At 37.3% G+C, this 71,664-nt stretch overlaps 3 protein-coding genes across 3 annotated transcripts; 1 reads left to right on the top strand and 2 right to left on the bottom strand.

Annotated features, from left to right (window-relative positions):
- Nucleotides 1-11,704: 11,704 nt before the first annotated feature.
- On the bottom strand, nt 11,705-13,365 carry UTP3 (UTP3 small subunit processome component). The gene has a single exon (XM_007118663.3). It carries the CDS (start codon nt 13,186-13,188, stop codon nt 11,770-11,772), a length of 1,419 nt encoding a protein of 472 aa, XP_007118725.1. The 5' UTR covers nt 13,189-13,365; the 3' UTR covers nt 11,705-11,769.
- A 26,055-nt stretch (nt 13,366-39,420) lies between these two features.
- On the top strand, nt 39,421-49,050 carry JCHAIN (joining chain of multimeric IgA and IgM). The gene is made up of 4 exons (XM_007118664.2): nt 39,421-39,645; nt 43,685-43,811; nt 47,446-47,526; nt 48,118-49,050. Exons 1-4 carry the CDS (start codon nt 39,582-39,584, stop codon nt 48,320-48,322), a joined length of 477 nt encoding a protein of 158 aa, XP_007118726.1. The 5' UTR covers nt 39,421-39,581; the 3' UTR covers nt 48,323-49,050.
- Nucleotides 49,051-56,682: 7,632 nt separating this feature from the next.
- On the bottom strand, nt 56,683-71,044 carry ENAM (enamelin). Its single transcript, XM_007118665.2, has 9 exons — nt 70,827-71,044; nt 70,277-70,354; nt 68,162-68,230; nt 67,996-68,040; nt 67,504-67,545; nt 66,004-66,279; nt 64,928-64,990; nt 63,437-63,487; nt 56,683-59,729 (listed from the first exon to the last, which is right to left on the bottom strand). The coding sequence occupies exons 2-9, from the start codon at nt 70,328-70,330 to the stop codon at nt 56,886-56,888; spliced, it is 3,444 nt and encodes a 1,147-aa protein (XP_007118727.2). The 5' UTR covers nt 70,331-70,354; nt 70,827-71,044; the 3' UTR covers nt 56,683-56,885.
- Between the last annotated feature and the right edge of the window lie 620 nt (nt 71,045-71,664).

Genomic DNA, 71,664 nt, shown 5'->3' with positions numbered 1-71,664 from the left:
TGTAGTTTTCATTTCAGTTATTGTATTGTTCATCTCTGTTTGTTCTTTAATTCTTCTAGGTCTTTTTTTTTTTTTGGTACACAGGCCTCTCACTGTTGTGGCCTCTCCCGTTGTGGAGCACAGGCTCTGGACGCGCAGGCTCAGCGGCCATGGCTCACGGGCCCAGCCGCTCCGCGGCATGTGGGATCCTCCCGGACCGGGGCATGAACCCGTGTCCCCTGCATTGGCAGGCAGACTCTCAACCACTGCGCCACCAGGGAAGCCCTCTTCTAGGTCTTTGTTAAACATTTCTTGCATCTACTCAATCTTTGCCTCCATTCTTTTTCCGAGGTCCTGGATCATCTTCACTATCATTATTCTGAATTTTTTTTCTGGAAGGTTGCCTATCTCCACTTCATTTAGTTGTTTTTCTGGAGTTTTATCTTGTTCCTTCATCTGGTACATAGCCCTCTGAGTTTTTATCTTGTCTATCTTTCTGTGAATGTGGTTTTTGTTCCACAGGCTGCAGGATTGTGGTTCTTCTTGCTTCTGCTGTCTGCCACCTGGTGGATGAGGCTATCTAAGAGGCTTGTGTAAGTTTCCTGATGAGAGGGACTGGTGGTGGGTAGAGCTGACTGTTGCTCTGGTGGGCAGAGCTCAGTAAAACTTTAATCTGCTTGACTGCTGATAGGTGGGGCTGGGTTCCCTCCCTGTTTGTTGTTTGGCCTGAGGCGACCCAACACTGGAGCCTACCTGGGCTCTTTGGTGGGGCTAATGACAGACTCTGGAAGGGCTCACGCCAGGGAGTACTTCCTAGAACTTCTGCTGCCAGTGTCATTGTCCTCATGGTGAGACACAGCCACCCCCCGCCTCTGCAGGAGACCCTGCAACACTAGCAGGTAGGTCTGGTTCAGTCTCCCCTGGGGTCACTGCTCCTCCCACTGGGTCCCGATGCACACACCACTTTGTATGTGCCCTCCAAGAGTGGAGTCTCTGTTCCCCCAGTCCTGTTGAAGTCCTGTGATCAAATCCCACTAGCCTTCAAAGTCTGATTCTCTAGGAATTCTCCTCCCGTTGCTGGACCCCCAGGTTGGAAAGCCTGACGTGGTGCTCAGAACCTTCACTCCAGTGGGTGGACTTCTGTGGTGTAAGTGTTCTCTAGTTTGTGAGTCACCCACCCAGCAGTTATGGGATTTGATTTTACTGTGATTGTGCCCCTCCTACCATCTCATTATGGCTTCTCCTTTGTCTTTGGATGTGGGGTATCTTTTCTGGTGAGTTCCAATGTCTTCCTGTCGATGATTGTCCATCAGCTAGTTGTGATTCTGGTGTTCTCACAAGAGGGAGTGAGAATATGTCCTTCTACTCTGCCATCTTGCTTCCTCTCCCCATATTTTTTATATTTCTTGTAGGAGCCTTTTCTTTTTGGCTTAGAGAAGTCCCTTTAACATTTCTTTTAAAGCTAATTTAGTGGTGCTGAACTCTTTTAGCTATTCATTGTCTGTTAAATTGTGTCTCTCTTTCAAGTCTGAATGATAACTTTGCTGGGTAGAGTATTCTTGGTTGTATTTTTTTTTGATTTTTGTTTTTTCCTTCTGGCTTGCAAAGTTTTTGTTGAAAAGTCAGTTTATAGCTATAGCCTTATGGAAGTTCCCTTGTATGTAACTAGTTGCTTTTCTCTTGCTGCTTTTAAGATTCTCTCTTTATCTTTAATTTTTTGCATTTTAATTTTAATGTGCCTTTGTGTGGACCTCTTTGGGTTCATCTTGTTTGGGACTCTGTGCTTCCTGGACCTGAATATCTGTTTGCTTACCCAGGTTGGGGTAGTTTTCAGCTATTATTTCTTCAGATAAGTTCTCTGCCCCTTTCTCTTTCTCTTCTCCTTCTGGGATCCCTATAATGGAAATGTTAGTATGCTTGATGTTGTCCCAGAGGTCTCTTAAAATATCCTCATTTTTAAAAATTCTTTTTTCTGTTCAGCTTAGGCAGTTTCCACTACTCTGTCTTCCAGATTACTGATCCATTTCTCTGTATCATCTAATCTACTGTTGTTGATTCCTTCTAATGTATTTTTAAATTTCAGTTACTCTATTCTTCAGCTCTGTTTGGTTCCTCTTTATGTTTTCTAACTCTTTGTTGAAATTCTCACTGTGTTCATCCATTCTCCTCCCCAGTTCAGTGAGCATCTTTATGGTCTTACCTCGAACCCTTTATCAGCTTGATTGCTTATCTCTACTTCATTTAGTTCTTTTTCTGAGGTTATGCCTCTTTGTTCAGAACATATGCCTCTGTCTCCTCATTTTGCTCAATTCTCTATGTTTATTTCTATGTGTCAGGTAGGTCGGTTACACTTCCTAATCTTATTTTTATTTTATTTTTGGCCACACAGCGCAGCTTGTGGGATCTTAGTTGCCTGACCAGGGATTGAACCTGGGCCACAGCATTGAAAGTGGCAAATCCTAACCATTAGATCACCAAGGAACTCCCTACATTTCCTGATCTTAGAGAAGTAGCCTTGTGTAAAAGAAATCCTATGGGGCCCAGCAGCATGCTACCCTCTGTTCATGAGAGCTATATGCTCTATGGGTGCCCCCCATATGGGCTGTGTGTGCCCTTCTTTTGTGGTGGGGCTGACTACTGTGGGTGTGCTGGTTGGAGGAGCTGACCCCTGGCCCAGTTGGCTGCAAGGCTGTGCCTTGTGCTGTAGCTGCTGTGGCCTGCTGTGAGGCAGGACTGGGTCCCCGGTGCTAATAAAGTGGAGGGAGGATTCCAGAGTGGAACTTATCAGCAATGCTGTTATCACAGTAGAATGAGCTCACCCGAAATGGCTGCTGCCAACGTCTTCATCTCCAAGGGGAGTCCCAGTTGCCTCCTGCCTCACCAAGAGGCTCTCCAAGATCACCAGTTTGATCCAGGCTTATTTCAGAATACTGCCTCTCTGCTGGGACTTGGAACAAGTGAGATTTTGCAAGTGCCCTTTAAGAGTCAAGTCTGTTTCCTATAGCCCTCTGGCTCTCCTGAACATATGCCCTGCTGGTTTTCAAAGCCAGAAGTGCTGAGGGCTTGTCTTCCTGGTGCATGAAAACCAGGCTGGGGAGCTTGATGTGATGCTCAGACTCCCCTCCCTTTGGGGAAGGACCTCTATGATTAAAATATTCCTCTTGTTTGTGGGTCACCAGATTCGGTGGGTGTGGGTCCTGACTATACTGCATCTCCACCCTTCCTACCCATCTCGTGATTCCTTCTTTATGTATTTAGTTGTGGAAAATCTTTTCTGCTAGTCTTCAGGTTGTTCTCATAGGTTGCTGCTCTGTAATTAGTTGAAATTTTGGTATGTCTGTCAGAGAAGGTGAGTTCAGGGTCTTCCTACTTTTAACATCTGGCCACCTCTCTTATGAGCACTACTCTTAATGCAATACTCTTATTAAGAGTACAATGCACTCTAAAGAAATATATTTAGCTTAAGCTATATATATATATTTATTTAAATTTATTTATTTTATTTATTTATTTTTAGCTGTGTTGGGTCTTCATTGCTGCACGTGGGCTTTCTCTGGTTGCAACGAGTGGGGGCTACTCTTCGTTGCGGCGTGTAGGCTTCTCATTGCGGTGGCTTCTCTTGTTGCGGAGCACGAGCTCTAGGCGCGTGGGCTGCAGTGGTTGTGGCATGTGGGCTCAGTAGTTGTGGCTTGTGGCCTCTAGAGCACAGGCTCAGTAGTTGTGGCACCCAGGGTTAGTTGCTCTGTGGCATGTGGGATCTTCTGGACCAGGGATCGAACCTGTGTCCCCTGCACTGGCAGGCGGATTCTTAACCACTGCACCACCAGGGAAGTCCCCTTAAGCAATATATTTAATCAAGATCAAACAATGGCACTTTTCTTTCGGTGGTAGAAATATGGATGTATTTTTCCAACTTTCTATTTTTCTACATTTGCAAGTAGTCTGTAATGAATGTGTTACCTTTATAATAGAAAACAAAACATGTTGAAGGACTATTTTGATGAATAGTTTCATAATTATATCTTTTTTTAATTATATCTTTTTAATGAAGATCTACTAACAGCAAAGTTGTGTTCCTTGTGTATACTGTGGAATAGAACTCAAGAGGCCTACCCTAGAGGAGCTTATCATATTTTGTGTCTATTTAGAGTTCTAATATCTTAATAGAATTGCTGAAACTACTTCGTTGTTTGCTTTTGCTGACCATCTATGACTTTGTCCACACTTTATTCCAATTTTCATGCTTTTTTTCAGATTTTCTTCTAAATTTCTCTCAAATCTGTCCCTGAATTTGTCCTCTTTGCTTTAATTGAAATTTCCATCTTTTCTTGCCTGTGTTATTGCAAAGGACTCCTACCTGGTTTTCATGCCTCTATTTTTAATCTATTCTAACTCCATTGCTCTACAGAAGCTAGAATGAGTAATTTACTCTTCTGAAGGTTGATCTAATTATGTCACACTGATTCTTGAAAACCCTGGTTGCCTTCCCTATACCTGGCATACAATCTAAGCTCCTTAAGATCATTCCTGATCTAGCCCCTCCCCACTTTGCTGATATTATTTTCCTACGCTTGCTTCACCCTTGTTGGCTCTGGATAAACTTTAACATGTTTGACATTCCTTATATTGCCACACCCAGTCTCCCCTCAAGATTTCACTCAAACAGATCTTCTCTGGCCTCCTTAAGTAGAGAGGTACATGCCTCTTTGGAGGTCCCATAGCATGCTAACTAGGGCAGTTAATTGCTCCAGCTCTTCTTAATTGCTCTTCTTCCAGTGTCTACACCCAAAGTTGACATCTTTGAGTTTCTCCTTTTTCAATGCACAACACATTTACTCCTTTAATAGTTCTCATGCCCCTACCTCCTCCCCCCACCCGCATACTTTTTTATTAACAATTCCTTTCCTCTTCCTAAAATCTTATCAAAATTCTTTGATCCTGTGGCCATCAGAGACCTTGAATAGAAGTGATTCAGAAAATTTGGACTGAATATGAAGTTTAAAGAATAAACATTTATTTGGCCGCAGTCTCTCTTTTTATGTATGTTCAAGCATGATATGCTTAGAAACTTAAGTATGTTTAAAAGAGCTTGCTGAATAAATATAAAAAATTCTAGGTGCTAATAAAATTTTTTCAGTCTTCTACTTTGAATAATCCCCTTACCTACTAATGATTAAGATGATCTCCATATGTACACACATATATATATATATATGCCATATAAAGCAATGCTTAAGGGTAAAAGGAATAGTCCCCTAAAGTTTCCTATGAAGTCCAAGGATTCCTGCTTCAGAGAGTCCAGGAACCCAATGACATGGTATGTAAAATGTTGTGATTATGTCATAGGGAAGAACAAATCTGACTCCATATTGAGTCTGTTTCTTTTACTTTACCTTTGTATTCTATTACTTTTGCTATTAGAATGTTGCCTATAGCCTGAAATATACAGGATAGCTTATTCTCAAGTCTCCAACCTTTAAAGGTATAATACTTTTGGGACTTCCCTTGTGGTCCAGTGGTCTGCTTTCCAGTGCAGGGGGTGCGGGTTCAAACCCTGGTTGGGGAACTAAGATCCCGCATGCTGTGGGGTGCAGCCAAAAATTAAAAAAAAAAAAGGTATGACACTTTTCCATTCATATAGAGAAAAAAAGTTGCAGAATAGAGAATAACATTTGTCTTGTTGCAGGTTTACAGGAACTTAGTGACCTGATCTATGTGGATAGTTGCAAAACAAAGCAATCTGACACCAAGAAGTTTGTAACCACCAACTACACCCCCTCTGTTTTTAGTGTAAAAGCCTGAATTCTAACTTGGGTAAGATAGTTCTTTGGACACCCTTAGTCTGCTGGCTTTCCAAATAAAGTTACTATTCCTTGCCCCAATAACTCCTCTCTTGATTTATTGGCCTGTCTTGTGATGAGCAGTACAAGCTTGGACTTCCTAACGATTAGGCCTATGTTATTGTTCTGAGGGGAAGGTCCATTGCTTTCAACAGGTTCTCATGGGGCTACTCTAGAGTTTTTGCAGTCTCATGGTAAATAATACCACATCATATTTCATTCTTGTAATTAATTTCGTTCACATGCCTATGTTTTAAGCGAAGAGAACCTAAAAAGCTGTGTGATCAGAGGAGTGTTTTTTTTTTTTTTTTTTTTTTGTGGTATGCGGGCCTTCCTCTGTTGTGGCCTCTCCCGTTGCGAAGCACAGACTCCGGACGCGCAGGCTCAGCGGACATGGCTCACGGGCCCAGCCGCTCCTCGGCATGTGGGATCCTCCCATACCGGGGCGCGAAGCCGGTTCCCCTGCATTGGCAGGCGGACGCGCAACCACTGCGCCACCAGGGAGGCCCTCCCAACGTGTTTTATAGAGCTTCTGGATAAGCATTCTCTGAGGTGTCTCTTAAAAATACAGATCCCTGGGTCCACACCAGGCCAGCTAAATAATAAGTTGTGGAGGTAGGGCACAAGAATTTGCATTTGAAACTTACCAGTGGATCCTTAGGCATTCTGGTTTAAGAACCAGTATGATAAAACCAAGGAGAAAATGAACTCTTTCAAGGGGAGAAAATTAGTTTTGTTTTTATTTATTTTTTTAATGGATTAATAGTAACTAACACGAAACACTTACTTCCTGCCAGGTGCTGTCCTAAATGTATGTTATATGGTTTAACTATTTAAATGGCTATAACAATCATATATTATTCAGTGTGAGGAAATTGAGACACAGAGAGGTAAATAGACCAAAGACACATAGTAAGTGGTAAAAGTGGGATTTAAACTCTGTCTTGGCTCCAGAGGTCAAGCTCCTAATTGCTACTCTATATAGTTTCACTTAAGAGAGAACATTTTTATTAGTTTCCTGCAGGTTTTTTGTTTTGTTTTGTTTTATAGTTATAAAAAATGTTGATTCTTAATATTTACTATTATTCAAAGCTTCACTTTGAAGCATATAAAAAAATCAGTTTTTCTTCCCAAGTGAATAGCTGAAAGAATATGTATGAAAGAAAACATTTTCTGGAACACATAGCTAAAGCAACTACATCAAATTAAAAACTTTGATATGACACTAAGCAAAATTTAAAACACTTTAACATTTGTTGATGTGGGTGGTGTTAAATTTTCTATACTGTTTCTGCGTTTAAACTTGTGATGGCAAACCACAAATGTTTTAAAAAGAATAAATATTTGAAATGTTTTTTTAAAATTAATTAATTTATTTGCTATTTTTGGCTGTGTTGGGTCTTCGTTTCCGTGTGAGGGCCCTCTCCAGTTGTGGAGAGCGGGGGCCACTCCTCACCACGGTGAGCGGGCCTCTCACTGTCGCGGCCTCTCACTGCGGAGCACAGGCTACAGACGCACAGGCTCAGTAGTTGTGGCTCACAGGCCCAGTTGCTCTGCGGCATGTGGGATCCTCCCAGACCAGGGCTCGAACCCGCGTCCCCTGCATTGGCACGCAGACTCTCAACCACTGCGCCACCAGGGAAGCCCCTGAAATGATTTTTAAAACTCTGACTTATTACCTGAAGCAATATTCAATTTAAATGATTTGGAACTGTAGTTGAATCCTACATGATGTTTTTGGATCATCTACTATTCAGAAAGTGGTACATGTTCATCATTGTGAGCCCTGAGATGTAAATTATACTGATTTTCACCTTTCCTGAATTATTTTGGTAATGTTAACTTATATTACCATAACATATTAAAATTCTTTTACTTCATACAACCAGCTAGGAAAAATAACCAACTCTACTCCTCAGATATATCAAATATTTTCTGTATCAGATATGTGAATACAATTATTCACATTACCTAAGCTAGTTTTTATCTTTAAAAATCACAAAAAGTGAGCTTCCCTGGTGGCGCAGTGGTTGAGAGTCCTCCTGCCGATGCAGGGGACACGGGTTCGTGCCCCGGTCCGGGAGGATCTCACATGCCGCGGAGCGGCTGGGCCCGTGAGCCATGGCCGCTGAGCCTGCGGGTCCGGAGCCTGTGTTCCGCAACGGGAGAGGCCACAGCAGTGAGAGGCCCGCGTACCACAAAAAAAAAAAAAAAAAAAAAATCACAAAAAGTAATTTCCCAGTTTGCCAAAAGTTTTGACTATTTAAAGTCTGACATTTATTTCCACACAAAAATTAAAGGGATATGTTTATTTTATTTAACTCCTTCATAAGTAAGAATATAGGTGAGAAACTATGGCTTACAGAATTGACTAGCCCAAAGCCAGTCAGCTGATTAGTGGCAGAGTAAGCTACTGCATCACTAATTTGATATTTTCTTCTACCTTAATTTTTAGTATTTTGTATTTTCAATAGCTGCCCATAACTTAACATGCTGACATAAAATTAACAGGTTGTTGCTTTGTATTGATGCCTGACACCAGTAATATACTTTATTGGAACTCTTATCCATGTGAACTCTCCTGAGTTCACAAAGTGAGTCTCTATGAAAAATGATCATAATGAATAGTTAACAATTTATTATTCATGTTAGGACAGTATCCAGCACATCTCAGTGCTCTTTAAATGTTTGTTAAGTAAATACAAAATTTGGAAGTTGTAAACATTAAATCCAGTAGTTTCTCTGTTACTTCATTTGCTGTTAATTCACCTCAGGCAAAGCCACTTTTTATGTTTATAAAATAGGAGAGTACCATCTAGATCCTAGCTATTACAGAATGAATTAATATTTATAATGTTGTGAGGTCTCTAAAGGAATATGTGATACATTTGGAGAAATATGTCTTAATTTTTTCCACTTTCCTTGATGGAAGATTTTTCTTCCTTTAAAACATTTTTTTTTCCTTAGCACATTACACGTGGCAGAAATTCAACGTAGAACATTAAATACCTTCAAACCCTAACTTCATTTCCTTGTTTTTGTTCTGTCCCAGATTTTCTATATCCCTTCACGTGCTCACTTACCCAGTGCTCCCCTCTTGTTCCAAACTTAGAATATTAATTTCTTAAGCATTTTTACATATACGACTATATTTTATTCTCTATGTTCCTGCAATGAATAGGAATCACTACACTATTAGCTATGTGTTGAGCATCTGTATGTCAGATGTGGATGCTCACAACCTGTGATAAGAGCCAACACTGGGAGTTCCCTGGTGGTCCAGTGGTTGGTGGGACTCCGAGCTCTCACTGCTGAGGGCCCGGATTCAATCCCTGGTTGGGAAGCTAAGATCCCACAAGCCACAGAGTGTGTCAAAAAAAAAAAAAAAAAAAAAAAAGCCAAAGCTAACACTTATTAGGTGTTTGCTGTGTAACAGGCATTGTTCTAAGTGCATTACATATATTAATTCACTTTATCCTCATAATAATTCTATGAAGTAGGTACTACTACTACTATCCCCAGTTTAGATGAAAAAACTGAGGAAGAGAGATCAAATAACTTGCCCCTAGTCACAGGTACTAATTGATGAAACTGGGGTAGGAATCTGGGTGAAGCCTGCTCTTGAATCGGAAAAACTTGAGTTTTCCACCTGTGTCTTTCTCCTTTACTGTCACACTATTACCACTCACAACACTTCTGACACCATGTTTCCCCCACCAAGCAATTCTCTGCAACACCAGCTGGGTGTCCTACAATTTAACCAACTCTGACAGTCTACATGGAGGTAGCGTCAGATCCCACAGGTTAAGGGCTCGGTCCCAGAAGACTGCCCCTACTCCACTTTAGATGCCAATCACAAGTCCAGGTTGTTATCTGTGCTTCTGACTGATGGACTTTTAGTCTGAGGTTCCCATAACTCCCACCTTGGGTTTGATTAATTTGCTAGAGTGGCTCACAGAACTCAGGGAAACACTTATGTTTACACTTTACTAAAGAACATGATAAAAAATATAGATGAACAGCTAGATAAAGAAGTACATAGAGTGAAGACTGGGAGGATCCCCAGCACAGGAGCTGCTGTCCCATGGAGTGGGGTGCATCACCCTCCCAGTATGAGGATGTGTTCACCAACCTGGAAGGTCCCCAAACCCCATAATATCGGGATTTTGTGGAGGCCTCCTCACATAGATATGACCAATTATTAACTCCATCTCTAGCCTCTCTCCCCTCCCTGGAGCATGGGGGTCTGGGGCTGAAAATTCCAAGCTTCTAATCACGGCTTGGTCTTTCTGGTGACCAGCCCCCATCCAGGAGCTCACTTAGAGTCACCTTATTAGAACAAATGCTGTTCCCAGTGCTCCTGCTACTTAGGAATTTACAAGGGTTTTAGGAGTTCTATGCCAGAAACCAATATATATATTTTCTATTGTCTCACAGCTCTTAACCACTGTTATATGTATATACCTATACCCAAGGTAGGTATAATAATAGTACCATATAGATGAAGAAAATGAGTCAGAGATCAAGTAATTAACTCAAAATCAACCTAGTAAGTTAACTCCAAAACCTGTACTTTTTTACTATATCAGAAAAGGAAGTATAGGATATGGCTCTTAAGCCAGAAAGGCTAGGCTGAAATCCTGGCTCTACCACTTAATAGCTATATGACCTTGAGAAAGTTACTTCTCTTTGCCAGTTTCTTCATCCTTAAAATATGGATAATAGAATTTACTACATAAGAGTTGTGAGGAATAAGGATATAAATAAAATGCTTACAAAAGTACCTTTGCACTCAATATAAACTTTTATTTCTAACTTTTCTTTTTTATTTATAAGAAAATAATCTGGCATGTGCGCTTCTCTGGCAGCAGCTGTAAGCCACAAGTTAAAAGAATGAAGGCTCAAATTAAGCCGGCTTGGGTCCAAATCCCAAGCATATTTCCTTTAGGAAGTTAACCTCCAGGAATTTCAGCATCCTCATCTCTGACAGAAGAGAACAGTACCACTGCACAAACTTGTGGCAAATGTTTTAATTATAAATATTAGCCACTGGCCATCTCTGCATTTCTAGCAGCTAGCACAATGTTCAATGAATAAACAGTGACATAGGTAAGATGCCCTTTGTTCTTTCCTTCACTAGTCCTCTCATTTTCTCCCTGGCATCATCCTAAAAATTTTGAAGTTCCCCATCTCATCTTTTCCCTACTGTAAAGACCAGAATAACTATAAAGAAAAATGTAATTTTGTTACCACCTTTAGTTACCACTTACCCAGTAGTAATCATACCAGATTTTCAGCAAGTGGAGTGTACAAAGAGCACCCACCAGTACAGAAGGGGAAATGGAATTTTTATCTTACCACATTAAGGACTATTAAAAAATATTCATAGTTAATGTAATTAAGGCATATCTCTTTCTGTTTTTAACCAAGTTCCTCTTCAGTCCTAAGCTTGTACCACAATAAAATGTACAAAATCCTTAAGTTAATAGTAGACTCATTATTAACAAGTATGCTGCTCGAGAATTATACTTTAGGTAAATGAAATAATGTCAGAACTACTTTATAGCCTATCTTACAAATAAGATAATAGCCAAAGGTGCATTCTCTTCACTTTATGTGAAAAATTATAAAAGTACTATAAGTTTGATTGTTGCTCCACAACTAGCTGTGGAATTTCCCTAGGCTACTATTTGACAGAATGTTGGAGAACTTTTTTCATCACCATCTCTCTTCCCATGCACCTTCATTTTGTTCCCGCAGTTCTTAGTATGATCTGATTACAAATTAAAACACAAATAAATTAAGCAGTAACCCAAACAATTTTCCCTATTGACAGACTTTTAAAAATTTACGGTTAGGTATTAAATATTAATACAATCACGTCACCAGTTAAAAATAAAAATTTATTGATCCAAAATTATTGCCAAAAAACTTAAGCTAAGCAAAAACTTTATTTAAGCTTAATGCTCTTTTTAACTCCTGCACGAATGCCAGATAGTTCACCACTATAACGTTGCTCTTCTCTACGAACTTCACGAACCTGGCCTCTTCTGCGAATTTTGGCTCTTCTGAACTTCTCCCGGTGTTTCACTCTGGGATTCCGATCAATCTTCTTTCTCCTAGGTGTAAGTCCCCTATTTTTAGCAATCTGATAAGTAATGGCTCTCTTTGCATTTTGAACTTCAAGAGCCTGTTCTTCAGTACTATCTTCTTCTTTCTTTCTCTTCAATTTTTGTCTGTCTTCTATTTCTTTATAGTATTTCAGTGCAGCTTCATCAAAATCAGAATCATCAGAAAGCTCTGTAACAGCAGAGGCAGCAACAGCAGAAACAGATTTTGGCTTGGCCTTTGTGGATTTTGCTTTTAGATTCAGTTCTGCCTTTCCAGCACCATCTTTAAGTGTAAGCAGATGACGAATCTCAGAGGACAGCTTCTGATCCACAACTGACAGCTTGTTGATCAAATTTCGGTAGGTAACAAGCCTTTCTATGACAGGATGTCCATGTGCAGGGACTCTCCTAGCTTTCAGGATCAGATAAAAACTGATATTGGAGCAGTAGTTCAAATAGAGGTTGTATTTGGTCCTCAGGTATTGGCTTCCTTTTCCAAGTGGAATGATCTTTTGCTCCACCAACTGTAGCAATGGCTCCAGCTCATCCTTCGCCTCTGTCAACCTAACTTTCAGGTCATCTATCAGCTCCAAGAGCTCTGGTGATTCCTTTCGCAGCATCTTCAGCTTCTCTTTTACTGAAACTTTCGCCAAATCCTTCACGACCCGTGTCTCAACCTCATTTACCTGAGGTACTGGTTTTGCAAAGGCCTCCACCCAGGTAACTCCAAAATCGTCCTCTTGCAGAGCCTGGGCTAAACGTCGCTGAATGAGCTGTGCCTCCTCCTCCTCCTCTCTTTCCTCTTCCTCTACTTCTTGTTGACTCTGCCGGCCTCGGGACTTGGAACCATAGTCCGTGTCGTAGTAAAGTTTTTTCCTCTGACCCCACGACAAACTGGGATCCACCGAGGCCTCAGCCTCACTCTGCATGGAGCTCCCACCATCATCATCGTCATCCTCCTCATTCCCCGCACTCTCTTCATCTTCATCGTCCTCATCGGCGATATCTAGGGCAAGCACCTCCTCCTCATCGCCATCCTCCTCCTCGTCCCCACTCTCCACTTCGCTCCATCCCTTAGCCAAGGCAGCCCGAGATCGGGCCTCATGGAAATCATCTACCTTATCTTGGTAGTAGGTGGAGTCCCCTGGTGAGGGTGGAGATTCCAAATTGTCATCATTTTCGTCCGCTGGGTCGCGACCCGCCTTAGCTCGCACAGCTGCCCACTTGGCCGCTCCGCGCCGCCGGGATCTCCCCACCATAGCTCACGGTCTCAGCTTCTACAGCGATGTCAGGCTTTCGGTCACCTCTGACTTCCGCGCACGAGCCACGCGCTCCAGCAACAAGCCTCTATAACAGCCACGCGAACTCTTACCACGCGCGTCTACGGGAACTCCAGTAGGATGCAGGAGTTTCCACCTCCTTCCGGTCCCCAGGATGCTCTCTGTATGGCGTTTGAACCAGGACTTCCGGTTGATCCTTCAGGCCTTTCCGTGTAGGAACAATAGGTATAGGAAGTTCAGTTCCGTAGAGCCCTTTAGCCCAGTTCTTACTCTCGCGAGCCTGGGCGTCGCTGGGGCACCGCCTGGTGAACTGCGAGGTGAAGTCGCGGTGACCATTGGAGGGCGCTTTACCTCCATGCCTAGGAGAGGTCCCAGGGCGGTGCCGTGAGTTGTCCTGCGCCTGTACCTGTTGTCATCGGCCTGGAGCCGAGTCGAAGTGTAGAAGATTTCCTTGTTTACTGGAATTGTTTTATCTTCTCTGCCTATCCATTTGGAAGTTAATCAGGTTGTTTTTGTCTCCGCAACGTCCAAATACGACATTTCTGGGCCCCGTAGCCTGAGGCGGCAGCGGCGCCACTGCGCTCGGGAATCCTGGCGCGGGCGTCCGGGAGAGCGCAGGCCGGGCCTCCGGGCGGGTGGTAGCCCGCCTCCAGCTCCCTTTCCGCAGGGCTCGGTGACTTCATGGGATTTGTGTCCCTGAGGAGTTTCTGAGGGGTGACGGTGGGAAGGCAGAGCCGCGCTCTAGAGTTTGCCTCTTTCCGAGGAGCTCAAGTGAGCTGCAGAAGGCACCGCGATTTCTCTGCCTTTTAGTGGAAGAGGTTCATTCTTCAAGATATTTTGGAAATGGCACGTTTTAACTCTCAAGGGCGGACGCTTCATGAATTCTTCAACACTTAATAAGCACAGGGCAGCGTGCTAGGCTTTGGGAGCACAATGGTGGGCGAAAGCAGACGCTGTTCCTGCAGTGGTGGAACTTGTGGTCTAGCTGGGGGCACGCGTTAATCAAGTCATCACGCAAAATGTGCCAGATTATAATTGGGGTGAGTACAGGGAACACTTGTCCTGTGTTACCCAGCCTTCAACTGCTGAAAATACTCAACCTGCCTTTTACATCGCTTTTTGTACACGCCATCCATCCCCCTTTTCTAAACACTAAAGTGTTTAGTACTCCCGCCGAAATATGGGAAATTTCTGCTGTATAGAAGAGACAGTCTAAGCATCACCTCTTGGATCTCGTCTTTAACTCCCTTAGTCTTTTCCTCAGTTCTTCTGTATCACCTAGTAGACCTCAACGAACTACGATATTGCAAGCACGCAACACAGTGTCTGGCACAGAGTAAGTGTTCAATGAAGATTTGTTTAATGAATAAGTATTGAAATTGCAGTATTTGATTATTTATTTCAGGTGCTCCATAAACGGAGTGAATGAATAATACATAAGGCTGCGAACATCCTTAAAGGAGATAACCTGAGCTGGAATGGATTTTAGGAATCATGAATCCCAATTCCAGTATCTTCATTGTATACATGTGGAAACAAAGACTTGGGAAGGTTACATTAGCAAATCGAGCACAGAAACCTGGGTTAGGGCTCCCACACCAGGCCCTCACATTCAGCTGTTATCAGTGCTTTGCTAATTCAATGTGAATGAGTTTCAGACCTTTTCCAGAGCATAGGCTAAGCTGGGTGGATGAAAGAAACCAAGAGCTCAGATGAAAGTGTTTGAAGAAGAGGGTGGTAATAAGGGAAAAATCAGTCAAATTTGTCTTTAGAAGTATTTCTAGGACTAGAAGTGTGAAAGGACTGCCCTGCAATCTTCTAATTCAGGGTTTAAGTTTCCAGACATTACATACGATAGGTTTATATTCATTATATATGTTAGGTATTATGACACCTTCAAATGTGGGTAGTTGAAAGCTGAACTTTTGATAAGTTGCTAAAATTAATGGCGACATACAAGTCCTTTGCAGAAAGTGCAGTGTCATTAGGTTATGAAAAACAGTACAATTTTTTAGAAAAATGGTATTTTGAACTAAATATTTTTAAAGTGTTAAAAGTTATCTTAAGCATTTAAAAACCTTTACAAGATTTTAGGAAATACAATTTAAAGAATAAAAAAGGTGTGGGTAAAAGTCTTATGTTCTGGTGGTAAGCCCAAAATTCTTTTTTTTTTTGGTACGCGGGCCTATCACTGTTGTGCTCTTTCCCGTTGCGGAGCACAGGCTCCGGACGCGCAGGCTCAGCGGCCATGGCTTACGGGCCTAGCCGCTCCGCGGCATGTGGGATCCTCCCGGACCATGGCACGAACCGGTGTCCCCTGCATCGGGAGGCGGACTCTCAACCACTGCGCCACCAGGGAAGCCCCAGAATTCATTTTTGAATGTAAATTTTAGTAGGTTTTGTCATTCAAATATTAACTGCTTATTAATTGTAGCAGAATGCTACATGATGTAGTAGATCCAAAGGTGAATTAGCCACAGTCTCTTCTAATGAGGTAGAAAAGAAGACATGCATACAGATTATACTAAAATACAAGGCAGTGTGTGAGGTAAACTCAGCGCTGTGAGAGATCAGAGAGGTGAGAGATCGTCTCTGGATTTTGTTCTGGAAATATTGCTTAAAGAATGTTGCGTCTAAGCTGGGACTGTGATTAGATCCATGCTTTAAATGTATTAAATTTACATTATATGTAAGCATTAAGTTTTACTTAGGCACGTAATTCTCAATTTTTCTGTTCATTTTTATTGCTCATTATTTGAGAATTTGGAGTCATACTTGACAAAATGCGTATACTGTTATAGAGAAGGTAGAAAAATATTTTGGATATTTTTAATGGAATGATCGCATTGCTCTAATATTATTTGGTTTATACTATACATTACATTTCCTAACTATTTAAAAAAAAATTGCAATAACCAGTACATATTCAGAGAGTGTTGTATTCTGACATTCTCAGATCTTTTTGATGAACAGTTCAGAAGTTAGTTCTTCCATTCCAGCAGCTCCCATAGTCTAATCTTCCATAGCCTAATCTTGGAATTATTTGCCATTTGCTGAGGAAATTGTTTTCTTAAAAATTTGTATTGCTGTGACTTAGCTGGTGGTCCAGTGGTTGGGACTCATCACTTCCACTGCAGGGGGCGCGGGTTTGATCCCTGTTTGGGGAGCTAAGATGCTGCATGCCGCGCGGCCAAAAAAAAGAAAAAAATATTTTATTGCTGGAAAGACAGATTAATGCTTTATTATATCATAAGCCAATGCCAATTAAAAAGAAAAACGAGTCCCCAGAGAAAATGCACAAAGGTTAAATAACATTTAACCATTATTTTTGTGGCAACTATAATGTATTATCAACTTGAATCTTACATTATTGTGATGCCTGCTCAGGAGTTAGCACACTACACATAATGAGAGCCAACAGGGTGTTTTCTTTCTTTCTTTTTTTTTTTTAAGAATACCCTTTTTTCCTTATTCTAAGCCTCTTGTAGGATTTTCTTACTGTAGAGGTAGGGGTTTATGAATGACACACTAGGTGATATTAGGATACTTTCTTCAGGGCATGAGTTCAGGTTGTTTAAGATAGTCTACCACCAGATTAGCTTAAACTGATCTCAGTTTCTTCTGGACTTGCAGCAATAATAATAGCTAACATTGAGAGTAGTTATTATGTTCCAGTACTGTTATAAGCTCTTGACATTTAACCCTATGAGGAAGTACTATGATTATCTCTAATTTAGGAAACTGAGGCACATGGAGTTTAAACGAGGTCTTAAGACTAGTAAATGGTAGAACTAGATTTGAACCCAGACAGTCTGGCTGTGGAATTCACACTATAGTATAGCTAACTACTGTACTATATTGGCTTTCAAATATTCCCTTAATAGGTCTTTTCATTTCCAGTCTCTGCTGTACATTTGATTCAGCAGCATCAGATAAATCTTCCTAGAATACCATTTCCCTCATCCCACACCTTTGCTCAAAATGCTTCAATGACTCTCCATTACTGTCAAGATAAAGTTCACAACATACATGGTGCTCCCACAGTTTTGCCTCAAAGCAACCTTTCTCGCCATACCTTTCATTACCTCCCTACTAAAATCTTGCATTCTAACTTAAATGCTCTACCATTCTTTATTCTCCAAAGTTGCTTTGCGATTTCCTCCTCTGTTTCTTTGCTCATCTTTTCAGTGTTCTCATAATTCCTTATGTAAAAAAGGAATCACTACAGACAAATCACAGCAAATCACTACAGACATCTTTTTGGCTAACAAATTCTCACACAGGTCCATAATGGGACCTGTATGAGGCTGTTTGAAAAGCTATTATTGATAGCGGGGTGTTGGAGACAACCTGGATGTCCATCCCTGGAAGAGCAGATCAATAAATGTCATGGGTGAACAGCATGGAATTTAGGAGCATAAAGTGACCATACAGCTTAGTATGCTTAGTACAGTCTTGTTGAACTTGTTATTCTAGTGTAATTATTAATAGCAACCCTTTTACGTTTATGATTTAGATGATAAAGTATATGGTCATCTTAACTATGCAATAATTGGAAACTGGATTATATATCCACATATCAACATGAATGGATCTTAAAAGCAATGTGCTTAGGAACAAAAGTAAAAAAAATGAGATATGTAATACAATGTGTGTAACAATACAACAACACACATTTTGTAAGAACATATACAAACAAAATAATGTGCATTAAATACAAAAGAACAATTGCTTATGGAGGAGCAAAGAATGGGATGAGGCTTGGAGATTAGAAGAAATAGGAGAGGTATCAAAACTTTCCCATGGACCAATAATGTGCCAGGAACTGAGGAGAATGATTAACTGTTTGCATCTGAGGTTCAATTAAAAATAAGGAAAACAAAACAAAAAACAAATAAGCAGACAAAAAAATGACCATATACGTCTCTAACTTAAAGTCCTTTAAAAGCTTCCCAACATCTGTAGGATCAAGTTTATATTCATTATGACCTGACTCCTGCATACAGCTTAAGATTTACCTCCTACCACACTCTCACTGCTACTATGTATGGCATAGCCTTGTATATGTACACAACATATGTACAATAGATGTAAATATTAGGCTAAGAGCTAAAGCCTTTATTGTATAGCAACTGAGGGCTGACTAGAAAAAAAAATTTATGTGTGTTGTGTTTCAAAAAGCTTCACCATCAAAACTACAGTTATCATTGTATCAATAATTAATATAAAAATAATTGTATCTACCAGGTTCCTCCTTGACCTGGTACAGGCTATGCTTTTTCTTGCTGCCTTTCCTTTACACATGTTGTTTTCTTCTATGCTTTCTAGAGAATTCTTACTCATCATTTAAGGCTAGTTTTTTTTTTTTTTTTTTGGCCATGCGGGAGCTTAATTTCCTGAACAGGGATCCATCCCGTGTCCCCTGAATTGGAACCTCGGAGTCTTAACCATTGGACCACCAGGGAATTCCAAGACTAATTTTAAATGTCACCTTAAAAGCCTTTCCTTGTCTCCTCAGACAGGATGAAGAACTTCCTCTTTTGCATTTCTATGCTTCAGATCTCTATTTATACTTACTGCTTTCCCTCCATTAAGTGTATAAGCCCCATTAAGTCTGGATCCAAGCTGTTATTTTTTAAATCCCTAGAATCTAGGTATTTGAGAAAATATGTTTCTAAATGCAGTGTTAGCATACAAAATAGTAGCCTTTAACGATGAATTGCAATGTCTTTTGTACTGCTCTGGTCATCAGCACAGGTTTGTTTTTTGTTTTAAGTAACATTTAAAAACTGAAATAAATATTTGATATATGGCTTTTGTGAACTTAAGCTAATAATTAAATGCATATTTGCCTTTCATCCCAGTGTCATAGCCTAGGTTATGATGACTGAATTTGTCAAAGAAGTAGTTTTTTTTTTTTTAATGCTCAGAAGAAGTAATAATAGTTAAAATAATTTGATATGAGAGTAATAATGGGAAGATGTATTCTTGGCGTTAAAAGTGATCAACCTATTTAGATAATTTAATATACCTCCCAGAAACTCCTTGAACTACTTTTAGGTACAAAAAAAGAAGGATTATTTTTAGGTGTAAGAAAGAAAATAGAAAAGATGAAGCATAGTTGCCATCTGCTTTCATTTCTGTCAGAAACCACTTACTCTGAAACCAGTAAGTTATAGATTCTTTTTGCAACTAGGGTCTGTATCTATTTAAAGACACAAAAATCCTAAATGTGATTTGGAAGTAAAATATAGAACTTACACTGAAATATGAGATAAGCATATGAACCCTTGTAAGCTTTTAATTAAAAATGACTAGGTTTGGTAGTTTTAATTACAAAATGAAGAATTTAATGAAATTGTGACACTACTTTCTCTTCCAAACTCTAATCCAACTAAATACTGCCCAATTATTTCCTAAACATTATTTTAACCCCTTTTTGTTTTTTCTTGTCATGAGGAACCTTGTAGATACAATTATACGTATAACTGTTGATTCAATGATAATTATACTTTGATGGTGAATGTCTTTTGAAACACAGTTCATGTAATTTTTTTCTCTTTAGTCAGCCCTCATTCTGTACAGTATAAAGCCCTCTTATCCTAATATTCATGGCCTGCCTTTATCTGGCCCCAACTTATTTTTCTAGCTGCTGTCCTACTACTTTCATTGAGGAACTCTACGTTGTAGTTAAACTAAAATGCACATTGTTCTTTTTCTCTTTTTAAGATTTCCTTCCCCTGGCCTTTGCTTATATTGCCCCACATCTCAATTCTTAGATGGCTTTCAAGGCCCAGCTAAAATCATATCTTCTCAAGGCTGTATTCTCTGATATGCTTCCTTCCTTTGGCATCTAATAGCCCTTTAACTCTTCCTATGTTAGGATTTTTTTTTAATGGAAGTATAGTTGATTTACATTATTGTGTTTCATGTATACAGCAAAATGATTCCGTTATTTTTTTCAGATTATATTCCATTATATGTTAGTACAAGATATTGAATATAATTCCCTGTACCATGCAGTAAATCCTTATTGCTTTTCTATTTTATTTATAGTCGTTTGTATCTGTTAATCCCATACTACTAATTTGTCCCTCTCTCCCTCTCCCCTTTGGTCACCATAAGCTTGCTTTCTATTTCTGTGACTCTGTTTCTGTTTTGTATATAGATTCATTTGTATTATTTTTTTAGATTCTACATACAAGTGATGTCATATAGTATTTGTATGTCTCTGTCTGACTCACTTCACTATGTGTAACATTCTCTAGGTCCATCCATGTTGCTGCAAATGGCAATATTTCATTCTTTTTTTATGGCTGAGTAATATTCCATTGTGGGTGTGTACACACACACACACACACACACACACACACACACACCACACCACATCTTCTTAAGCCGGTTGTCTGCTGATGGGCACTTGGGTTGTTTCTGTGTCTTGGCTGTTGTTAAGTAGTGCTGGTATGAACATTGGGGTGCATGTATCTTTTCAAATTAGAGTGTTCATCTTTTCTGGATATATACCCAGGAGTGGGATTGCTGGATCATATGGTAGCTCTATTTTTAGTTTTTTTAGGAACCTCCATACTGTTTTCCATCGTGGCTACACCAATTTACATTCCTACCTACAATGTTCCCTTTTCTCCACACGCTCTCCAGCATTTATTTGTAAACTTTTTGATGGTGGCCATTCTGACTGGTGTGAGGTGACACCTAATTGTGGTTTTGATTTGCATTTCTCTAATAATTAGTGATGTTGAGAATCCTTTCATATGCCTGTTGGCCATCTGTATGTATTTGGAAAAATGTGTACGTAGGTCCTATTTTGGGATTTTAAAACATTTTCTCCATTGTGTTGTGACTATTTATATACTTGTTTTATATTTTCTGCCAGGTATATCACCATTCATCTCTGTAACCTTTATAATATCTGATACAGTTACATAGTAAGTACCAATAAATAGCTAATCAAATAATGAGAGTTAAATTGAGTTCTCTTAAATTTCAATAAGGTATTAGAAGTTAGTAAAAATAACTTAAGAATTTAATGAGTCTGAAAATGTGACATTGATCTATATCTAGTTTTGACATTAAGAGATAACTTAGACTTTATGCTAGGAGCAAAGGGGAACCATTGGAGGGTTTTAAACAGGACAAGATTAGAGGATTGACGGGAAGAGGTAAGATTATAGAGAGGAAGTTAGTGTGAGGCTGTTACAGTCATCTAGGTGAAGAATTTTAGTGTCTAAACTAGGGCCCTGGGAACAAAAATATAAGCAGTACACAGATTAACAGCTATTTAAGAGATGGTTTTATAGGACTCTGTCTGATTAAGGATGAGGAGGTGAGGAGTTAAAGTGACTCACAGGTTTTCTTGGACAACTTAGTGGATGATGGTACCCTCCACTAAGAAAACTCAGGAGGAAAGAGGTTAGCAGGGGTCAGGAAACAGAAAAATAAGTTTTGGACATTGTGCATTTGAGGTGTCTGTGAAGGGATTTAAGTGTCTAATCTCTTCTAGACAGTAGGATATATGTTCTGAAGCTTGGGGGGAGAATATGAACTAGAGCAAGAGATTTGGGTGTCTTCCACATTTAGTTGGAACATGAGACTATATTTGCTATTTAACTAAAAAACAAAATATGGTTTGGAGTTGTTTTTACATAAGTAGCTAGCGTGCATGAATTAGTCGAACAGAAGGGATATACTACCTGCCCGCCACTACAGTTATAAGACTATCATCAAGTGTGAAATTTAAAATGTTTGGATTAATAAATGAGCTATATGCAATTATGTAATTTTAAACCTATTCAAGTTTAAGACCTCTAAACTTACCCTGTAAAACTAAGCCATGAAAAATTACTAAAAACAACAATAACAAAAAATACATCTGAATAAAGCTTTCATGTATGCTCATCTCACATTTTTATCAGGTTCAAAAGTTTTAGTCCCTGTGGGCTTTCTCTACTTGCTGTTGTCAATAGCATTGAATATTTGGGGAGATACTAATTATGTATCAGGCACTCTGCTAGGTGTCTTAAGTATATTATCTTATTTAATTCTCACAATATATCTATGATAAGGGTGCCATTATTATCCTCTTTTCACAGATGAGGCTCAGAGATGTGAAGTAATTTGCCTGAGGTGATATAACTGGTTGTTAAACCCAAGTCTGTCTCAATCTGAAGTTATTTTTTTTAACTATTTTATTACACTGTCTCTTAGTCTACATTTTATCACAATGAAAAACTTATGCCCAGAGACATATGCATTTCTGTTTCAATACGTATTGAAAAAACTTGAACTCTCAGATTTATAGACTAAGATTACTCAGAGATACGGTATCAATTTCAACCAATATAATGGCAGAAAAATAGGAGAATCAGGAGGCATCAGCCATATTGCATCTCTCCAGTTTTATTTTAGGGCCTAGGAAAGCATGAATTGAGTAGATTTGTTCAGAGTACAGGCAAATATAGTCATAAAGTATAATTAGAGGATATCATTAAGAGATTGATCTATTGTTCCTTCATTGATTATTTTTGGGCAGGTTTATTCTGTGGTTCTTTTTGTCTTCTATTATTTTGGTAAAATTGTTTGTTCACTGTAAATTACTTTGTTTACTTCGACTTATTTTTGTTTACACTGATTGCCGTATCAGAGCATTACTTCACATTGTGATTACTAACTATACAATTAATGTTCTATTATGCAATATTTAAAGTAACAGTGAACACATTACTTGTTTCCTTTCATATAAGTATAAATCACTGATAATGTTGTGATGTTATATTTGAAAATTTGTTTCATGTTGCCAAAGAGCTGAATTGAATGAAGATATTTAATAATCAAGTATAATATTGTTATCTATACAAAGTCATTACTCTACAACCATATCATATAATAATGCTAAGCTTACATCCATATAAACTATTTTAATTTTGCACAGCACACAGCACTGTACTAGGTGCTTAAGGGTAAGCGTGTTGAAACATATGAAATATATGGTCTCTGGACTCATACTGCCGTACTGAACTTTCATTTCCTTCAATAGTCATGTTTTCTCTCAACTCCAAATTGTCAATGTTTTATTTATTCCTAGACCATAGTCCTCCCATTTTTGCCCTACTTCTACTCATCTTTCAATCTCAGTGTAGATATTACTTCCTCTGGGAACCTTTCCTTGACCCTGCCTACCTCTCTCCCAACATCTGTGCTCCTGTCGCGCACTTTGTACTTGTCATCATGTAAACCCATTTGATCAAGGGTCTTACCTACTTTGTTCACTTGTATCTCTGCCACATAGAGTTGATGCCAATAGATAGTTGTTGAGAGAAAGAAAAAATGAATGAATGACATTTGAATTAAGGGCCAGGTAAGCAGCATTGGTCTTGCAGACCACATATACACATTTGCTATAATGGCAACTTTATTTCAGTATCATAAAGAGAAAATAAATTTAAAATTTATTTTTAAATTTTAAGAATAAAAATATGTGGTTGCCTCCAATTATATGAGGACATTATGAGCCAAAAAGATAGCTATATTAATTTCTTATTGGTGCTGTAATAAACATTGGTGCTATAAAAAAGTTAGCCAGGAACAATCAATTATTGCACATATTTTGGGCCAAAGCAACTTACTTGAAACTCTGAGAGAAATACAAAAGAATTATGTAATAGTTTTGAAAGAATGCATCAGATATTTTTAAAAATTTCTTTGACTGGATATTCCTCACCATGGATTTATGCTTTCTCCTTGTTTTTGGGGAAAACAGACTTAGTATGGCACTTAAGTGTGATGTAAAAACTGAGTAAAAGAGTTAGGAACAAGAAAAATTTTATTTCTTAACCATTTTCCTAACTGAGTCTTTATAATTCCCTTTTGGTACTTCCTTATATCCTTTTAATGGGGTGCCAATTGCTACTGCTCTTTATGAACCCTTCTCTGCATCTAGAAAGTGTTTATTTTTACTTTTTTAAAAACATCTTTATTGGAGTATAATTGCTTTACAATGTGTGTTAGTTTCTGCTGTATAACAAGGTGAATCAGCTATACATCTACATATATCCCCATATCCCCTCCCTCTTGTGTCTCCCTCCCACCCTCCCTATCCCACCCCTCTAGGTGGTCACAAAGCACCACGCTGATCTCCCTGTGCTATGTGGCTGCTTCCCACTAGCTATCTCTTTTACATTTGGTGGTGTATATATGTCCATGCCACTCTCTCACTTCTTCCCCGCTTACCCCTCCCCCTCTCCCATTCCCAAGTCCATTCTCTACGTCTGCGTCTTTATTCCTGTCCTGCCCCTAGGTTCATCAGAACTATTTTATTTTTAGATCCTTGGTGTCCATACGTTTGTTCTCTACATCTGTGTCTCTATTTCTGCCTTGTAAACTGGTTCATCTGTACCATTTTTCTAGATTCCATATATATGTGTCAGCATATGGTATTTGTTTTTCTCTTTCTAACTTACTTCACTCTGTATGACAGACTCTAGGTCCATCCACCTCACTACAAATAACTCAATTTTGTTTCTTTCTTTTTATGGCTAAGTAATATTCTATTGTATATATATGTGCCACATCTTCCTTATCCATTCATATTTTGATGGACACTTAGGTTGCTTCCATGCCCTGGCTATTAATGTATATATGTCAATCCCAATCTCCCAATTCATCACACACACACACCCCCCTCCACTTTCCCTGCCTTGGTGTCCATACATTTGTTCTCTTCATCTGTGTCTCAATTTCTGCCCTGCAAACCGGTTCATCCGTACCATTTTTCTAGGTTCCACATATATGCGTTAATATACGATATTTGTTTTTCTCTTTCTGACTTCTCTTTTTGAATTGTGGTTTTCTCAGGGTATATGCCAAGAGTGGGATTGCTGGGTCATATGGTAGTTCTATTTTTTAGTTTTTAAAGGAACCTCCATACTGTTCTCCCTAGTGGCTGTATCAATTTACATTCCCACCAACAGTGCAAGAGGGTTCCCTTTTCTCCACACCCTCTCCAGCATTTGTTGTTTCTAGATTTTCTGATGGTGCCCATTTTAACTGGTGTGAGGTGATAACCTCATTGTAGTTTTGATTTCCGTTTCTCTAATAATTAGTGATGTTGAGCAGCTTTCCATGTGCTTCTTGGCCATCTGTATGTCTTCTTTGGTACATGACTCTTTTTGAATTGTGGTTTTCTCAGGGTATATGCCAAGAGTGGGATTGCTGGGTCATATGGTAGTTCTATTTTTTAGTTTTTAAAGGAACCTCCATACTGTTCTCCATAGTGGCTGTATCAATTTACATTCCCACCAGCAGTGCAAGAGGGTTCCCTTTTCTCCCCACCCTCTCTTCTCTAATGATTAATGATGTTGAGCATTCTTTCATATGTTTGTTGGCAGTCTGTATATCTTCTTCAGAAAAATGTCTCTTTAGGTCTTCTGCCCGTTTTTGGATTGGGTTGTTTGTTTTTTTGATATTGAGCTGTATGAGCTGCTTGTATATTTTGGAGATTAATCCTTTGTCAGTTGCTTTGTTTGCAAATATTTTCTCCCATTCTTAGGGTTGTCTTTTCATCTTGTTTATGGTTTCCTTTGCTGTGCAAAAGCTTTTAAGTTTCATTAGGTCCCATTTGTTTATTTTTGTTTTTATTAGAAAGTGTTAATTTATTTTTTATTTTATTTTATTTTTAAAATATTTATTTATTTGGTTGCACTGGGTCTTAGTTGCGGCTCGCTGGCTCCTTACTTACGGCACGTGGGCTCCTTAGTTGTGGCAGGTGGGCTCCTTAGTTGTGGCATGCGAACTCTTAGTCGCAGCATGCATGTGGGATCTAGTTCCCTGACCAGGGATTGAACCCAGATGCCCTGCATTGGGAATGCAGTCTTAACCACTGCACCACCAGGGAAGTCCCTAGAAAGTGTTAATTTAGTATGAGATAAATTGTACACATATGAAGAAGAGTGATAAAAATGGAAAGTAATATGTCAACTTGTGTAAAATGATATAAAGAGTTATAAGATGGATTTATTAGCAATTAAGAAACAGAGTAATGGAGTGAACAGAATGGGATGACATGAAGCAGGGAAGACTTATACTAAAATAAGTATAAAAAATTTTAGGATTTTTGACACAGATTGGCAGGAAGAAAAACGAAATTTATGGTGAGGAAATAACAGAGTAAAAAAGATTCTGAAACAGGAGTTAGCAAATCATATATAGGAAAAGGAAAGCAGACATATTTGACTAGAGCAGAGGCCTCCCTTGAAAATAAATTAGAATTTCCTTAAAGCAGCAAGGGACCAGACCACTGGAGTTAATGGATTGGAAGGAGTATATTGTTGTTTGAAGGGTTTCCTGGAAACCTTGTTTATTATTGTATCTCAAAAATTATCATGAAATCTAAACCGTTGTTTGTCAAATGAATTTTTGGAGATAGGCTGTTTGTAAATTAGGACCAGCCCAGAAGGTAGTGTGGTGAGAGGGAAGAGCTGTGTATAATGGTCAAATGACTAATATGTAGTATCCCAAATAGCAATTCTATGAAAAGCCACTGCAGGTGCAAGTTTATTTAAAAACAGACTACAACACAGGTGCAATTCTCCTTATAAACATTTAACCACAAAACGCTACCCTGAAAGTCTATGTGGAAAGCCATTGGGAAGAAAGATAATTCAGTTTTTTGTTTGTTTTAATTTTTAAAAGAGTTGAGGATGAAGTTTCTTTCTCATAGTTTGAATTCTTTTTAAATTTATTTTTGCCTCCTGATATCTAAATATAAATTTTACATATGCCATGATTGGGGGCAGATCAATACCTGAAGAAATTCTGTATGCAAGAACCAAAATGTTTAGGCTTAAAAAATGTCAGTTAGAAGAAATTTCTCCATACAGATGTGAAAAAAATACTATTGATGACTTTTGGTTTTGTGGGAAGTGAAAGAGACTAGAAGTTAGGAGGCTTAATGCTCTTCTGTTAGCTTTAGAATGACTAAGATTGATTGAAAAATTCAAAATAGATTCTAAACTTGTACAATTTAAATGGGAAAAAAAAGTTACTCTTATCAATATAAAGAAGTGCATGGTGTCATTACTGTGGTTTTCCCCTTCATCATTTTTGCTGTAGCTCCAGGGTCCTTTTTGTTTGTTTGTTTTTTTGCTATTGTCCTGGGCAGGCCAGGCTCTTTCCTATCTTAGTCCTTGTACTTGCTGTTTCCTTTCTTCTTGGGATAGTGTTTGTCAGAGTCTGTGGAAGGCAGAATAATGTCCCCTCAAAAATGTTCATGCCCTAGTCCCTAGCACCTGGAATCTGTTACCCATTACATAGCAAAAGAGACTTTCAAATGTGATTAAAGGTAGGGGCCTTACAGTGGGGAGATTATCCTCAATTATCTGGCTGGGCCCAATGGAATCACATGAGCCCCTAAAAGCAGAGAACTTTCCCTAGCTGGAAGCAGGAGAGATACAGCAAAAGCCCAGGTTAGAGACATTTGAAGCATGAGAAGGACTTGACCCACTGTTGCTAACTTTGAAGATCAAGGGGGCCACTAGTCAGGGAGTGTTGTCAGCATCTAGAAGCTGAGAACAAACTTCAACTGAGAGCAGGCAAGGGAATGGGGACCTCAGCTTTAAAAGTGCAAGGGACTGAATTCAACCAACAACTTGAATGAACTTGGCAGTAGATTCTCTACCAGAGCCTCAAGATAAGTTAAGACTCAGGCTGGCTGACACCTAGGTTTCCACATTGTGAAATCAGAGCAGAGGAATTAACTTACCCAGACTTCTGACTTATAGAACTGTGAGATAATTCATTTGTGTTGTTTTAAGCCACTCAATTTATGATAATTTGTTATAGCAGCATAGAAAGCTAGTTCAGGCTTCTTCTCACTTGCTCCTGTTTCAGCTTAGATGTTACCTCTTCAGAGAGCCCTTTCCAGAGTATGTCTTCTAAAGTAGGCTACATCAACCCTACCCCAGATGCTCTCTGTCACACTACAGTTGTCCTTTGGTATCCGTGGGGGATTGGTTCCAGGAACCCCTGGGGATACCAAAATCTGTGGATGCTCAAGTCCCTTATATGAAATGGGATTTATATAAAATGGGTCTGCGGATTGCGGATGTGGAACCTGTGGATGTGGAGGGCTGACTGTACTTTGTTTATCTGTTTCATTGCATTTATTGCAAACTGTGATTGTTTTATTTATTTTTCTCATCTGTCTTCTCCACTAGAGTTTAATCTCTGGGAAGGCAGGGACAGGTTAGTCATGGTCAGCTGTATATTAGCACCAGGGATACAACATATTAAATACATATTAGGTTGGTAACATACATTTTTTGAAAAGTAATTTTTGATATATAGGCATACCTTGTTTTATTACACTTTGCTTTATTGTGTTTTCTACAAATTAAAGGTTTGTGGTAACCCTGCGTTTGAGCAAGTCTATTGGTGCCAACATTGTTTGCTCATTTTATGTCTTTGTGTCACATTTTGATAATTCTTTGACTATTTCAAACTCTCCACCAGCAAAATTACAACTTGCTGAAGGCTCAAATGATGGTTAGTATTTTTTTTTTTAGCATAAAGTACTTTTAAAAAAAAATTTTTCTGGCTGCACCACATGGCATGTGGGATCTTAGTTCCCTGACCAGGGATCGAACCCATGCTCATCTTAACCACTGGACCACCAGGAAGTCCCTAAAGTACTTTTAAATTAAGGTTAGTACTTTTTTTTTTAGACATAATGTTATTGCACACTAAATAGACTAAAGTATAGTATAAACATAACTTTTATATGCACTGGGAAACCAAAACATTCATATGACTCACTTTATTGCAATATTCACTTTATTGCAGTGGTCTGGGACCAAACCTGCAATATCTCCAACGTATGCCTATAATAGTAAATGAAATAACTCCAAATGGGGTAGTAGAGACTTTGTGACAAACCATAGTATGTTGACATTATGGAATATTACATAACTACTTCAAAGGTTAATGTGCGTTCTATATCAATTTTTGGAAATTGGTGTATAAAATATACAAGTGACAAAGAGGAACACAAAATAATTTGCACAAATGTATAATCATGTAAAATGCATTTATATAGGCTTTTAAAGATTAGAAATTAATTTTGGAAATAAAGTTTAGTATTCTTAATTCTGCCCTTAATTCTAAGCATTTGCTTAACCTGTAGTAATATGCAAAATGTGAGGCCATCATTTAATTCTTAATCTACAAAATAGATCCAGGGTTAAGATTCTGAAAGGGAAGGGATAGGCATGCACTGTTTGGAGTGCTAATTGGTCTTTCTTTGATACTGACTCAAGTATCTTTAATTTATTATGAGGGGCTTCCCTGGTGGCGCAGTGGTTGCGCGTCCGCCTGCCGATGCAGGGGAACTGGGTTCGCGCCCCGGTCTGGGAGGATCCCACATGCCGCGGAGCGGCTGGGCCCGTGAGCCACCCGCAACGGGAGAGCCCGCAGCAGAGGGAGGCCCGCATACCACAAAAAAAAAAAAAAAAAAAAAAAAAAAAAATTTATTATGAATATATAAGTTGTAAAGGATAATATAACAAACACCCATATACTACTACTTGATTCAGGAAATAAAACATTACAAATCCAGTTGTAATTGCTTGTTTACTTCTTACCATTATTAAGCATATCTTTAAAATTTTTTTGATAATGATTTTCAATAAGTTACATTTGCTTTTGTGGAATTGGAAGGAGAGTGCTCTACAGGTGTTTTGGGAAGTCCACAGCAACCCAGGCAGGAAGGATCTCCCCTTCCAGGGGAGAAATAGATTACCAGTAGATCAAGGGCTTTAGCTTGCATTTGTCATAGAAAAACTCCCTCTTTAATCTTTGTGAGTAACTTTACATACAATGGATTTGTGGAACTTTGAATGACTATAGGATGTTTTGGGGCCTCTAGGATGTTTACAATTAAATTGGTAACAATTATATATTTATTATACTATTTATAAATACACAAAGAATTTTCCACTTTTTTTTTTTGGCTGCATCTGGTTGCAGCAGGCGGGATCTTTGTTGAGGCATGCAGGCTTTCTCGTTGAGGAGTGGGAGCTCAGTAGCTGTGAGGTGCGGGCTTAGTTGCCCCACGGCACGTGGGATCTTAGTTCCCCGACCAGGGATGGAACCCGCATCCCTTGCGTTGGAAGGTGGATGCTTTACCACTGGACCACCAGGGAAGTCCCCAGAATTTTCCGCTTTTGAATGCTTTATCTTGCTTCACTTCTCTTGGAGATCATTTTTGCAGTTAATGATTCTTCGATCTTTCCTCCAGTGCTAATATGATCTTCCCTCAGTTTATTTTCCTGTTAATTCAAAAATTACTTTTGTATTGTCTCGTGTCTCAAAGGTATAGAAAATAGATACATAGTATATAGAGAGAGGGTGTAAAGGCTTTGTTTCTGATGACTCTGTAACATATTTTAGAAGTTATTTTTTGGAGCTGATTTGGGCAGTACTATTTATTACCAAAACCTGTTTTTCATATAAAGTTCAAGGGCAAATTGGAGCAATGAATTGTTAACACTAAATGTAGAATTTAATCCATTAGAAGGAAAATCAAGAGTGTTCAGCTACTTCTTGGATTTAAAGCCAAGAAGGCTATTAAAAAATATCATCCTTTTAAGTGTTTAACTGGCAAAATGCCAGGATATCAAGGATCCTTTTATATTATGGAAGACTTTCAAGGAGAGAAATCACATGATATTAAAGATAGAGGCTAAAAAAAAATAAAGATAGAGGCTAAGGAGAGATTGATTACTTATGATAAGTATTCATGCTCTCCTTATGGATGAAATGGAGAATTACAGTCTGTGTGATAGTATGGTATTAACTTGATAGTATGGGTTAACTTGAAATGAACTGCTGTACCCAAAATGTGCTTATTAATGAATTGTTGTTAGCTTGGAGGTGGGACTTTGGATGTATGCCATAGAAGTCTATCTTCAGCACTATGCCACTGTACATTTTTATTACTGACTTAAATGAGGATTCTGATGGCATGTATATTAAGTTTGTAGATGCTGTGGAGCTAAGAGAAATAACTAATGTGCTAGGTTTCAAAATCTGGACTCAAAAAGAATCTAATAGGTTGTAATGTTGGTCTTAGTTTAGTAAGAGAAAACTTAGGGACCAATGCTAAATCTCATACCCAAATCCCATCTGTTCAAGTATTAAATGTGAGGAAGTTATTACTTTATAGAAACACTTATTATTATTTTTTTTCCAACAAAAGGTTCACATATTTATTACTGAGCTACACAGTGAGCATTGGTGAGGAAAGATCAAGAAAAGAGGAGAGAGCATCAAACACAGGCAGCTGTTCCAGACACTAATGATGTTCTGATGCGGTAAGATACAGTTGACCTTGATAGCATAAGTGTGTGCCACTTCATATGTGAGGCTCCTTATAGACCCAGCTTGGTTCTTCTCCAATGTCTTCTCTTAGAGTTGTACCTGATTTTAGTACCAGTTTTCATTCGAATCCACTGGGGAATAGGATGATTCTGCTTTTGTTTCTTGGCCAGGAATCACTTGATCCTGAAAGTCTTGTGAGAAGATATGGCGAGGAGCAAATCCAACTGCACATAGGATGGTGGACAAGAGAAAAGACTAGAAACACTTATTTTTTGAAAAAAGATTTTAGTTGACTGACACGTAATAGAAACCAATAGAGTAACACGGTTGTCAAAAAAGAGATACTATAATCTTAAGTATCATTTATTGAAAAATGTTATATTCCTGCTGTGTTTTGTACTTGGTCAAATAATACTTGGACAGTTGTATACATATCTGGACATTACACTTTAAAAAGTGACATTGACACTATGGAACCTGTCCAAAAAGAGATTAATAGTATTAGAAGACTTAAAATTAGACACAGTTTTCAACGCTTTGTAAAGATGTTCTCCATTCATCCTTTATTCAATTAATATATTTTAGGCAGTCCTGTGCTTCGTTCTTGGAAACAGAAGTGAGCAACAAGACAATGCAATTCTCAAGGAGCTTTTATTCTAATGAGGAGGAGACAGATACTAAGTAAACTAAATAAGATATTTGAACAATGATAAATACTATGAGGAAAATAAAATAGAGTAATATGACAGTGACTGGTAGTTAGGATGATTAGCAATCAGAGAAATTCTCTGAGGCAATGACATTTGACTTGAGACTTGAATGATGATGAGGGGCCAACCATGCAAGGATATGGAAAGTGTTTCATGCAGAGGGACTATAAAGTACAAAGGCCCTGCACAGAAGTAGCTGGAGAATGATGAATGAAAGGGAGAGTTGGGGGAAATCAAGCAAGATAATGAGTTTGAATTTATTCTAAGTGTAATGAGAAGCAGGTAGAGGGTTTTAAGTCAGATATGATCTCATTTACCTTTTGAAAAGATCACTACTGAGTGGACAATGAGTAATGGGGGTAAGACTGGATGTAGAGAAGAGTTTAGAGCAGAAAATAGTTTAATGAGTTATAAACATGAGACCATTTTTTCCTCCCAGTCATTGCTTCCAATTACCATAATTAAATTTTTCTTTGCCTTACCTTGACAAGGTTTTAAAAAGATTCAATAATTTTGGTAATTTTCCATTATTATATGTCTAGTTTATTTGCTGTGAACCTGTGAAACTGTTGTAAAAAGTAGTCTATTAAAAAAAACCTCTAGTTCAGTCTAAAAACTTATATCTCATACTTTATAGAAACACTTATTTTTTAAAAGAGAATTTTAGTTGACTGTATAACTGATAGAAGCCAAATAGAAGCCAATAGTGTAACATAGCTGCCAAAAAAGAGGTACTGTAATCTTAAGTAGTATTTATTGAAAAATGTTGTAGTGTTGCTTTTTGTTAATTTGAAGCCTCTGGCATCTAATTCAAACAACATGGAATGATAGAGACCAGATTTACCCTCCCTCCTGGAACAACTGACAAAATCTATGAAATAATGATTTTTTAAGACATTGTACATTAGGCAACAAAGGACAGTGATCTCTGAGAAACAGAAAACAGATGAGGAGATCTCTGCAATTGCCCCAACTTGCTTCCTTGAAAGAATTTCTAGGCCATGGCTTCACTGGTGAAATCTGCCAAACATTTAAAGAAAAAAAATAATACTAATTCTACACTCTTCCAGAAAATTGGGGAGGAGGAAATACTTCTAAACTTAGTCTATTGGGCCTGCATTATCCTGATAAAACCAGGCAAAGACATTACAAGAAAAGAACATTTCAAACCAATATCCATTATGAACATATAAGGAGAAATTCTAAGCAAAATTTCAGTAAGTTGAATCTATCAATTTATAAGAAGGATATTACATCATGATTAAGTGAGGTTTATCCCAGGAATGCAAGGTTAGTTTAACATTTAAAATCAATGTAATTTACCATATTAACAAACTAAAAAAGAAAAATCATATGGTCATCCAGTAGACAGAGAAAAAGCATTTAAAAAAATACAATATCCATTACTGATTAAAAAAAAAACTCTCAGCAAACTGGGAACAGAAGGGAACTTCCTCAACTTGATAAAGGACATTCAAGGAAAACCTAACATCATACTTAAAAAATGAATTCTGAAGATGTGAATTTTTTTAACAGCTTTATTGAGACGTAATTGGTATACAATGAACTGTACACATTTAACCATACAATATGATAAATTTTGACTTATATGTGCATTCCTGAATTCATAACTACATCAAGATCGTGAACATATCCATCCTCCCTAAGAGTTTCCTCATGCACGCTTGTAATCCTACTCTCCCTCCCTTTTCTCCCTGTCCCTACCTTCCCAGGCAATCACTGATCTGCTTTCTATCACTATAGATTTGTTTGCATTTTCTAGAATTATTTATATTAAAACATTATGTATTTTATATGTAACATTTAATATAAAATTTAATATAAATATAATCATACATTAAAAATATTTTTAAAGAATATTTTAAAATATATGATTATATATTTTATAATATATTTAAATATTTTAAATATACAAAATATATGGGATCATACAGTATATACTCTTTTTGATATTTTTTCTGGCTACTTTCACACAGAACAATTATTTTGAGATTCATCCACATTGTTGTGTATAGCAACGGTTCATTCACTTTTATTGCTGAGTAATGGATATGCCACAGTTTGTTTATCCAGTTTTTTTAATAGACATTTAGGTTGCTTCCAGTTTTGGGCTATTACAAATAAAGCTAACACTTTTCCCAAGTGTCCTCTGCCTCCCCCTCCAAGTCAGAAAAACTTTGGATATATTCTTTTTCTTCCTTTTGGCTTTATTGAGAAATAATTGGCATATAATGGTGTGTAAGTTTAATATATATATCACATTTTCTTTATCTGTTTGTCTGTGTGTGGACACTTAGGTTATTTCCACGTCTTGGCTATTGTGAATAATGCTGCAATGAACATGGTTGTGTAGATATCTCTTTGAGATAGTGATTCAGTTTCCTTCGGGTATATACCCAGAAGTGGGCTTACTGGGTTGTAGAGTAGTTCTATTTTTAATTATTTGAAAATCTTCATATTGTTTTCCATAGCCACTGTATCAATTTACATTCCCACGTACAGTACAACAGGGTTCCCTTTTCTCCACATCCACACCAGTATTTGTTGTCTTTTGTCTTTTTGATAAGCCATTTCAACAAGTATGATGTTATATCTCATTGTGGTTTTGATTTGCATTTCCCAGATGATTAGTGATGTTGAGCACCTTTTCATGTACTTGTTGGTGATTTATATGCCTTCTTTGGAGAAATGTCTATTCACATCCTCTGCCCATTTTAAAATCAGATTTTTTTTTTTTGCTATTTAGTTGTATGAGTTCCTTATTTATTTTATATAGTAATCTTTTATCAGATATGTGGTTTACGAATATTTCCTCCCATTCCATAAGTTGCATTTTCATTTTGCTGTTTCTTTTGCTGTGCAGAACCTTTTTAGTTTGATGTAGTCCCAGTTGTTGATTTTTTTTCTTTTTTTGCTAGTGCTTTTGGTGTCATATCCAAAAATTATTGTCAAGACCAATTACAAGGAGTTTTTTCCCTTATGTTTTCTTCTAAGAGTTTTATGGTTTTAGGTCTTATGTTTAAGTCATTAATCCATTTCAAATTAATTTTTGTGAGTGATGTAAGGTAGAGGTCCAGTTTCATTATTTTGCATGTGAATATCCAGAAGAGACTGTCCTTTCTCCACTGAATATTATTGTCTCTCTTGTCAAATATTAGTTGACCATATATGTGTGGATTTATTTTGGGGTTCTCAATTCTGTTCCATTGGTCTATGTGTATGTTTTCATGCCAGTATCCTACTGTTCTGATTACTAATATAGATTTGTTGCATATTTTCACTCATACCTTATAAGGGTCATATAGCAGGAGGCCATATCAGTTTCTGTGTTTCTACATGCCTGCAACCCAAGGGGATATGTGAAGCTCTCCCAGGCATGTTTTCCTTAAACTTCATTGCAACTGATAGCCCCAAGTTGGGTTTGCATTTTCTTCAACTCAACAAGGAGCGACCAACATAATGTTGGTGATAATTGTTATGATGATGATAATAATCACTGGTACCTATTTAGCACTTACCATATGCCAAGATCTGTTTTAACTTCTTTATATGTAGTAATACATGTTAAGCCTTACAACAGTCCTGTGAAATATGTATTATGTATTGTTATTATCCCCATTTTATAGAGAGGGGAATTGAAACATAGAGGTTAAATGAATTGACCAAGGTTTGCCTAGTATCTCACAACTAGTAAGTGGTGGATTGGGTGGTAAACCCAAGCAGTCAGACTCAGAATCCTTTCTATTCGATTGGCCAAAAAGTTCGTTCAGGTTTTTCTGCAACATCTTACAGAAAAACCCGAACGAACTTTTTGGCCAGCCCAATATTAACTATTATGTGTATTGTTTCTCAATTTCCCCTTCTTGCAGGATTCTTGATCTCTTTATTTTCTTGATTCTCTCCCTCACTTAACTTTGGGGAGAAAAGAACACCTTGTCCTGCCCCCTCTCAAAAGTAAAAGGGGGAAAGTCTCTTACCACAGACAGTGCTATTTCCAAAACGCCAACAGCTTCTGTGATAGCATTCCCCTTTCCCTCCAAAGTTCTCTAAAGACTAGAGGATTGAACCTGGAAGTGGTGGAGTGGTGATGGTAGTAAGTTGAGTTCTGTTGCTTCTTGTTAAGTCTTGGAGGAAGTATCCAACTCTCTTTAGAATTTAAGGTACTTAGCCATTCTTGTTTGTCATCTGTGAGTCCTAGTTGCCAATGCTGGGGCAAAGGAAAAAATCACTTTTTATTACTGAGACTATTATAGTAGTCTAGGAAAGAAGACAGAGGCTTGGACTAGGGTGGCAGTGAAAATGGAAAGAATCATAAATTTGGGATATATTTTGGAAATAAAACCAACAAGACATGGTAGTAAATTGAATATGAGGGAGAAGAACAGAAAGGGATCAAAGAGGATTTTGCCTTGAGCAACCAGGTAGATGGAGGTACCATTTACCGAGATGAGGAAGACTAAAGATGAAAAGAGATTGGAATGGAAGTGTAAGGATGGCTTGGTCATCAAGAGTACTGTTTTGCCTGGGTAAGTTTTAGATACCTGCTAGATAGCCATGTGAAGGTATCAAATAGAGAGTTGGATACAGGAGTTTGCAGCTCAATGGGCAAGGTAAAGTCTACAGTTATAGATCTGAAAGTCACAGCATGTCCTATATTCAAAGCCATGGGATCAGATAAAATCAGGGAGAGGATGAGAGAAAAGAGAAGGCTGAGGATCAACCTTAGTATTCAGAGGAAAACTCAGCAAGATACTGAACAGGAGTCATTGGTCAGATAGGAAGAAAACAAGGAGAGTGTATTGTCTGTGTCTCAAGAGAATCAAGTCTTTGTCATGATTTGAGTATCCTAAATATAATAAGCTATGTACAGAGGAAGTGAAGCATCGACCTATTTAAGATGGTTTTCTGAACTCAGGCTGTCTGCTGTATAGGAAATTGAAAGAAAACTTGAGTGGGAATAAAGAAGGTAAGACTAAATTACCTTAAGATCTCTTTTATCCAAATGAGTCTACCACTGAACTCTTACTGTAAGAATCATATGTTTAAATGTGGAAAAATAAAAAAAAATAAACCATTTTTGGTGAAGAATTTAGAACATGGGGCTAAGCTCCCAATTATTTAACTCACTTGAATGGATACATTTTTTAGTAGGAAGAACAAAATCAGAGATGAAGTGGTTTAAAAATTAAACCAGGCCTACTAAAAGATTATGAAACAATTCACCTATAAAACATAAATAGAAGTGAATATAAGCCTCAGCTAAGATTTCCAATGTAAGCCCATTTGTTTAAAAAAATTACCTTTATTAGCTTCTGGCTTTTCCATAGTTAATGCTGCTAGTTATTCCCCCTCCCCACAGGCTTCTAGTCTACTAATTTTCAAATTTTATTGTACATCAAAATCAACTGGAAGACTTCTTAAAAATACGTATTTCAAGATCACACCTCTAGAAATTCTGATAGGGTGTAGCCAGGAAATCTATATTTTGACTAATACTCTAGGGAAGATGACCCTGGGACCACACTTGACAAAACACTTGTCCTGATCCTATGTTGCATGTATAGGTAACTCTCTTCTGGTAGCAAAAGTGCCACTTGGCACTGTCCACACTATTTTTATTAAAATAATTTATTTTAGATGCATGGTTTACATAATAGAATTACAAAACTATAAGGTTGAAAGAATAGAAATCAAATATAGAGCTTTTCTTTAGCTTAGTAATTATATGTCAGTCTTGGCTTTTATAAAAAATATGTTTTGGGGGAGGCTTTAATTTGTCTCCAGAGATTTATCCAACTTGCTTGTTGGGGAGGCAGTCTACCCTTGAGTTTATTTTCAAGGAAATAATGGCTTAAAAAATGTATCCAACTAACTTCTAATTACTCTTTTTTTTGGAGTGATATAATAAATCAGTTATTTAGATCTTAAGTGGTTGATATTTGTTTTGACATCCTGACCACTCACTAAAATAATGAGCTTTCAGATGTTTCTTTTTCTATAAGATATAATTATTCATGTGAATCCAGTATATTTTTCTTAACCTCAGATAGTTTCTAAGTCCTGTGAAAGTAGAAATTAAAATGAGAACAAAGTTTGACAGTGCAATAATATTGTGTGTTCTAGTGCCTGGCACTTTGTCCTTGCTAGACGTTCAGTACGTGTTGACTGAAGGAGTACAATTATGTGCTAATCTTTAATAGCTTTCATTCTGCCATTTTTTACTGCCAGCTGTGAAATCCGCTTGCCTACTTATGGTCCTGAAGTATTTCTTTAGTAACTCACAAAATTCTAGGAGATCCTTAAAAAATTAGAGATCTGAAAACCAAAAGTAACACAGATTTGATGTTGTATAATTGTAGCCAACCCTGCCTAAGAGACATTCTAGCATGTTGGGGTAGGAGGTAGGGGGATGCCCTATCCAAAAGCTCAGGGGTTTTTGTTTGTTTGTTTGTTTTTTACACTAATTAACGAAAAAAATTTATAAGCAATACTGTGGTGATTCAGTTTTCTGTTGAGGCATCTCAAACAAGCATCATTTCATGGATTTACAATTCTGAAAGGTATAACTGGGTGAGCAAATACAGGGTCTGCTTTAATACTATCAAATTGAAACATGGCAACTGATAACATCTAGCATCCACCTGTTTCTAATTCCAGTTCCACATTTGAACTTATAAAATAACTGAAAGTAATGAGAATATGTATATATTATATATATAATCTATAATCTGTATGTTAATCCTGGTAACTTGGTTAATGAAGGACTAGAAGAAAAAGTTGACCTAAAATGCAATTGGAACCTTAAATGTTAATTCTTTCCTCCTTCTTCTCTCTCCTTCATTTATTGTTCCAGGCACAACAAATATCATTATTATGTTTGACTTGAAAACTTTATTATCTAGGTAATAACGTTGAGAATCCCCATTTAAACATTCTTAATGGACTACTGCCTTGAAATTATTATTAGTCTTCTGATTTAATTATATAGAATAAATGTAAAATAAAAAGTGATTGCACCCAAACATGGCTTTGGGGGATATTTTGGAAGAAAATACGTAAATCTGAGCCATAATTTCTTTCCAGTGCAGTATTTAAATTTCAGACTTCAACCGCAGTTGTGATTGTTTTTAGTTTGTTAGCTGCCTGGAGTGTTATTTTAAGAAAGCAGAAGCACCATCATTTGCACACTCCTTATAGATCACACACCTTAACCCTGACTTTTTAGCTCCAGTTTTTCAAAAGAAAGTCAAGATGAAGAACTATTTGCTTTTCTGGGGAGTCCTGGCCATTTTTGTTACGGCTGTTCTTGTGACAGGTATGTGGTATTTTGAGAATGAACCCAGATAAAAGGAAAAATAGAACACAGATCTGTTCTTCAGATTTAAACATTTATATTTGTGTTTTGGTTGGACAGCTAGCTGGCTCCTTTTTTCTAGCATGTCTTAATCTTTGTATGAGCAGTGATATTTACATGGACAAGACTCATTGTAATTCTTTTTATTCTTTTTTCTCTTCTCTTGTTTGCCTACTACAACCTAGAGAATAAGAAAGTAGATATTTCTGGATAAGTACAGATAGCTATACTTACACGAATACCCATATTGAATCTTGAAAATCAGTAATCTTCTCCTTGAGTGTCTCAAATTTATATTCTGGAGAAATGAAGTAATAATTATTATAAATACAATATAGAGTGCATTGGGATTTTATTTCCCCAGAGAGCTTGGTATTAATACGTTCTAACAACGTTCCTGGATCTGAGCCTACAGATTTATTATGACCCTTTAACAATGTTTACTGTTGTACATATTTCCTATAACTTGATGGCTGAACTTCAGTTATTTTGTTTATTAACTTTTCAAACTATTATAGAAAATGGATTATTTTCTGAATATAGAAGTACAGTGTTTAATAATTTTCATCTAGAAGGGCATATGAATTAGAAGTGATATAATTTGGCTTGTTTGTTCTAAGACTTACTGAGTTTATTCTTTTTTTTTTTGATCTCATTCTTATTTCAAGACAGAGTATGATGTAATTAAGAACAGTGATTTTACATATAGTTTATACTAATTTAGCATTAAGAATAATGAACTTCTAATAATATTTAAAACATAAAGATATTAGTAGTAAACCATGTATATGTACCTATACATATATATAAATACATATGTTTATAACATTTATATACTTATAAACATATGTGAAACATATATATAACTATATATGTATAAAAGAGCTATAATTTATTGAGTATATACTATATTCTAGGCATTATGCTAACTGCTTTACATACACTATTCCATTTAATTCCCACAATAACCATTTGAGGGTAGGTACTATTATTGTTTCTGACATATAGTTGAGCCCATTGAAATTTAAAGAGATGAAGTAACTTACCTAAGGTCATACAACAAGCATGTGGTAGGTAGAACCCAGGCCATCAGACACTATAGTCCACACTCCTAACTACTATCCTATTCTTCCTGTATAAGAGGATCACCTTTTAGTAAACTCATTACATTCATATCTAGTATGTATTAAGTCTATTTTCTTATTCGTTTGAATTGAATTAAATTTAACAAATATTTATTGAGCACCTACTATCTTTCTGGTGCTCTTGGAATAAAGTAAGGCATAGTCTACAATAACAGGCTTATTAGGAAAAATACTGCTTGTCGATGAAACAGAATGTTAGAATCTTATAAGTCTTGGTGAATTGAAAGTATTTGTACATTTTTCTGGTAGGTATATTAGGCTACCTAGTATTTTTATATAGTAACAGTAATGATGGTTTTTTCCTAGGTTTCTGGCAAGAAAATATAATATATGCCATAACTAAAACAGATATTTTCTATTTAAGACTTAATGGTCAAGTCACTACTTGACTCAATCTGTATTTTTTGGTCAGGCATTACATGCTCATTTCTATTTTATTGAGAGAAAACATTTAAAAGTCATGAATACAGGAGGAGGGAAAGGACACCATTTAAGTCATCTTACTCTTTTCAAAAAATTAAGAAGAATTATATCATTGTCTTAAATTGCTTCATAATGATTTATCATACAGACTTTTATCAGAAGATTTATTAAGAACTTATGAATAATGGCATAATAATGCATTATAAAGTACTTCAAAACAATTATAAGTACAATAACAATGGTCTTAAAATGTTTTTGTAATGACTGTTATCATTAAGACTGAAATACTTCAGTTAGCTCCTTTCTGCTATGGGATCGTCACCAGAATAATTAGATTTCCAGTTACAGTTATATTTATCCTTATCATTTAACCTTTATAACTTGAATTTGTGTGCTAAGTCTTTGTTTTTTTACTTGAGGCTTGATGGAAGGAAATTTTAAAGGTCACTTAGCTAAAATTATAGGAATAAAAAAGATATATAACATCATTATTATTGTTCAATTAACACTATTAAATAAAGCTATTTATTTTGGGGGGGGAGTGGATTGTCACTTTTTATTTATGTCTTGTACATTGTTTTAATTTTTTACAATAATTTTTCAACTTTTTAAAGAAAAAACAATGTTTTTTTTACTCAGGTTCTTATGCATTTTAAGAGAGATGAAATGACACTGTTTTCCCCCCACTACATATATTATAAGCATCTTATCTTTTTTTATTAAAAATTTTTACAAGACAAGGAAAGACTGAGGAACTGTCACAGATTAGAGTACATACATATATACTAAGGAGACACAACAACTAAATCCAATGTGGAATCCCAGATTGGATCCTTGGACAGGAAAAGAATAGTGGAAAAACTGGTCAAATCTGAATTAGGTCTGTAGTTTAGTTTACAGTATTGTATCAATGTTACTTTCCTCATTTTGATAACTGTACTATGGTTATGTAAGTTGTAAATATTAGGGGAAATTAGGTGAAGGATATATGAGAACTTTCTGTACTATTTTTGCAAATTTTCTGTAAGACTAAAATCATTTCAGAATAAAAAAATGTAAAACTTTTTTTATATATTCCGGAACTTAATTCACTATTTTCCTTTCCAAGCTTGCTTTCTTTTCTGTGTTCCCTATATTTATTAATGGGATTATTAGTCTCCTACTCACCAGTAAAGCTATTTACTATTAACTCTTCAGGTATCTGTTAACTGATCTAAGTCCAGATAATAAGAAATTTTCTTTGTTATTTCTTTGCAGCACTTAACAGACCCCATTGTCTAATATTCAGATTAGACAATAAATAATGTTGACATTCACAGTTAAGGCTTGAATAGTCATCTGTGTATTCACTCATTCATTTATTATTTGTTTCTGTACACATGCATATTATATGAAATAGAACTTGTACCTCACAATATATTCTAAATTGTTTAGCAAATTTATAGCACTTTATGTCTATATATATTGTATCTTTAAAAATAATTCTTGGGCTTCCCTGGTGGCCGCAGTGGTTGGGAGTCTGCCTGCCGATGCAGGGGACGCGGGTTCGTGCCCCGGTCCGGGAAGATCCCACATGCCGCGGAGCGGCTGGGCCCGTGAGCCATGGCTGCTGAGCCTGCGCGTCCGCAGCCTGTGCGAGCCATGGCCGCTGAGCCTGCGCGTCCGGAGCCTGTGCCCCGCAATGGGAGAGGCCACAGCAGTGGGAGGCCCGTGTACCGCAAAAAAAAAAAAAAATTCTTATAAGAAATATTAGTAAGTATAGCACTTATTATTTTATTGTATTAAATCATTATACTATGATAACCTGAATGTTATTAATGAAAAGAAGAATATAATTAAGTTTAGGAAACTTTCAGTGGAGAATATTTAAAGTCTTACAAAATAAGGTTATCTTTGGGAAAATTTGCATGTTCTTAGTTCTACTGCAATCTAAGGAAAAAAGAAAGTATACCTGGGAGTTCAGGAAGGACGTGACACTTCAAACTTGGTTTATTATAAAGGCTAATGTTACTTTTTGTTCACTTTTGAATAAATTGCTCTGGTCTGAGAGAAATCCAGTTTAGATTTTTGTTTTCTTTCTCATTTTGGCATTTGGCACTGATTTTTACAAAGCCACATCATTCAGAGGGTTGTGCCTCTATTACTAGCATTAGATTAAAACCAGAATTCTTTCAGTCAGGTTAGAAAGACCATGGACTGGTCCAAGGGAAGGAGAGAAAATTCCTTTTGGAGTTCATTTGGATTTCCTTCACTACTCTGTGAGATTCCACTTAGCTATTTTAGATTAGGAAAAAGAACAAATGGAGAAGCCGAAACTGATCAAGCATAAAACTTAAGTTTTCTGCTGGGGGGAGGGGCATAAATTAACTCGATAGAAAGTATAAAAATAGACTTTCGTTTACCTTTCTTCTTAACATGTATTATCTTTCAAGCCCAAGATGAAGATGAAAGGACTGTTCTTGTTGACAACAAATGTAAGTGTGCCCGGATTACTTCCAGGATCATCCCTTCTGCTGAAGATCCTAGTCAAGACATTGTGGAGAGAAACATCAGAATTATGTACGTGGTATTTCATGTTTCATGTTTTCATATTGTGAGCAGAGATACTTTCTGATATTAGCAATTGTTTGCATGTGATACCTATATCTTTGCTCCTCTTTTTGGTGTGTGGCACCTTACATTAGTTGAATCTGGTTAATGGGCTTGAGCCAATTATGTAGAAGTTGGGAGCAGGAACAAAGGTTTCCAGGCAACCTAAAACCAGTCAGCTAGATTAAATAATAACTGAAGGTTGCATCTAGTCATCAACATGCCCTGTTTATACGGAGTTATTTCAATTTGAATCAGAACTTTTAGTTGCCCTTGATCAGTTCAAAGTGAAACTTGAGATAACATTAAAAGGCTTGTTTTTGTACCATATATGGACCACAGAGTATTTCACTTTGTACTCCACTGCCGGTCTCCATAAAAGTAAGGTAGACTAATCAAATTGACTAAATTAATTTCATCTACACTTGTATATTGGACTTCAGATATTTCTTTCATTTCACACATAGTCTGTCATAAGCTATGAGTCTTATTCAACAGCAAAAATGCTAATAATACTTAAGAACTGAGATTCCTATTGTATCTAGTCATTAATGTCTTCCTTGTGAACTACTCCTACCTTGAATAGCCTCCCCCCAAATCAGATACCTTTTATTGACACAGAACATAGCATTCGATCCCATTTAATCAATGGGAGAAGTATAATATGCTTAAGAATTTGTTTCGAGTTCTGGCTGTCACTAAATAGCTATGTGCTCTGGTATGCTAGTTACTTAACCAATCTAAACTTCAATTTTCTCATCTTTACTAATAAAATAATATGTATCTCATAGGGTTATTGTAAAGATAAATTGAGAAGATCTATTCCTTTTAAAGACTGTATAGTTTCTGGCACATTTTCAAAACATATTTGCTGTTATTTATTCACCTAACCTATATGCCAGTTATCATTATGTCACTATCCTTCTTAAAATCCCTTTGCTGGTTCCCGTAATGTTGTTACTAGGATAAATTACGAATGTCTCAGCCTAACCTATAACGCTCGGCACAACTCTCAAGCTCTTCCATTGCCACTTTTTTTTTTACCTTATGTTTGAAAAGCCAGTACATTGCAGTACCTTTATTTCCTCACACTCACAGTGCCCTCTTCCTCTTCCGTTTTTGCATAACCTAGTTCCTCTGGTTGAAGAACTCTTTCTCCCACCCCTCTTAGCCTGGTTAACTCCTCACCCTGCATGTCTTAGCTTGGGCATCTCTTCCTCTAGTAAATTTTCTCTGACCACAGAGTCTATACCACATAGCTCCCTGTTAAGGATAGAACAATTGGAGAAGCATGTAACTTGAGGGGATGGCATCCATGACACTGGCACCTAAACCATGTTGAAGAGGAGTGTCTATCTTATGTTTAAATTTCCAGGGGACAGATTTAAAATGGCACACCAGGATTCTCTAATTTATCTTTTTCTTCTATTACATGATTCTTTTTATGATATATTATTTATGGAAATCAGGCAGTTCAGTTACTTCATGCCACTTCCCTGATGTGTATTGATGCTTCCCTAATCTTATTTCTGAAAGTTTTATTATCACTGCTGTGTCATTATGGCATTATTCCCAACTCCATCACTTACTAATAATGTGACTTTGGGCAAGTTACTTAACTAATTTGAGACTGTTTCCTAAACTGAAAAAAAGGAATAATTATATAGGTATATATATATATATATATACACATATACTTCATTAGGTTGTGAGGATTAAATATAGTAATGTATAAAAGCACCTAGAACAGTGTTTGGTCCATGGTGAAACAATTATACATGTTTATTCCCTTATTTTTCTCATTATTTAAAGCATTTTTTAATACTACTAGAGATTTTACAGTGTAATAAAGAGTTGATCATTCATTCATTCATTTGGCAAACATTTATTGAGTGCTTCTGAAAGCCAGTGAGGATTGGAGCTGGGGATAAAATAATTTATATAAAACACAGTCCATGCCATCAAAGAATTTACAGTCTAGTAGGGAACTTTAAATAATTGAAAAGGCAATTTCAATACAGTATTGTAAATGCTATGACAAGAATAGGCATAGGATGTTATAGGAGCACGAAGTGGGGGCACCCAGTCCAGTCCTTGGGGGAGGTGGGAGAGAGTATTTGGAGTAAGTGGTAGAAGTGGATGATGGCTGTTACCTGACTGAACTGGAGTTAGCTAGGTAAATGTGTATGGGGGACGGCAGGGTTGATAGGTGAAGAAGATCATGCCAGGAAAAGGAAACAGGGTTGCTGTGAGGATTATATGAGATCATCATGTTAACATGTTTATCATAGTACCAGGCACACTGTAAGTGCTTAGTAAATGTTAGAACTGTTATTGTTTTTGTCATTGTTAAGACTTGGAGATGAGAAAATCGTGGTAAGTTTGTGCAATTGCAAGCAGCTGTTTACAGCTGGCACATGTTATAAAGAGGGTGGTGTGGTGAGAGATAAGGCTGGAGAGTTAGAGTATTTCATGTAGTGTCTTCTGTGCCATCTTAATGATACCCTGTTTTCTAGGGGGAGACAGTGTAGGTTTTAAGCAGAGAAGGAAATTAGGCTTGTATTTTAAAAAGACTATTTTGGCAATAATGTGGCTAATACATTGGAGGGGTCAAGACTGAAGGAGGGTATTGCTGCAAACTAGGAGAGAAATGGTGGTGTCCTGATCAAGTAGCTGGAGTTCACAGATGCAAAGAATCAGAATTAGTTGAACTGTGAGATGGATTAGATATAGGTCATGACAGAAAGGGAAGACTGAGGGTGGTATCCAAGTTTTTGGCTTGGATATCTATGTGGATAGTATTTCTAAATACTGAGTTAGGAAACATGAGTTGGTTTTTTTGTTTTGTTTTTTTTTTGGTAGGGAGGGATGCATATGATGAGGAGTGGTGATATAGATGAAAAAATGTAAAATTTAATGAAATCACCTGAACTAGTTGATGTGTAAGTTTTCATGGAACATCTCCAAATCAAGAGGTCTGGATTCCAGTTCCAGCTTTACTACTTAGTAGTTGTGTGACCTTGGGTAGGTCACCAACCTCTTTGATTTATAATTACTGCATTTCTAAAATGTGGATATTACTATCTGTCCATTCATTCCATAAATATTGAACATATTCTACATGCCACACATGTAGCAAGGCACTGGGAATGTGTAAACGTTTTTGCTTCAAGGAATTTATAGAATCTAGAAGCAACTACTGTGTAGGTAAGCAACTGTAATATGGCATTTGTTATAATAAGATATATGAAACTTTAATGAGACTACAGAGGAAGGAGTTTATTGAGGGGTGGGGATGGGATCAAGGTAAAAATCACAGAGAAGGTAAAACTTGAGCTTATTTTTAAAGGAAAAGCAGCGATTTGCCAAGTAATCAAAGATAGTTGACAGAGGAGTTGTTGTGAGGTTTATTTTGAATGACAATGCTTAAAATGTAACAATTACTGTGAAATCTGAGTAATAGTATTACTAAAGAGTGTTTATAGAGTGCTAAATGTCTGAATGAAATAGTAAGTACTGTCCTAGCAATATACCTATTACCCAAAATAGCAGTATCTGCTGATTTCATTATTCTTCTTTGTTTTCTTTCTCTTTTTTTTTTTAGTGTTCCTCTGAACAGCAGGGAGAATATCTCTGATCCTACCTCACCTCTGAGAACCAAATTTGTGTACCATTTGTCCGACCTGTAAGAGATTTTCCTTCATACTAATATAGATACTGAAGTCAATAACTTTTAATTAAATTGTTAGTAAGAATGTTTTTGAAAACAAATTGGGGTATAAACATTTACCAATATAATTTGAACTTTTGAATATATTAATTCCTATGTTAATCATTAGGTATCATAAATTCATAAAACTTTATCACAGATAAAAGTTAGCTGTAAATTTATTCTAAAGATGAAGTTATTGCCATTAGTACAAAGGACCAATTTGTCTTTATAGTTCAATAATTCAGACACATTAACATGCAGGTGTTTCTTTGGGAACTATAGAATCCAACATAAAAAATTAAAGAACAAACCCTTCTTTGTTACTATAAATAATTCATTTACTCCTAGTACCTCACAATCATATTATCATATTATTAATTATATTGCTTACTTTCAACTGAAGGTTGAAAAATTATGTAAATAATTCTGTATTATAGAGACGTTGAAGTCTGAAAGGAGTCACTCTTTGTCAGAACTAATTGATTTTGGATAGAAATGTATAGTTACTCAGATTCTGAGACAACATTTGATGGGGGTTGTCTAATGCATATATTTGTTTTTCAGCTGTAAAAAATGTGATCTTACAGAAGTGGAGCTGGATAATCAAGTAGTTACTGCCACCCAGAGCAATATCTGTGATGAAGACATTGAGACTTGTTACACTTATGACAGAAACAAGTGCTATACAAACAGGGTCCCACTTACCTATGGTGGTAAGACCAAAATGGTGGAAACAGCTTTGACCCCGGATTCCTGCTATCCTGACTAATTTAAGTCATTACTGACTGCACAACTCCTTATCTTGAAAGGCTCTCCATTTTGATTCCAGGTAGTTAATATATTTACTACCAATGAATTTGAAACCATGATTTTTTTGGGGGGGATAATATAAAACTAACTACCCCATTCCCCCCCACCCACCTGCCCCCGGGCAAATAACTGAAATAGTAGCATTGTTATTTTTTAAGGTAAATTGCTAGAATTTAAAAAAATAGACAAGGGGAGAAAATAAAACTCAAAAGAGTAAAAATCAGGAGACATAATTAAATTTTGCCTTTTTTTTTTTTTTTTGGCTTTGCCCTGGAGAGCCTGAGCTTTTGCACATTCCATACTATTCTCTTTAAAAAAAGAATCACTGTGCAGAGAAAATTTATATGTAAATATCGGTCAATTGTTTGTCTTCATTAGAAAAAGAATAATTGGAAAACATGTTTTGGAAATATTTATAAAATAATTTAAAATGGAATCTCTAATATTTGTGAAACCAATTAGCTGAAAGTGACATAATTAAGTGTATAATTGAAAAAATATTTTGATATAACAGATTTGGGAGCAAATGATATGGATTTTTTTTAATAAAATTTTTTTGATAATCAGGATAGTGTGAGAAATTCCCATTAGAAATCACCTCTGTTATAACTGAATCTAACAAATTATGTATTCCAAACTATGTATTCTCCAGCACAGTTTGAACAATTAAATAGATTCATAAGCATATACCTGTGTGAAATAATTTACTGGAAAAAGTTTGCTTGTGTTAACTTTGCTGTATGTAAGTTAAAATATCATTTATGGGACTTCCCTGGTGGCGCAGTGGTTAAGAAACCGCCTGCCAATGCAGGGGACACAGGTTCATGCCCTGGTCCGGGAAGATCCCACATTCTGCGTAGCAACTAACCCTGTGCGCCACAACTACTGAGCCTGCGCTCTAGAGCCCGCAAGCCACAACTACTGAGCCCACATGCCACAACTCCTGAGCCCACATGCCACAACTCCTGAAGCCCACGCACCTAGAGCCCCGCCCCACAACAAGAGAAGCCACTGCAATGAGAATCCCGCGCACCGCAACCAGAGAAAGCCCGTCACAGCAACGAAGACCCAGTGCAGCCAAAAATAAATAAATAAATAAATAAACAAATAAATAAATAAAAATATCATTTATTACTGAGGAACAGTTGTAAGTATAATTATGCATTAATCACTGAATTCAAACCTGTAATATTTGAGATAGCTTTGTCATTTTATACCTAATTAAATAAAAAGGCCAAGTCCATCCTGACAAATATAGTGTTTCTCATGGCACATAAAACTTCTTTATGGCAGAAAGTCAAGGCCAATTGGCATACATATCTAAGACTACTGTGGAAAGTAAATGCTGATCCTGCATTTAAAATAATGAGAGGCCGATTAGTAAAATCAGTTTCTTGAAGAAACATTGTTCTGTTTTCCTTTTTTTTTCAAATGGTAATAGTCATTTTTAATAACTTCCACTGTGTTCATACTGATTATTCAGTGTTTTTTTTTTTTTAGGGATAAGGCTCCGACACTCTGGTGCTTCAGTAGGAATCATAGTTTTGACATGCTAAAGACAAATGATTCTTGACCAATCTTCAATCTGGTATGTGGTTTTAGCCAAGAATTTGAACTTTATTTAATCAGTAAACAGTTATTGAATATTTACCACATGCAAGGAACTCTGCTAGATTTTTGGTGATTAATCTGTGATAAGTGCCCTCAAGATAGTGCCACTCACTTCCTAGACCTCTGCTCAGTTGGACCCCAGTTCAGTTCGGTAACAATCTTCACCCTGACTACTTAAAAAAAAATTGCAAATCCTGTTCCCTATCTTGGTTTATTCCACCCCCATGTACTTATCACCCTCTAGCAGACTATATCATTTTACTTATATATTATGTTTATGGTGTCTCCTCCAACAATGCATAAGCGCCACAAGCACAGCCATTGTTATTTTGCCCATTGATGTATCCCCAGCACTGGGAAGGGTGTCTGGCACGTAGAGGAGCTCAATAAATATGTGTTGAATGAATGAATATGAGTACAGCTTAGTTGAGGAAACAAGACATATGCATAGTCACAATCACTGGGTAGAATCATGTAAAGCAAAGAAATAGGTTTGGAAGTGTTCTGAGAATTTATGGGAGACATCTCCCCCAGTTTTATTGAGATATAACTGACAACTTTGTATAAGTTTTAAGGTGTACAGCAGAATGACTTCACATACTTATCTATTGTGAAATTGTTACCACAAGTTTAGTTAACATCCATCACCTCATATAGGTACAAATTTTGTTTCCCTTGTGATGAGAACTTTTAGGGGGAGACTGTTTCTGAAGAGGCTCCTCTACTGTATTCCCATCCTTGCCTTAGTTTCTCTGCATACCCAATAAAAAAAGTTTTTGGTACCATGTTGCAGATTCTTGTAGGAGAGAGCCTTATGCCAGTATTATTGCCTCATTAAATGCCAGCTGGAAGAGGACTGCAAACTTAAAGTCCTGGGTCTTCCTTCTTTCAGAAGTTCAGTTAAACTCTAAAATTATCATATTGATAACAATTTAGCACTTATACTAAGTGCTAGGTGTTAGTCTAAGTGCTTTATTAAGCATTAACTCATTCAGTATAAATCCAGAGTAGCAGGTGACTCTTAAATGAGTTACTGAAGAGTGATTAAAGCCTTCCTGTTAGTCTCATTCATACATTTAAGTGGACAATTTAGCAGGGATACATGAGGAGTCAGTGCAGATGAAGCAGCTGTGAAAGGAACCTCTCCTTTGTCTTTGTGTTTGTGTGAGGTCCATGGGCTGTTCCCAGCCAATGATGATTGAGTGTGGCAAAGATACTAAGACAGGCTTTGGGGTGGCAGTGTAGTATAGTGGTTAAATCCATGGCCTAGCTTGGAATACTCAGAGACTAAATGACAAGTCACCAAGGGCAAGTTTATTCAATGTAAGGTTGAAAAATGAGTAAAAATAACTATCTCATAAAATATCTCATGAAATAACTATCTTATAAAAATAAGCATACATGCCATAATGTATGTATATCACTTAACACAGCTTTTATAGCTTTCAGTAACCTTCTGTAAATTACAGTTGATAATGTGTGTTGTCTTTTGGCTCTTCTCTTTGCTTAGGCAACAAATCAGAGAAAAATGTGAACACGTATTAGATCAGTGATTCTCAAACTTTAATGTGTGTGAGACTCACCTGGAGGACTCATTGAAACAAATTGCTGAGCCCCACCCTCAGAGATGCTGATTAAGTAATTCTGGGATGCCACAGGAGAAATTGCAGGTCTCAAAAAATTCCCCGGTGCTGCTGCTGCCTGGGAATTGTTTTAGAACCGCGACTTTAGAATTATAAACCTCCATTTCCACCTAGTGGTTGATTTATGAAATTCAATGCATATGCATTTTTAACACGTTTCATTTAGTCCTCATAAGTGTCCTGTGAAATAATCATTGTCTTCATTTTACAAATCATGAAACTAAGATGCAAAGAGATAAAGTAATCTTATTAAGGTTTGACAAATAGTATATGGAGAACTGATAATTGGATCCAGACTGTGAGGCTCCAAAGCCAATGATCTCATTCAGTGTTATCCTGTCTAAAATACATTTTTCAGACCATTTCCCCCAGTAATTCCACTTCTGAGGAAGTAATCAGAAGTATGGACAAAGAGGAATAAAGATATTTATCACAACATTATTTATTATAGTGAAAATTCATAAGAGACTTTAAGTCCATCATTGAAGGGAATGATAATATAGTGTATACTTGAGAATATTTTACAGACAACAAACATGAAGCTTTAAGTATTTTTAATTATATGGAAATTGCTTATATAACATGAAGAGGGAAATGTAGGCTATTTCATAAAATAATTACTTCAAGACCCTCCCTCCCTTATACACATAAAAGAGAAAATAGACCAAAGTATTAAATTAACATTGGCTAGTGGGGTTATGTGTTATTTTTATTTGTTTACCTTTTACTTTTTATTACTTGCCAAATATTCTACAATGAGTATGTATTTTGGTAACTAGAAAAATATTAATTGTTATTAATTGTTATTTTTAATCAATTATATTAAAATTTGGGAAATTCTAAATTTCTATCCATTTACAAAATGTATTTAAAGAAAAAGTGACATTTATTTAGCATCTACTCTGTCCTCAGCACAATGCCAGTTACTGTGAGTGATAGTTACATGAGATGAATAAGAATTGAGCCTCCCTTTTTAGGAGTTTTCTTCCCTCTTCTACAGGTAGAACTAACACAGGAAAAAATCAGCACATGATATAAGACAGTGAGTGATTAAATATAAAGAACGATGTGCTGTGAGCCTTCATGGAAGCTGGAGAGCTTAGGGCTAGGGTAATCTTGGAGGAGATATTAACGGAATAGGGCCTTCATGGATGGAAGTAGAACTTTCTAGAACTACATGAGCCAGGCAAAGAGACATGAGGAAGCATAACATACATGTAGGAATAGAGACAGGATTGGCCTACCCCTCTTTCTTTGTGTTCTGTATCAAACCTGTCACTTACATGCTTCATTTATATAAATCCCCTCAAATTGGTGATATTCAGTTTTTTCAGTGGTCGAGACCTTTCTGTTCCTTCTCTGGTGAGTGTGCAGTTACCCCTTACTTACAGGAAATAGCCTAGCACTTCACCATTCCAACTTTGATCTACCAACTGGCTGATTCAGCATCATCTGGGAGCATGTTCATTATACAGAATTCCAGGCCCCACTCCAGATCACAGAATCAAAACCTGCATTTTAATAAGATTCATGTGCACGTTAATGCTCAAGAAACTCTGATTGATGTAGCATGCCATGATTAGACTCACTCTTTAAGGGCATGGTGGATGATCTGGGAGGACTACATATTAACCAACACTTGAGAAGGAATATTTTTGCCAGGTTAACCATAGCAAATACCTGCTGTATACAGTGCAGAGAAGAATGAGGCATGGTTATTTGGATAAGTACAGAGGAAATTACTGTCCCATTTTGATGAAGCACAGAAATGGAGGGTGCGGGTGCTGTGTCCTCGGGGAAATGAAATGGGGCACTGTGATAGCAGAGGACCTTGACTGGGAAGGTGATGGGGCATTGAGGGCAGCTTCATCTATTTCACAATTACATCTGTGTTGAATTACAGCTTAGTTTCCTCTTTGCTCCTTTATTTGAAGAATTCTGCTCTTTCAGCATGGTATTCTGTTTGTTACCAGCTGAATCCTGTTTATTGGCTATGAATTCAGAGGGAGAGAAAAAGATCCAATGGCTGATGTTATTGGGCTAGGGATGAGGTGCAGAGGCATGGAAGAACAGGTGGACAAAACTAATAGCTATAACCCATTATGAAACGGTGATTACCTCTTTCCTATCAAGTGCAGTTTTCTTCTGAGTTTTAGTTGCGTACTTGGTCTGAGTCACAGTGAAACCTTTGAGGTTTTGTGAAGGAAGGACAGAGCTGTTGACTTCAAGTCCTACATTTCTGGTTCCCTTTTTGGCTTTTAGACATAATGTTTGGTTTCTTGAAGGCAAGATGAATCTTCTTTAGAGTCCTTTAGGTCATGACCAAAGGAGACTAGGTTAAGTGAGGGCAGAGTCATGTCAAAGCAAATGATAAAAGTAACTCACACGGCATGTCTTATGAATTTTCTTTAAAGATGTATAAATTTAAGACTCTGATATGAGTGACTAAAATAAATCATGTTCAGGGGATCCAAAAAGCCAGGGAAGAATCTCTGTGATAACGGCTACTAGGCTGAGTTTTCAGAGGTGGTTGGACCCTATATTTCATCATCCTATTTTGCTTCTTGCTCAAAGTGAAAAAATAAAGGACTTCCTCCAGCTAACTGGATCAAGGCCCAACCACCCCTTAGAGAAATCTATTATAAGCTGTGAGACAGAAAAGCTTATAAGGCAAGTGTGTGTTAGCTTTGCTGGATTATTTCCTTTGTTTGTCATCCTCAGATATTATTTTCTTCTTTAATTTATCAACTGGAGTCATCACCAGAATATATCCAGCCATTTTAGAATCAGCAGGTGATGACCACTAAACATAGGAACGCATCATAGAAATAGGGCCATGGTGGTGGGATGGGGGCACTAGAGACAAGAGGGGATCACTTTCAGGGCCTGCCATCCCCACTGTATGCACCTTCATCTTAGAGCTGACTTTAAAAGCTTAATGAATAACTTAGCAAGGGCACACAGAATAAGTTACTTATTGTAAGGAACTTAGCCCTGGTATCCAGGTCTATGGAAGAATACCTATGGTGGTAAGATGAGTCATTTTCTACAGGGATGTCTCCTCCCCCCTTTTCTTCACTCTATATGCTCAAATTCAGTAGCTATTTTGTCTGCCTGTGCTTTTACATTTTACATTACAGAGGTCTCAGATGATAAATTAAAGCTGTGGTGCCTCGTAGATGAAGATACATTGATATATCTGCCAAAAGGAATATATGATCCATGCATTTTGATGAAATATTGAAGTGAATGAGTATTTTACAGTGAAAGTATTCATATCTAGATTTTAAAAATCATTTGGAAAACAGTAATGAAACATAACAATGTAGTTTTATTTTGATGAGGATAATTCTTAAGAGACAGTTTTATATAGAATAAGTTAATAATTTTTCAGTGTGTGATTAAAATCTGGTGGTGGCGGTGGTGGATTTAAGCAACTAGTGGATTGGCCTAGGTAGTCTACCTCTAAGATCCCTTCTTACCCTGAGATTCTACAATGCAAATGTTGTTGAATATGTAAAGCTACAGAGTGTGGTGGCTCGTTCAGCATCCCAGATGGTTTACCCTCAGGACAAGCACACTGTGCTATTTTCGTGGGAGCTTCAAAAGCTGTTTTAAAACCAGTCAGTCAATAAATATTTATAAGCTATCTACTATGTGCAAGACACTGTGCTAGGAACTTGAGAAGACTCAAAGGACAAGAATCCTTTCCTCAGGAAGTTTTCAACATATTTTCTCAAATGTCTGAGATCTTCTTGTGAAATCTGTCCCAGGAAATTTTCTCCTAATAAATTCCTAAGAGCTAAAAGGTAACTTTCTAGATAATTCAGAGAATTCTTCCTCTCTAGGAAGGAATATACAGAGAGTAGGCCGAAGTGCCATTAGTAAAAACAAAACAAAATACCTAGATGTATTCTAAGCAAGGCAATATAGAAATATTTACTTTACAAAATAATTTACACTATTTAATCAAGATACAAAGGAAGTGTGTCTGTGAATAATTCTACCAGGGCATGAAGAATAAGTCTATATGTTAGTAGTAGCATACACCAGTAGAATCACTTATACTGGGCTACTAAAGAAATTAACCACTGTTTCTCTTATTTGATTAGGATAGTGTTACCCCCAATATATTCTCTAGATCCTGCAGATTATGAGTTAGTGATGGGGTATGGCAAGTCCTACTCTTTTTATCCGATGCTCAGTCGAAGAGGGGGAGTCCTTCGCTCTCTACCTTCCTAAGTCTTGTCTCCAGGCTACTAGTTCTGGGTAAATATTCTCTCTTCCCCCATTCTTCTTGAATATGTTCCTCTGGCTGAGCTGTGTCTACCTGGTAAAGGCCATAAGAAAATTAAAAATAAAAGTAGGTAATAGTGTCTACTATTTCCAAAATACATTCTACAATGATGGTTAGGCTGGGCCAAGAGAAAAATTGGGATAGAATTTAGAGTAAATACAAAGAGGGAGATGGTCAGTCTTAAGATATGCAAATGGTATAGCAGGGAAAAAAGATAAATGGAAGGGAAGAAAAGAATCAGAGAAAGAGATTGATTGACAAGTGATACATTGGGAGACAGAACAGAAAGGTGAAAAGAGAGGAAGACATGGAGAAAGTAGATGTAAAGACTAGTGATGGTTAAAGATAGCTTATTGTATAAGAAGTGATAGAGAGAGAAAGATGGGGAAGGAAAAAATAGAAAGCTAAACATAGAATGGTTGAAAGAAAGAAAAGAAGGAAGGAAGATAAAAAAGGAAAAGATAAAGGTAAAGAAATAGGTAGTAGAAGAAAAAATTCCAAAAGAGAATTTAACCAGGAAAAAAAAAACCTGACAAAGACCAACACGAGAAAAAAAAAAAGTACAGTGCATTAGGGTTATATTGATGTATAGATCTCCGTACATAAAATGGAAAATTCATCTGCTTTTCTGTCTTGCAAAACCAGACAATTTTGCAGGTATGGAACCTTGAGATAAAAAGGAAGAATCGGCAAGCAAAGGGAAACTAATCCAGACAAGTGGCTTCCAAGTTTCAAGGCAGTGGTGGTCATAGCCTTCCTGTTTTTGTTTTTTTTTTAAGACTGTGCTAATTGGTGACAATACTGGATCTAGCAACTCCCACAGCCCCAACCTCCTATTGCTGGAATGGGGAAAAACTTAAGGATCGCCAAGAGGGTGAGATACTTAGCAAGCCTTGGGGGAAGAATGGCTGGAAACACTGTAGAATAGCAGGTATTTTCCTTCCCCAAAGAATGCTTGATTGAGATAATTCCTAGGCCTGAAGTAGTAAGCAGTCTTGCACCTGGTCCTGTGGATTGGTCCCTACTTGAAGAGAATCAAATAGAGTGTGTTCATCTGCATTAAGTGGGTTTACATTTATATTCTGAAACTGTGCCCTGGTAGCTAACTCAGCCAATGAGTTAGGAATTTCAGTAGGCGTAATTGGATCCCCATCATATGAGCCTTGCCTTCCAATGCTAGATGGAGTTCCAGTGCTGGAGGTGTGATACTTTGTTAATTTGGAGCCAAAACATGGTAACTGTAGGATGCTAGATGGTTTCTGCTGCCTTTCACCCTCATTTCCTTGCACTTCACTTGGAATTCCTTCTGGCTTGGGACCTTCGTCAGGTGTACCAATAACAAGCTGCTCAGGAGTAAGATCAACAGTTCTTTCATTGAGCTGGTTGCCTTCAAATATTGTTTCCAAAATGGTTCCTTCTCCTCCAAGATCACTTTTGAGGTAAGGTATATTCTTTGATTGAAGGGAACTGGTTTCGGGAAAGGGCATAATTCCCCTTTGGCCCAACTGATTTATAGAACATGGTGTGTTCCTCTTCAGAGTGGACATGTCATCTCTGAAAGGACTTGGGTTTTGACTTTCTCCATGCAGTCTTTTTTCTGAGCTGTTTCTTTGGCCAGGTAGGATGCTTGTCAGGGAGATAGTATATCTTGCATGCTTAGTATGACTGTCTTCTGTATACACAGGGCTGGTGTCTTGGTTCTCCCCTGGTGCAAGACCAAAAGATGGAGTGTAGTCTTGTAGAGCAAGTGGATTGTCCTTGGGCCCTGTGGAGCCACCAGCACAGCAAGGGCCTCTCTGGCTTAGGTGAAATAAATGTGCTCCTTTTTGACCTGCTGGGTAACTTGGAGGAATTAAGTCTGGGAAAGCCAAGTGTTCTCTCTCTGGTGAATTTAACCTAGTGATCTGCATGCCATAATTCAAATTCTCACCTTCATGCCATATTGGATTTTTCTGAAGCCCAGCTGGGGAGTTACTGGAATAAGGCTTGTTCTCCTTCTGGTATGGTGAACTAGCAGGGGCTTTGTGTAAATTTGTTGGCTGATCCCAGAAATTTCTGTTAAAATATGGCTTGCTTTCTTTCTGCTCCTGGGCTTGAATCCTGTGGTCCCAGGAGTTCCAAGAAGGAAACATAGTGCTTTCTTCTTGTCCAACGGCATTATTAGCATAATAGCCCCTGCTCTCCACCGGCCGTGGTTCAGTGGGAGCTGTATTATATGATGGGAAATTCTCATCTGGGCTCCAGGGGTAAAATTCACCATAAGGGAAATCCTCCCTGGGTTTTGATGGATTATCTAAGGAATAGGGAAGGTATTCCTTTGGTTGATTGGAGGTATATTGCTCGCCTTCATAGTGCCTAACCGTTGGGTCTCCTTTAAAGCTTGACTCCACCACACCCCATCTACTTTGTCCTGGGAAAGATTCATCTCCAGTTGGATCTATTGGGTCTTCTTCATTATAAGGGATTGTCTTTTTTGGGTTTGGAGTATTCATGGGATAGTGTGGATTTTCAGGTTGCCTCATTGTATTGGGAGAATCATCTCTTTCAGCCCATGTATTACTTCTAAGGTATGGTGAGTTTTCCCTGGGATCATAGGGGTTATAGTCAGGGTAGTAAACACGTCCTCCAGAGCCATGGGAAGGATGAGGTAAGTGTTCTTCATGCCTTCCAGGATCTTCCTTAAAAGGTGGAGAGATTTCTTGTTGGTTCCAAGTATTTCTTCCAGCAGGAAAATGTTCCCTTGCAGGGGAAGGGAATCCCTCAGGATACACAGGCTGATATATACTGTGCTTTAATTCTGGCTGATTAATTTCTGATTCATATGGAATTCTTCTTGGCTCTAAAATAATCCTTTTGGGCAAATTCTGGCTTTGGGTTTGTCCATTAGAATTTGGAGCTCTTCTGGAATCTCCTCTCAGGTAATAAGAGTTTTCACGTTGACCAATAGAATTAAAATTTGGGACTAGCATGTTATCCTCAGGGTGAGGCAGTTTATAGTTTGATTTATTAACTCCATAGTCTTGAGAGTTTCTCCAGGGGCCATTTGGATCCCTTGTAGGAATGACTATTCTTTCTTTTTGACTTACTGGCTTCTCTCTTGGATTTTGGATGTTTTCATTGTGGCCAACAGTACCATGTTTGGGACCCAGAGGGGCAACATTGGTTCCCACAGGGTGTTTATTTGGCCCTTCAGGCTTTCTTCTGAAATTTGCTGGATTTCCTGCATAATTGGGAGAATTTCCTCTTGCAGTGGAAGCATAAGCTCTGCGATATATTGGATATCCTGGATGAACTGCTTGTTTGCCTTCCAAAGCAAAGGAGTTCCACCGGGGACCCCTTTGAATTTGTGGATTTTGGTAAAAAGGCCCATTACGTCTGTGCCCCATAGCGGTGCCAGTAGGTCGCCATTGTCTTCCTGCAGGAAAACTTCGGATGTTAGGATTTGGATAATTTTCATGAATATTTGTCTGACTTGGTCCCCGTGGGGTTTGACTTCTTGGAACTCCCTGGCCTGAAACATTTACTGCAGGGCTGTTTTGAGCTGTAGGATTGCTCACAGTGTTAGACCCCTGGACAGTGTTTCCTGTTGGGCTGGTGTCATTTCCACCCTGACTCCCTCTGGGATTGGGTGCATTTGACTGGGTAGAATTAGTTTCAGGAACTGTTGAATTAGCCGAAGGATCGGTGGCTGGATTCTCTGTTTTAGGAGGATCTTTTTCTTTTGGTTTTTCAAAATCTTGTTCAAACATCTCTTCTGAATAATAAGGAGGATGGCCCCCAAATCCATGATATCCAAAATATCCAAAGTAAGGATTCTGTAGGGAAGAAGATGGAAATTGATAATTACTCTTTGTTTCCCACCGTGGTGCTGCTTGGAATTTTTAAAAGTGATAGTAAAAATCTTATTGGCCACATAATTTTAAAATCACCATTGGCTATGCTTTCTTTCTTGAAATTTGATTCCTCCTTGGTTTCCATGACCCTTCTTCCTTCTGGTACTCTTACTCTCTGACCATTACTTTTCAGTTTTCTCTTCCTAGGCCTGGATTCTATATCTAAGTTCTTTTTGGTTTTTTTTTAGGATTCCATCCTCTATCCACCTTATTCTTCTGTTCTTATTTTGCACACCTACTTTGATCAATCTATTGCAGTCCAGTTCTTTCAATACAGATACCTGCCAGTGACTCCTAAAGCCATAACTCTGGCACATGATTCTCTCCTGAGGTTGAGACAGCAAGACTGCTTCACTAAAGAGTTTATGAGTATCTCCAATTGAATGTACCCAGACTGGACTCATTTTCCCCAAAACCTCTTTCTCTAATATTCTATATCTAAGCAGAATTCACCACTATCTACCCAGTTTCCCAAGTTTCCACTCTCTCCTTTATTTCCCCCAGATAATTAATGACCAAATCTTATAAAATCTAAACTTTCATCTTTGTCCCCTCCTCCTTTATCCCCAATACCCCTGAACTACTGCAACAGTTTTCTTACTGGTTACTCTGGATATAATTTTACTTTCCTATAATCCTGCCTCTCCATTGCCATCAGAGTAGTGGAGGTTGGGGGTGGGTATGTGGGAAAGTTCTGTCACTTTCCTCCTTAAATATTAATTAAAGTTGCCCTTACCTTACAGGACAAACTCTAAACCCAGAGCATAACATACAAAGCATGGTGCCAAAGAGTGGGGCTCTAGACAAATATGGGTTAAAATCCCTATTCTACCAGTACTAATAGTATGACTCTGGGCTAACCTCAGTTTATTCATTTGTAAAATGGAGATAAGAAAACAATATCTACCTCATAGGTTATCATGAGGATCAAGTGAGGTAACATATATAAAGCTCAGTGCCTGGTACTTACTAAGTGCCTCATAATAATAATATATAATATTAATAAAGATAATAATTATTATTATTTTAAATAATCATCTGGCCCATAACAATTATATCCAGCCTCATTTCCTCCCCCTTGTACTTTATGCAGTTGTAAATCACACTACTTGCAGCACTATTCACAATGACCTTAAAAAAGAAGGAAACTGCAATATGCACCAACATAGATGAACCTTGAGGACGTTTTGGTAAGTGAAATAAGCCAGTCACAGGAAGATGAATGCTGCATGATTCCATTTTATGAGGTATCTAAAACAGTCATTCATAGAATCAAAGAGTAGAATGGTGATTGCCAGGGGCTAGGGGGAGGGGGAAATGGGGAGTTGCTAATCCACGGGCTTAACGGTTCAGTTAAGCAAGATGAATAAGATCTGCTGTAGAACATTGTACCTATAGGCAACAATATTGTATTGTATACTCCAGAATTTGTTGGGAGGGTAGATCTCATGATAAGTGTTCTTACTACAATAAATAATAATTTTAAAACAACTACTTTTAGTTCTCTGAGTACTCTGTGTTTCAGTGCCTTTGCACATGGCTTCTTCACATTGAACTTTCTCTTTGCCTATACATTTATCCCTCCTGGAGAACTTGATTCATCTTCAGGACTCAGCTGGAATGCTCCCTTCTCTGTCCTGGTTTTCTTAGGCAGAATTAGGCTCTACTCTCAGGTGTCCACAGCAGTATAGGCTTCTGCTTTAACAATTATCCCACCGAATTTCAGTTGCTTATTTTTCTGGGATTCTCCCACTTGATGTGAAGTTTTTGAGTGAAAACATTCTTCTCATCTTTGTTTTCCCCAGTACCTAGCACAGTGGGAAGTGCTTAATAAATGTTTGTTTAATGAATGATGAAATCATCATGAGCAGTGTCAGTATGTTTGTTAGACACACATGTGGCATTTAGGTCATTTAGTTTTTCTTTTAAAAAAAATACAATATAAAGGAAAAGTATTTTTATCCCTACTTGTGGATAGAGATGAAGAGACGGCTGGGTGAGGATATGTCTCGGACAGCATGCAGGAAATCAAGGCAGTGTCCCGAAGAGGTGGAATGCAGATTTGTTAATACCTATGCTAATTGCCTGGGTCATCCTCTTTCACTCTGTCATGAAATGTTTGTAAAAATTTGAAGTGCCCATATTTACAATAGCCAGGACATGGAAGCAACCTAAATGTCCAAAAGAATGAAATAATGCCATTTTCAGCAACATGGATGGACCTAGAGATTGTCATACTGAGTGAAGTAAGTCAGACAGAGAAAGACAGATATCATGTGATACCGCTTATATGTGGAATCTATATGGTACATATATACAATGGAATATTACTCAGCCATAAATAAGAATGAAATAATGCCATTTGCAACGACATGGATGGACCTAGAGATTGTCATACTGAGTGAAGTAAGTCAGACAGAGAAAGATAAATATCATATGATATCGCTTATATGTGGAATCTAAAAAATGGTACAAATGAACTTATTTACAAAAAAAAAAAATAGAGTCACAGATGTAGAAAACAAACTTATGGTTACCAAGGGGGAAAGAGGGGGGATAAATTGGAAGACTGGGATTGACATATACACACTACTATATATAAAACAGATAACTAATAAAGACATACTGTATAGCATAGGGAACTCTACTCAATACTCTGTAATGGCCTACATGGGAAAAGAACCTAAAAAAGAGTGGATATATGCATATATATAACAGATTCACTTTGCTCTACACCTGAAACTAACACAACATTGTAAACCAACTATACCACAATAAAAATTTTTTAAAAAATTGAAGTGCCCATTTCCAGGTGGCATACATTTATCTGAATAATCATTTGGGATTATCTCACAATTATATATCTGAAAGCACCTTATGCCATTACTGAATAGGAATTTTCAATGTCATTATTTTAACTACCCACCCCTCAGCCCCTCCCCCTAGAACTATCAGGTTTCCACATTTCACTGAGGACATATCACATATTTAGGGAAAAAGAGGAAGTACACTCCAGGGGTGGGGTACTGTGCCACAATCACTACAATGGCTTTTTTTGATGACACATTGCTAAAATATTTAAATAGTGTGTCACTGCATTTGGCCTCTCTCCTAGTGTGGTGTGCTAAAAAAGCCATTGGATAAGATATCAGAACACTTGGATTCTGGGTCCAGTTTATCCTCTAACTCAGTAGGTAAAACTGAATAGTAATTTAGCTTCTCTTGGCTTCAATTTATTTGTACAATGAGGTCATTAGATGATTACTTAATTCCCTTCTGGGGATAACATTCTGAGATAGATTTACTTTGTTCCTGTTGACTAGTTGTTCCATCACTGTTTAGAGTCCAGCATCAACCTTGAGCAAAGGTTAGTAAGTTAGCCTCTGAGAGAGAGAGAGAGAGAGAGAGAGAGGGAGGTTGATTTCTATACATGTAGAGGAGAAATGATATATCACATTTATTTTATTTTAGATTACTTGCTTGGTTGGTTTCACTTTTTAAAAATCACGGGTGCTTGAGCTACAGGTTCATGTGTTGGATTTTAACTTTCTTATTAGATGGGGATAAAAAAAAGCAGAGACTTTAAGATTGTAATTCCTAATGAGGAATGTAGCTTTGCTTGTACTTACCCCACCTTCTTCATTGCTGACTGGTGGACGTCCATAACCTGGTGGTACCCTCTGAAAGGTGAAAAACACAATGAACATGGAGAAAACCACTTTCTATGCTGCCATTTGATTGTAAAACTCAAGATTTTAAAAAATAGTTCAAGTCAGCGTTAGCACTGTTGGTGGCTTTTAGCTTCTGAGTCATTAGCTCTTAAAATCTAGCTAATAATAATTATGACATAACCATCAGTGTATTCTGGTAAATACAAAGCCTTCAGCTGGATCCCAGGTTATCTTACGCAAAATACAATGTGTGGCTGCATCTCCTGGCAGTCTTCCTGCCCCATCACCAATACACACATGCATGCGTGCACACACACACACACACACACACACACACAGATTTGAGTGCTATTAGGATCCAAACATCTATATTAGAATATCTAATAATTGAGATTAAATAATGATGTTATTTTTTGAATGTTTACATTTAAGGTGACAAACTGACAATCCTTCCTGGATTATTACTAAAATATTTTAATAGTCAAAACCAAGGTTTATTTTCCTAATCAAACTAGGAGGTTGGGTTTCTGCTCATAGGAGGGTTGAGAAAAGCATAGTGGGCGGGTTTCAAAAAGCAATTCAGCTCCCACAGAAGTTCTACATAGATGAGATTAATAGATGTTTGAGCAAGAGAATCATGTTCATCTCCTTTTTAAATCTTCACCTGATACTGCCTTCATTTTCTTAGTTCAGTATTGCCAGTAAAAAGGATGTCACTCTTATAAGGAAAAAGAAATAAGAAACTTTTACTGCTTGAAATGAATTGTTCCTTGGTTATAAGAAGCCTTCTTGGTTATAGAGTTGTAGACAAGAAAAACCAATGCCATAGCTAAATTTAGAGTCATCAGATATTTATTGTTGTTGTTTTTGTTAGTTTAACTGCAACTGACCATTAATATTTCTTTATAGTTCAATTAGTTTATTTTGCGATTCATATTTTAAATGTCATGCAATTTCAACATTATGTTTTATTTTAATGATTTTAACCTGTAAAGGATTCCTATAATTATTATTTTGCAAGATTCTTTACAATGAAATATCTTTGTCTAGAAATAATAAGATATTATGGAAAGATCTTAGTCTAATCATGGTTTTCAAACTCCATTTTGTCCCCATTTCCCCATTACATTAAATGAAGATAATCTTTGTGTTTTCTCATCTCTTGGGTGAGGAATAATAGTGAAGGAGCAAAACCTTTTGAAATTAATTCATTATCTAAGTTAGTAGTAGTGTTGGATGATTTAGGCTATGTTCATTTCACCAATTTGAGTAAAAAATCCATTTAAAAAATTCTTTTTTTCCTACCTGATTACTGATGTGATGATTTTGTTTCATATTCTCTACTGAGTGGCATATGGCATTCCATTTAGAATGTATGAACTCAAATTAGTTTGAGATACAACATGCTAATATTATTTTTCAATTCTAGTTTAAAGGAAAAGAACTCACATGTGGAGCATGCCACGGTGGCTGTTGATAGGGAAATAGCCCATTGCCGAATGGTGGGAATGCCTAGAAAGAACAAAAGAATCAGAGTGATGTGGAAATGAGACGAGTAGATGAAAAATGAAACAAACTTATTAAAGACAATTATTTGGAACTTGGAAGTCTACATCTTCCTTTGCATTAAACTGTGAATTTTTTAAGGGCAGAGATGATAATAATAATAACAGTTAGTATTATTGAACACGTATGTTCTAGGTAATGTGCTGAGAATTTTATACTAATAAGCTTATTTAATCCTCACATAACTGTAGAAGATATGTGCTATTATTATTCTGATTTCACTTAAGATTCTGAGGTTCAGAGAAATTGAGTCACTTGCCCCAAATCTCAGAGCTGGTAAATGATTGAAGCCAGGATTCAAAGCTAGGAGTGTCTTTTCCTTCAAATTTGTATTCTCTACAGCTATAATAGGTCTGATAATGAAGGCTAATCGACTCAAGACAACATTTTAGAAGCTCCATGATGGATGAGATCTTGAGAAACCATCTGCCTGTCTTCTTGCTTTAAGTCAGGACTACGTTTATGCTATCCTGAAGTCCTGGAAGCAGTGTTAACTTTCAGAGCAATATTTTAGATCATCGAAGCGTAGATCTGGAAGGGACTTAGAGAACATTCCATTTACTCATGATGAACCCGGAGCCTAGAAAGGCAAAGTGACTTGTTCAAGATCATACAACCAATAAGGGCCGGGGTAGAATTCGAATCTCTGTTCCCTGACTTTTCTATTGGTGCTCATGTTTATATCCTGTTGCCTCTGTATTTTAAAAGGAGCTTCTCAACAGTATTTGGGTAATTTTTCATTAAATGAAGGCTAGAATAGACTCGCCAGGCAGTTTTGGATAGGTGGTGACAGCATCACCTTGGAAGAAAGTGTCCAAACTAATGATTCTGTTTTGTACATAGCGGTATCCGTGTTGAGGAGCATTGGAGGAAGTGTGTTTGTGGGGGTGGCATGGCCCTCCGAAGCCCTCTGAGGCCATTTATGACTCTGGTTTGCAATTTTGCTGGGCAAGCCTCACCTGAGGTGTCTGGGTTTCCTCTTGGGGCTGAGTTGGGGTGGGTGATGGCTGCTTTAAAGGATGCTCTGGTAGGGGCTGTTTTAGTTGAGGCTGGTTGGGTTTCTGGGTCTCTGGGGCTTGATCAGTCTTGCTCTGGTGTTTGGGTGCTGAGGGAGATGAAGGTTTCTGTGGGCGCTTCTTGTTGGGTGCTGGCTGAGGCCACATGGGCATCTGGTACGGCAGGAAGAGCTGAGGGAGCTGCATACCATTTCCATACAAGGGACCCAGGTGTGCCATCTGCAAGGGTAGTAAATAACAGTGAAATCACATGAGTGCTGGTACTCCAGCTCTCCCCACCCTCTTCTGTCAGTCTCTGAAACTCAGTCCAGGATCTTAAAAAGCCTATGAAGCTTAAGTCAACAATGGAAGCTTCAAGCTCTTTAGCTAGCATTTTTCTTTTTAATGCTCTCTTATACTTTTTATTTTTGTTATTTTTTTTTAATTGGAGTATAGTTGCTTTACAATGTTGTGTTAGTTTCCACCGTACAACGAAGTGAATCAGCTATATATATGCGTATATCCCCTCCCTCTTGGACCTCCCTCTCACCCCCCTAGCTAGCATTTCTTTACATGTTTTCTTACAGAAATGAATTTCAGTCTTTCAGAAAACAAATGAAACAAAGAAAAAGGCAGAATTAGGTGAGAAATTTCAGTTAAAGAATTCAGCTTATAATTTTCTAACTCTGAAGCCCTGACTCAGGTAAGAAGTGTACAAGTCAAGTTACAGAGGAGTTGATATCAAGTTCAAAATTTCTGTGACTTGTTACAGGCTGGATGAAGAGGAGAAAGAGCAAAAAGAAGGCAAAGGAAGATTTTAGGTGAGGGGCTTTAAAAGAGAATGACTTGAATGAAAAAGATTAAGGGAAAATTGATGAAGTCCTTGATTTTTCCCCCCAAGGGGTCTCATGATCATGTTACAAAAGTCAAAAGTAACATATAGTATTATTGTACTATCATACAATTTTTTCAGAAAAATTATGCCAGAAGATTCAACTGATAATACGTTCATTATTACTTAGTTCTAAGAGTTAGCACATAGTGGGAAGTATAAGCTAAATTTTAAAAATTAGACAAAAACTTATTTCATAATTTTAGTGTTATCCTTCAAGATAATCCAAATAAAACTTTATCCTCCTCCCAGTATTTACTTATGCTATTTTTTTGTTCTTATTATTTGTACATATATCTTGTGTAGTCTTTTCCCAGAACAAATTTCTCTCAGATATAAAGAGGCAGTGTAATTAATAAATGCTTTTTATCTACATGAAAGTACAATATTAATGAATAAGAAGAAAATTTGGTGTAAGGGGATAGGTGAAATAATTTTTTTTCCTTGAAACTCTTATAATGGTTAATTAAAACTTGTGAATAATGATTGGTGTCTTTATTAGCTAAGACAAACCTTATAACTATCTGTATATAAACAAGAAATCATTAGAAATAATATAAAGCAGAACTTACAGGTGGGGAGTTCATAAAGTTGAAGTGACCATAGCGCATCATCTGTGACAAAAGGAATCCATTTATGTGGCACAAAGTGAAAATTTTTTATTCAATAAAATCATAAGAAGTAAGTTTCTGATTTTTAGATATAACAGTCATAATGTCTTTTACTAGTTATGCATGAATTTAAAATAAGTAATAAAATTTATAAACCTTCTATGGCACTATGATTTGAGAGTTTAAGAGGTAGAGCCTCTCTACCTCTTTCATAAGAAATTTTATATATCAGAAAGTTTTCCAGTATTCTCCTTTTTATTTTTTATTTTTTTGGTGGCATCTGCAGCTTGTGGAATCTCAGTTCCCTGACTAGGGACTGAATCTGAGCCTGGCATTGAAAGCCCAGAATCCTAACCACTAGGCAACCAGGGAACTCCCTAATATTCTTCTTTTTAAATGAACTCTCAGGACAGGGCTCTGGAAAATGTCTCTCCTGAGACTGAACATACATACCTCCTCACTTTTACTGCTAAATCCAGGCATTCGGGGCATTTGCATCTGGAGGTGAGAGAATATTTGTGACAAATTCAGAACATCAATTGAAATAAGCCCAGGAATTGTCCCCAAGCTGTGCAACAATAGAACATAAAGAAAAGTCCTAATTTTTTTTAATACTCACTGGCATAGCAATGGAATAGCCAAGCAGACCTAGAAAGACCAGGAGAATCTTCATTTTTCCACTTGGTACCTGGAATACAAAACTGGATTTTATTTTTGAACTGTGAAATAATTCTGCTGGGGTCACTTGGTGCTTATCCAGGCACTAGCCCACCTGCCTGTCAAGGAGAACACTGATATACACAGTGAAAGGGACTTCTGCTGCCATGTTTATTTTACATTAAGAAACTATTAGATAGTTATTACCTGGTACTGTTCTAAGCTGCCAAAAGGGTCAGTTAAAAAGGAAAGATAAAAGTAAGAGAGGGAGAGAGAGAGAGAAAGAGAGAGAGACAGAGAGACAGAGAAAACATTGATGCTTGAAAAGATGGCTCATAGCACTGGAATGTGAAAATTAGATATTAGGAGTTTATCTTGAAAAATATGAATATTGGGCTTCCCTGGTGGCGCAGTGGTTGAGAGTCCGCCTGCCGATGCAGGGGACACGGGTTCGTGCCCCGGTCCGGGAAGATCCCGCATGCCGCGGAGCGGCTAAGCCCGTGAGCCATGGCCGCTGAGCCTGCGCGTCCGGAGCCTGTGCCCCGCAACGGGAGAGGCCACAACGGTGAGTGAGAGGCCCGCTAACCGGAAAAAAAAAAAAAAAAGAAAAATATGAATATTGGTGATTTTGAATTTCTAGTTGCTAGGCTGGTTTAGAAAGTCATAGTAGTGGCTAACTATATTCACTGTTCAGGATAATCTCAGTCCCAGTAATGGGGACTTTGAACTACTTTCTAAGGTGCTATAGACTACATTCCATTATAAAAAGGCTTGTTATATACACGGGAATATTTTAGAATCTATGCTTTTCTTCTTTCCGCTATTTTTGTTTCTATTATTATTATTGTTATTATTTAATCTTTTTACAAATCACTTCTGCTCAAGGTCTGGTAAAAGAAATGGGAAAAAATAAGAAAAACTATAAATGTATCTCTTTGTTAGACACTTTGATTAAACATAGAGGAAAAGATAGAAACTATAGACATATATGAAGTTTGGAGATTGTTTTCATGGATTTTATTTATCCCACTCTAGTTAATTATGCAAGGCTTGTATAATTAATACTTGTATTTACATCTTTGAACAAGGTTTCTTCTAAAGCATTTACTTGGGTAACCCCTTAAGAAAACTCTTCCACTTGCATATACAATAGACAAAAATAAAGGTTTTAATCAGAATGATATATTTTCATGGTTTATCAGATGCAAGACAATTCCTAGCATAGTAACCAGGATATAGACACCAGTATTTGCTCATTCCTTTTGTTTCTTCTTTCATTTCTGGGCATGAAATGCACCTAGTAGTGATTTGAGTGACTGCTCACCCTTCTACTTGCTTTCCACAGAAGCAATATAACTAGAGGACACTTCATCATTTTCTTAAACTGTAGGTTTAACCAGTTACCTTTTATATATCAGAGAAATTGGGAGAGTGTAATTAAACAAAGGAAGCAGTAATATGTAAATGTCTTTCCTACCAATTAAAGATTTTCAGAATCATAGCATTGTAGAGAAGTAAAAATAACTGAAACTAGTGTGCTTAGTATAGGCTACAACAACGCAAGGAAGTTAATAAGGAGAATCCTGGTGAATGCTTTCCTAAATCTACTTTCTCAGATTATGGCCTGAGATTTTGAGTGAATCTTTGTATGTTTAATTTCTATCTTGCTTAATCATCCATCTAATTTCTATAGTAGCAGTCACTGAGATTCTTGATAATGCTACACACTTTTATAGGAAGATGTGGTCTTTTGTTTTGCAAACATAAAATGTCACTCTTTTTCTCTTTTATAAAATTAATATATTATGATGGATGACTTTAAGATTCCTTCAATCTCTAAAAATTCATGATTGGATAAAAGTCTATGCTTCGCTGTTTTTTTAAAAAATTATAATGATTGTTATGGAATACACTGACTATGTAAGTTCTTAGTTCTAACATTCCGTCTGTAGTCTCAGATGCTCTTTTTTCTTCTGACATATTTAAATAGTGTTTTATCCTCTCAAGTGTACTTCTGACAATATTTAGTTCGATATGTTATCTGTTTGTATTAGGAAAAATAAATGAAAATACTCACCAAGTTATCTAGCTTAGGAGATGAGGCTTCATGCCTGCACTGCAGCAGTAACATTTTTTCACCAAAATTTTCATAAGCCTTTAAGAAAAGTATAGATTTTGCATGAGAAGAAACTCAAATATAGAAATGAAACAAATAAATGAAGAAACTAAGAGCAAAGCTTCAGCTCTACCTTTATTAGAGGGTCTTCAGACTCTCTCAAGCTTAATCTTCTATTGCTTTAAGAGTATAGGGTGAAAGCTAAATCAGAGAGAAAATGACCCAGGCACTGTACTTTGAGATACTTTTAGTGCAATGTTGACAAAACTTGAATGGGGACGTGTACAAAAGCCCAGTGTTAAATGAGATCTAATTAGTTTGGAAGAAAGCTTATAAGAAAAATAAATACACCAACTAAATCAAGAAGTTTAAAGTTTTATCAGAAGATTACTGTGCAAAAATTGATTATCAACAAACATCAAAGAATGCAATCAGGAAGTCAACCAACATCTATGAATTAAGTTCATTATTTGGAACTATCTTAATTATGTTGAAAATCTCTAATACTCACCCAATGCCACTTAGATGCTCCAACATATAAAAAACAACTTTTACTTGAACTTTGCTAGCCTGTCTTTGAAATATATTCTTAATGGTCTACAGTGGAAATGACTACAAGTTGCTAAAGCCAGGGAGATCTCAGGAAGCTAGACACATTTATTTATTAATGATAAAACAAAAATTCTTCATGAAGATGTCATGTTCTGTACCAAAAAGGCTTAAAATAAAAAGACTCCTCCTTGGGTCACATTTAAGCACTGTTGTAGACCTGCACAACCAATCAGCTTTGAGAAAAATGGTTTTGCCATCACAAGAGTTTAAGGTAAAAAAACACATCCAATGTAAAATTTATAATATGTTATTATAGGAGCTGTCAAATCAAGTCTCTTATTATGTATAATAACAGTCCAGGAAAATGAGCTTACAGCAGTAAGATTTAGAAGATGCTTTCCTTGATGAATTTGGGTTTGTTTGTTTATTTATTTATTTATTTATTTATTTATTTATTTATTTATTGGCTGTGTTGGGTCTTCGTTTCTGTGCTAGGGCTTTCTCTAGTTGCGGCGAGCGGGGGCCACTCTTCATCGCGGTGCGCGGGCCTCTCACTATCGTGGCCTCTCCTTGCGGAGCACAGGCTCCAGACGCGCAGGCACAGTAGTTGTGGCTCACGGGCCTAGTTGCTCCGCTGCATGTGGGATCCTCCCGGGCCAGGGCTCGAACCCGTGTGCCCTGCATTGGCAGGCAGATTCTCAACCACTGCGCCACCAGGGAAGCCCCTGGGGTTTTTTAAGTATAGAAACATTGTTCATGCAAAGATATTTAGGGCACAAAGGTGAATGAATATTAAC

Source organism: Physeter macrocephalus, chromosome 7, assembly GCF_002837175.3.
Source record: "Physeter macrocephalus isolate SW-GA chromosome 7, ASM283717v5, whole genome shotgun sequence".
In the NCBI taxonomy this organism is placed as follows: domain Eukaryota; kingdom Metazoa; phylum Chordata; class Mammalia; order Artiodactyla; family Physeteridae; genus Physeter; species Physeter macrocephalus.
The sequence above is the reverse complement of the archived record's forward strand: the minus strand, read 5'-3'. Positions and strand labels throughout refer to the sequence as shown.

What these genes read in the sequence shown, in the direction of transcription:
- JCHAIN (XM_007118664.2), top strand. Translation starts at nt 39,582, where the DNA reads ATGAAGAACTATTTGCTTTTCTGGGGAGTCCTGGCCATTTTTGTTACG. An exon ending in TACGGCTGTTCTTGTGACAG is followed by an intron (nt 39,646 to 43,684) that starts GTATGTGGTATT and finishes TTATCTTTCAAG; the next exon opens with CCCAAGATGAAGATGAAAGG. An exon ending in GAGAGAAACATCAGAATTAT is followed by an intron (nt 43,812 to 47,445) that starts GTACGTGGTATT and finishes TTTTTTTTTTAG; the next exon opens with TGTTCCTCTGAACAGCAGGG.
- UTP3 (XM_007118663.3), bottom strand. Translation starts at nt 13,188, where the DNA reads ATGGTGGGGAGATCCCGGCGGCGCGGAGCGGCCAAGTGGGCAGCTGTG.
- ENAM (XM_007118665.2), bottom strand. Translation starts at nt 70,330, where the DNA reads ATGTTACTGCTGCAGTGCAGGCATGAAGCCTCATCTCCTAAGCTAGAT. An exon ending in GCTATTCCATTGCTATGCCA is followed by an intron (nt 68,041 to 68,161) that starts GTGAGTATTAAA and finishes TCTCACCTCCAG; the next exon opens with ATGCAAATGCCCCGAATGCC. An exon ending in CACCGTGGCATGCTCCACAT is followed by an intron (nt 63,488 to 64,927) that starts GTGAGTTCTTTT and finishes TTCACCTTTCAG; the next exon opens with AGGGTACCACCAGGTTATGG.